The 72,089-nt window shown below is 46.6% G+C and overlaps 3 protein-coding genes across 3 annotated transcripts; 1 reads left to right on the plus strand and 2 right to left on the minus strand.

Moving 5' to 3' along the window:
- Positions 1-16,364: 16,364 nt before the first annotated feature.
- Positions 16,365-17,340, minus strand: LOC123120950 (arginine decarboxylase 1-like). Its single transcript, XM_044540904.1, has one exon. It carries the CDS (start codon positions 17,307-17,309, stop codon positions 16,365-16,367), a length of 945 nt encoding a protein of 314 aa, XP_044396839.1. The 5' UTR covers positions 17,310-17,340.
- A 3,117-nt stretch (positions 17,341-20,457) lies between these two features.
- LOC123122958 (BTB/POZ domain-containing protein At5g66560) lies at positions 20,458-23,453 on the plus strand. The gene is made up of 4 exons (XM_044543342.1): positions 20,458-20,857; positions 20,949-21,018; positions 21,259-22,581; positions 22,674-23,453. The coding sequence occupies exons 1-4, from the start codon at positions 20,769-20,771 to the stop codon at positions 23,211-23,213; spliced, it is 2,022 nt and encodes a 673-aa protein (XP_044399277.1). The 5' UTR covers positions 20,458-20,768; the 3' UTR covers positions 23,214-23,453.
- A 3-nt stretch (positions 23,454-23,456) lies between these two features.
- Positions 23,457-24,583, minus strand: LOC123122959 (uncharacterized). The gene has a single exon (XM_044543343.1). It carries the CDS (start codon positions 24,480-24,482, stop codon positions 23,559-23,561), a length of 924 nt encoding a protein of 307 aa, XP_044399278.1. The 5' UTR covers positions 24,483-24,583; the 3' UTR covers positions 23,457-23,558.
- Between the last annotated feature and the right edge of the window lie 47,506 nt (positions 24,584-72,089).

Genomic DNA, 72,089 nt, shown 5'->3' on the forward strand with positions numbered 1-72,089 from the left:
CGAGGCCATATCTGCATATGCTAGGCTCGTCAAGTTTAACCCGAGTATTCTGCATGTGCAAAACTGGCTTGCGCCCGTTGTATGTGAAAGTAGAGCTTATCACACCCGATCATCACGTGGTGTCTCAGCACGACGAACTGTAGCAACGATGCATACTCAGGGAGAACACTTGTACCTTGAAATTTAGTGAGAGATCATCTTATAATGCTACCGCCGTACTAAGAAAAATAAGAAGCATAAAGGATAAACGTCACATGCAATCAATATAAGTGATATGATATGGCCATCATCATCTTGTGCCTTTGATCTCCATCTCCAAAGCACCGTCATGATCACCATCGTCACCGGCTTGACACCTTGATCTCCATCGTAGCATCGTTGTCGTCTCGCCAACTATTGCTTCTACGACTATCGCTACCGCTTAGAGATAAAGTAAAGCAATTACATGGCGATTGCATTTCATACAATAAAGTGACAACATAAGGCTCCTGCCAGTTGCCTCTAACTTTTACAAAACATGATCATCTCATACAACAATTTATATATCATCGCGTCTTGACCATATCACATCACAGCCAGCCCTGCAAAAACAAGTTAGACGTCCTCTAGTTTGTTGTTGCAAATTTTACGTGGCTGCTATGGGCTTAGCAAGAACAGTTCTTACCTACGCATCAAAACCACAACGATTTTTCGTCAAGTGTGCTGTTTTAACCTTCAACAAGGACCTGGCGTAGCCAAACTCGATTCAACTAAAGTTGGAGAAACAGACACCCACTAGCCACCTGTGTGCGAAGCACGTCGGTACAACCAGTCTCATGAACACGGTCATGTAATGTCAGTCTGGGCCGCTTCATCCAACAATACCGCCGAATCAAAGTATGACATGTTGGTAAGCAGTATGACTATTATCGCCCACAACTCTTTGTGTTCTACTCGTGCATATAACATCTATGCATAGACCTGGCTTGGATGCCTCTTGGGGAACGCAGTAATTTCAAAAAAATTCTTACAATCATGTAAGATCTATCTAGGAGAAGCATAGCAACGAGCGGGGAGAGTGTGTCCACGTACCCTCGTAGACCGAAAGCGGAAGCGTTTTATCAACGCAATTGATGTAGTCGTACATCTTCACGATCCGACCGATCCAAGCACCGAACGTACGGCACCTCCGTGTTCAGCACACGTTCAGCTCGATGACGTCCCTCGTACTCTTGATCCAGTTGAGGCTAAGGGAGAGTTTCGTCAGCACGACGGCGTGGCGACGGTGATGATGAAGTTACCGGCGCAGGGCTTCGCCTAAGCACTACAACTATATGACCGAGGTGTGTAACTGTGGAGGGGGGCACCGCACACGGCTAAAAGATCAACTTGTGTGTCCTAGGGTGTCCCCTTCCCCACGTATATAAAGGAGGGAGGGAAGAGGAGGCCGGCCAAGGGTGGCGCGCCCAAGGGGGGGAGTCCTCCAAGTAGGATCCCCCCCTTTCCTATCACCACAAGGAGAAGGGGGAAAGAGGAGAAGGAGAGATGGAAAAAGGGGGGCCGCCTCCCCCCAACCCTAGTCCAATTCGGATTGGGCTTGGGGGGCGCGCGCCGCCGCCTCCTCTCTTCCACTAGGGCCCATGAAGGCCCATTAACCCCCAGGGGGTTCCGGTAACCCCCCGGTACTCCGGAAAATGCCTGAACCTATCCGAAACCATTCCAGAGTCCAAACATAACCTTCCAATATATCAATCTTTATGTCTCGACCATTTTGAGACTCCTCGTCATGTTCGTGATCTCATCCGGGACTCCGAACAACCTTCGGTACATCAAATCACATAACTCATAATATAAATCGTCATCGAACGTTAAGCGTGCAGACCCTACGGGTTCGAGAACTATGTAGACATGACCGAGACACATCTCCGGTCAATAACCAATAGCGGAACCTGGATGCTCGGATTGGCTCCTACATATTCTACGAAGATCTTTATGTTGGGGAACGTAGTAATTTCAAAAAAAATCCTACGCACACGCAAGATCATGGTGATGCATAGCAACGAGAGGGGAGAGTGTCGTCTACGTACCCTCGTAGACCGTAAGCGGAAGCGTTATGACAACGCGGTTGATGTAGTTGTACGTATTCACGATCGACCGATCCTCAATACCGAACGTACGGCACCTCTGCGTTCAGCACACGTTCAGCTCGGTGACGTCCCGCGAACTCATGATCCAGTAGAGCTTCGAGGAAGAGCTCCATCAGCACGACGGCGTGGTGACGGTGTTGATGAAGTTACCGACGTAGGGCTTCGCCTAAGCACTACAACGATATGACCGAGGTGGATTATGGTGGAGGGGGGCACCGCACACGGCTAAGAGATCAATGATCAACTTGTGTGTCTATGGGGTGCCCCCTGGCCACGTATATAAAGGATGGAGGGAGGAGGAGGTCGGCCCTAGGAGGGGCGCGCCAAGTGAGTAGGATTCCTACTCTTAGTAGTAGTAGGTTTCCTCCTTTCCTAGTCTAACTAGGAGAAGGGGGAAAGGAGGGGGAGGGGAGAAGGAAGGGAGAGGCGGGCCGCGCCCCAAACCCCTTATCCAATTCGGACTTAGCTTGGGAGGGGCGCGTGCCACCTCTTGGCTGCTGCCTCTCCTTCCCACTAAGGCCCATTAAGGCCCATTGACTCCCCGGACGAATTCCCATAACTCTCCGGTACTCCGATAAATACCCGAACCACTCAGAACCTTTTCGATGTCCGGATATAGCCTTACAATATATTGATCTTTACGTCTCGAACATTTCGAGACTCCTCGTCATGTCCCTGATCTCATCCGGAACTCCGAACAACCTTCGGTACATCAAAACACATAAACTCATAATACCGATCGTCACCGAATGTTAAGCGTGCGGACCCTACGGGTTCGAGAACTATCTAGACATGACCGAGACATGTCTCTGGTCAATAACCAATAGCGGAACCTGGATGCTCATATTGGCTCCCACATAGTCTACGAAGATCTTTATCGGTCAAACCGCATAACAACATACGTTGTTGCCTTTGTCATCGGTATGTTACTTGCCCGAGATTCGATCGTCGGTATCTCAATACCTAGTTCAATCTCGTTACCGGCAAGTCTCTTTACTCGTTTCGTAATGCATCATCCTGCAACTAACTCATTAGTCACATTGCTTGCAAGGCTTATTGTGATGTGCATTACCGAGAGGGCCCAGAGATACCTCTCCGACAATCAGAGTGACAAATACTAATCTTGATCTATGCCAACTCAACAAGTACCATCGGAGACACCTGTAGAGCACCTTTATGATCACCTAGTTACGTTGTGACGTTTGGTAGCACACAAAGTGTTCCTCTGGTATTTGGGAGTTGCATAATCTCATAGTCATAGGGACATGTATAAGTCATGAAGAAAGCAATAGCAACATACTAAACGATCAAGTGCTAAGCTAACGGAATGGGTCAAGTCAATCACATCATTCTCCAATGATGTGATCCCGTTAATCAAATGACAACTCATGTCTATGGTTAGGAAACATAACCATCTTTGATTCAACGAGCTAGTCAAGTAGAGGCATACTAGTGACATTCTGTTTGTCTATGTATCCACACATGTACTAAGTTTCCGGTTAATACAATTGTAGCATGAATAATAAACATTTATCATGAAATAAGGAAATAAATAATAACTTTATTATTGCCTCTAGGGCATATTTCCTTCAGTCTCCCACTTGCACTAGAGTCAATAATCTAGTTCGCATCGCCATGTGATTTAACACCAATAGTTCACATCACCATGTGATTAACCCCCATAGTTCACATCGCTATGTGACCAACACTCAAAGGGTTTACTAGAGTCAGTAATCTTAGTTCACATCGTCATGTGATTAACACCCAAAGAGTACTAAGGTGTGATCATGTTTTGCTTGTGAGAGAAGTTTAGTCAACGGGTCTGCCATATTCAGATCCATATGTATTTTGCAAATTTCTTGTCAACAATGCTCTGCACGGAGCTACTCTAGCTAATTGCTCCCACTTTCAATATGTATCCAGATTGAGACTTAGAGTCATCTGGATCAGTGTCAAAACTTGCATCAACGTAACCCTTTACAATGAACCTTTTGTCACCTCCATAATCGAGAAACATATCCTTATTCCACTAAGGATAATTTTGACCGTTGTCCAGTGATCTACTCCTAGATCACTATTGTACTCCCTTGCCAAACTCAGTGTAGGGTATACAATAGATCTGGTACAAAGCATGGCATACGTTATAGAACCTATGGCTGAGGCATAGGGAATGACTTTCATTCTCTTTCTATCTTCTGCCATGGTCGGGCTTTGAGTCTTACTCAATTTCACACCTTGTAACACAGGCAAGAACTCTTTCTTTGACTGTTCCATTTTGAACTACTTCAAAATCTTGTCAAGGTATGTACTCATTGAAAAAACTTATCAAGCGTCTTGATCTATCTCTATAGATCTTGATGCTCAATATGTAAGCAGCTTCATCGAGGTCTTTCTTTGAAAAACTCCTTTCAAATACTCCTTTATGCTTTCCAGAAAATTCTACATTATTTCCCATCAACAATATGTCATTCACATATATTTATCAGAAAAGTTGTAGTGCTCCCACTCACTTTCTTGTAAATACAGGCTTCACCGCAAGTCTGTATAAAACTATATATTTTGATCAACTTATCAAAGTGTATATTCCAACTCCGAGATGCTTACACCAGTCCATAGATGGATCGCTGGAGCTTGCATATTTTTTTAGCACCTTTAGGATTGAAAAAACCTTCTAGTTGCATCGAATACAGCTCTTCTTTAATAAATCCATTAAGGAATGCAGTTTTGTTTATCCATTTGCCAGATTTCATAAAATGCGGCAATTGCTAACATGATTCGGACAGACTTAAGCATCGCTACGAGTGAGAAAATCTCATCGTAGTCAACACCTTGAACTTGCCAAAAACTTTTTTTCGTCAAGTCTGGCTTTGTAGATAGTAACACTACTATCAGCGTCCGTCTTCCTCTTGAAGATCCATTTATTTTCTATGGCTTGCCGATCATCGGGCAAGTCAACCAAAGTCCATACTTTGTTCTCATACATGGATCCCATGTCAGATTTCATGGCCTCAAGCCATTTCGCAGAATCTGGGCTCATCATCACTTCCTCATAGTTCGTAGGTTCGTCATGGTCAAGTAACATGACCTCTAGAACAGGATTACCGTACCACTCTGGTGCGGATCTTACTCTGGTTGACCTACGAGGTTCGGTAGCAACTTGATCTGAAGTTACATGATCATCATCATTAGCTTCCTCACTAATTGGTGTAGGAGTCACAGGAACAGATTTCTGTGATGAACTACTTTCCAATAAGGGAGCAGGTACAGTTACCTCATCAAGTTCTACTTTCCTCCCACTCACTTCTTTCGAGAGAAACTCCTTCTCTAGAAAGGATCCATCCTTAGCAACGAATGTCTTGCCTTCGGATCCGTGATAGAAGGTGTACCCAACAGTCTCCTTTGGGTATCCTATGAAGACACATTTCTCGGATTTGGGTTTGAGCTTACCAGGATGAAACTTTTTCACATAAGCATTGGAACCCCAAACTTTAAGAAACGACAACTTTGGTTTCTTGCCAAACCACGGTTCATACAGTGTCGTCTCAACGGATTTAGATGGTGCCCTATTTAACGTGAATGCAGCTGTCTCTAATGCATAACCCCAAAACGATAGTGGTAAATTGGTAAGAGACATCATAGATTGCACCATATCAAATAAAGTACGATTACGATGTTCGGACACACCATTATGCTGTGGTGTTCCAGGTGGCGTGAGTTGCGAAACTATTCCGCATTTGTTTCAAATGAAGACCAAAACTCGTAACTCAAATATTCTCCTCCACGATCAGATCGTAGAAACTTTATTTTCTTGTTACGATGATTTTCCACTTCACTCTGAAATTCTTTGAAATTTTCAAATGTTTCAGACTTATGTTTCATCAAGTAGATATACCCATATCTGCTCAAATCATCTGTGAAGATCAGAAAATAACGATACCCGCCGCGAGCATCAACACTCATCGGACCGCATACATCAGTATGTATTATTTCCAACAAATCTATTGCTCGCTCCATTGTTCCGGAGAACGGAGTCTTAATCATCTTGCCCATGAGGCATGGTTCGCAAGCATCAAGTGATTCCAAAAGCCCATCAGCATGGAGTTTCTTCATGTGCTTTACACCAATATGACCTAAACGGCAGTGCCACAAATAAGTTGCACTATCATCATTAACTTTGCATCTTTTGGCTTCAATATTATGAATATGTGTATCACTACGATCGAGATCCAACGAACCATTTTCATTGGGTGTATGACCATAGAAGGTTTTATTCATGTAAACAGAACAACAATTATTCTCTAACTTAAATGAATAACCGTATTGCAATAAACATGATCAAATCATATTCATGCTCAACGCAAACACCAAATAACATTTATTTAGGTTCAACACTAATCCCGAAAGTATAGGGAGTGTGCGATGATGATCATATGAATCTTGGAATCACTTCCAACATACATCGTCACCTCGTCCTTAACTAGTCTCTATTTATTATGCAACTCATGTTTTCGTGTTACTACTCTTAGCAACTGAACTAGTATCAAATACCGAGGGGTTGCTATAAACACTAGTAAAGTACACATCAATAACATGTATATCAAATATACCTTTGTTCACTTTGCCATCCTTCTTATCCGCCAAATACTTGGGGCAGTAATGCTTCCAGTGACCAATCCCTTTGAAGTAGAAGCACTTAGTCTCAGGCTTAGGTCCAGACTTGGGCTCCTTCACTTGAGCAGCAACTTGCTTGTTGTTCTTCTTGAAGTTTCCCTTCTTCCCTTTGCCCTTTTCTTGAAACTAGTGGTCTTGTCAACAATCAACACTTGATGCTTTTCTTGATTTCTACCTTCGTCGATTTCAGCATCACGAAGAGCTTGGGAATCGTTTCCGTTATCCCTTGCATATTATAGTTCATCACGAAGTTCTAGTAACTTGGTGATAGTGACTAGAGAACTCTGTCAATCACTATCTTATCTGGAAGATTAACTCCGACTTGATTCAAGTGATTGTAGTACTCAGACATTCTGAGCACATGCTCACTAGCTGAGCTATTCTCCTCCATCTTGTAGGCAAAGTACTTGTCAAATGTCTCATACCTTTCGACATGGGCATGAGTCTGAAATACTAATTTCAACTCTTGGAACATCTCATATGCTCCGTGGCGTTTCAAAAACGTCTTTGAAGCCCCGATTCTAAGCCGTAAAGCATGGTGCACTAAAGTATCAAGTAGTCATCATATCGAGCTTGCCAAACATTCATAATGCCTGCATTTGCTCCTGCAATCGGTTTGTCACCTAGCGGTGCATCAAGGACATAATTCTTTTGTGTAGCAATGAGGATAATCCTTAGATCACGGATACAATCCGCATCATTGCTACTAACATCTTTCAACTTAATTTTCTCTAGGAACATATCAAAAATAAACAGGGAACAACATCGCGAGCTATTGATCTACAACATAGATATGCAAATACTATCAGGACTAAGTTCATGATAAATTGAAGTTCAATTAATCATATTACTTAAGTACTCCCACTTAGATAGACATCCCTCTAATCATCTAAGTGCTCACGTGATCCAAATCAACTAAACCATAACCGATCATCACGTGAGATGGAGTAGTTTTCAATGGTGAACATCACTATGTTGATCATATCTACTATATGATTCACGCTCGACCTTTCGGTCTGAGTGCTCCGAGGCCATATCTGCATATGCTAGGCTCGTCAAGTTTAACCCGAGTATTACTGCGTGTGCAAAACTGGCTTGCACCCGTTGTAGGTGAACGTTGAGCTTATCACACCCGATCATCACGTGGTGTCTCGGCGCGACGAACTTTGGCAACGGTGCATACTCAGGGAGAACACTTGTACCTTGAAATTTAGTGAGAGGTCATCTTATAATGCTACCGTCAATCAAAGCAGAATAAGATGCATAAAGGATAAACATCACATGCAATCAATATAAGTGATATGATATGGCCATCATCATCTTGTGCCTTTGATCTCCATCTCCAAAGCACCGTCATGATCACCATCGTCACCGGCGCGACACCTTGATCTCCATCGTAGCATCGTTGTCGTCTCTCCAACTATTGCTTCTATGACTATCGCTATCGCTTAGTGATAAAGTAAAGCAATTACATGGCGATTGCATTGCATACAATAAAGCGACAACCATATGGCTCCTGCCAGTTGCCGATAACTCCGTTGCAAAACATGATCATATCGTACAATAAAATATAGCATCATGTCTTGACCATATCACATCACAACATGCCCTGCAAAAACAAGTTAGACGTCCTCTACTTTATTGTTGCAAGTTTTACGTGGCTGCTACGGGCTGAGCAAGAACCGTTCTTACCTACGCATCAAAACCACAACGATATTTCGTCACGTTAGTGCTGTTTTAACCTTCAACAAGGACCGGGCGTAGTCACACTCGGTTCAACTAAATTTGGAGAAACGGACACCCGCCAGCCACCTGTGTGCGAAGCACGTCGGTAGAACCAGTCTCGCGTACGCATACGCATAATGTCGGTCCGGTCCGCTTCATCCAACAATACCTCCGAATCAAAGTATGACATGCTGGTAAGCAGTATGACTATTACCGCCCACAACTCACTTGTGTTCTACTCGTGCATATAACATCTACGCATAAACCTGGCTCGGATGCCACTGTTGGGGAACGTAGTAATTTCAAAAAAATTCCTACGCACATGCAAGATCATGGTGATGCATAGCAACGAGAGGGGAGAGTGTCGTCTACGTACCCTCGTAGACCGTAAGCGGAAGCATTATGACAACGCGGTTGATGTAGTCGTACGTCTTCACGATCGACCGATCCTCAGTACCGAACGTACGACACCTCCGCGTTCAGCACACGTTCAGCTCCGTGACGTCCCGCGAACTCACGATCTAGTAGAGCTTCGGGGAAGAGCTCCGTCAGCACGATGGCGGTGTTGATGAAGTTACCGACGCAGGGCTTCGCCTAAACACTACGATGATATGACCGAGGTGGATTATGGTGGAGGGGGGCACCGCACACGGCTAAGAGATCAATGATCAACTTGTGTGTCTATGGGGTGCCCCCTGGCCACGTATATAAAGGATGGAGGGAGGAGGAGGCCGGCCATAGGAGGGGCGCGCCAAGGGAGTACGATTCCTACTCCTAGTAGGAGTAGGTTTCCTCCTTTCCTAGTCTAACTAGGAGAAGGGGGAAAGGAGGGGGAGGGGAGAAGGAAGGGAGAGGGGGGCCGCGCCCCAAACCCCTTGTCCAATTCAGACTGGGGTTGGGAGGGGCGCGTGCCACCTCCTGGCTGCTGCCTCTCCTTCCCACTAAGGCCCATTAAGGCCCATTGACTCCCCGGACGAATTCCCGTAACTCTCCGGTACTCCGATAAATACCCGAACCACTCAGAACCTTTCCGATGTCCGAATATAGCCTTCCAATATATCGATCTTTACGTCTCGAACATTTCGAGACTCCTCGTCATGTCCCTGATCTCATCCGGGACTCCGAACAACCTTCGGTACATCAAAACACATAAACTCATAATACCGATCGTCACCGAACGTTAAGCGTGCGGACCCTACGGGTTCAAGAACTATCTAGACATGACCGAGACATGTCTCTGGTCAATAACCAATAGCGGAACCTGAATGCCCATATTGGCTCCCACATATTCTACGAAGATCTTTATCGGTCAAACCGCATAACAACATATGTTGTTCCCTTTGTCATCGGTATGTTACTTGCCCGAGATTCGATCGTCGGTATCTCAATACCTAGTTCAATCTCGTTACCGGCAAGTCTCTTTACTTGTTCCGTAATGCATCATCCCGCAACTAACTCATTAGTCACATTGTTTGCAAGGCTTATAGTGATGTGCATTACCAAGAGGGCCCAGAGATACCTCTCCGACAATCGGAGTGACAAATACTAATCTCGATCTATGCCAACTCAACAAGTACCATCGGAGACACCTGTAGAGCACCTTTATGATCACCCAGTTACGTTGTGACGTTTGGTAGCACACAAAGTGTTCCTCTGGTATTCCGGAGTTGCATAATCTCATAGTCATAGGAACATATATAAGTCATGAAGAAAGCAATAGCAACATACTAAACGATCAAGTGCTAAGCTAACGGAATGGGTCAAGTCAATCACATAATTCTCCAATGATGTGATCCCGTTAATCAAATGACAACTCATGTCTATGGTTAGGAAACATAACCATCTTTGATTCAACGAGCTAGTCAAGTAGAGGCATACTAGTGACATTCTGTTTGTCTATGTATCCACACATGTACTAAGTTTTCGGTTAATACAATTGTAGCATGAATAATAAACATTTATCATGAAATAAGGAAATAAATAATAACTTTATTATTGCCTCTAGGGCATATTTCTTTCACTTTATCGGTCAAACCGCATAACAACATACGTTGTTCCCTTTGTCATCGGTATGTTACTTTCCCGAGATTCGATCATCGGTATCATCATACCTAGTTCAAACTCATTACCGGCAAGTCTCTTTACTCGTTCCGTAATGCATCATCCTGTAACTAACTCATTAGTCACATTGCTTGCAAGGCTTATAGTGATGTGCATTACCGAGAGGGCCCAGATATACCTCTCCGAAACACGGAGTGACAAATCCTAATCTCGATCTATGCCAACTCAACAAACACCATCGGAGACACCTATAGAGCATATTTATAATCACCTAGTTACGTTGTGACGTTTGATAGCACACTAAGTGTTCCTCCGGTATTTGGGAGTTGCATAATCTCATAGTCATAGGAACATGTATGAGTCATGAAGAAAGCGATAGCAATAAACTAAACGATCATAGTGCTAAGCTAACGGATGGGTCTTGTCCATCACATCATTCTATAATGATGTGATCCCGTTCATCAAATGACAACACATGTCTATGGCTAGGAAACTTAACCATCTTTGATTAACGAGCTAGTCAAGTAGAGGCATACTAGGGACATTCTGTTTGTCTATGTATTCACACATGTACCAAGTTTCCGGTTAATACAATTCTAGCATGAATAATAAACATTTATCATGATATAAGGAAATATAAATAACAACTTTATTATTGCCTCTAGGGCATATTTCCTTCAGTACGATCTACACCGACTCGTCTTCTTTCGCTGCAACTCGGAGTTGGTAAAGATCCTATCCAAACCGTTATTGCATCTTTATAGTGCTCCTGGTTGAATCGTAGCGCTTTTTTTTTCTTTCTACTACGTTTCCCAACAGATCAAGGACATGTTTGGTAGCATTCAACATCAAAAAATCTTTTGTTTATCATTTACCTGCTCGAGGATGAGCAGGAACTAAGCTTGAGGATGTTTATACATCTCAAACGTATCTATAATTTTTGATTGTTAAATGCTATTATGTATTACTTTTGTACGCTTTTTATATTATTTTTTTGGACTAACCTATTAATTTAGTGCCCTGTGTCAGTTGTATTTTTTGCATGTTTTTGGTTTCGCAGGAAATCCATGTCTAGGAAAGTCTAAACACGATGACAATTTACGAGGTTTTTTTAATGAAAAATAAGAAACACCAGAAGTTTTGGGGGAGGACCAGAAGTAGGTTGTGGGGCCCACAAGCCCAGGCAGTGTGCCCCCCTAGGCCACGCCATGTAGGCTTATGGGGCCGCTGCAGCTCTATTTGACCCAATTCCAAGCCTATAAATTTTGTAATATCCCGAAATCCTTAGAAGCGAATCCGAAAGAATTTCATCATCGTCGCAAGCCTCTGTTCGGAAGTGATCCCATCTGGAGCCCTATTCCGACGCTCTGTCGGAGGGGGAAACCATCGGGGAGGCCATTTTCGTCAACTTTGCGGCCTCCCGGATGATGTGTGAGTAATTCCATTAGGATGGGTCCATAGTAGTAGCTAGATGGCTTTCTCCCTCACTTTTGATCTTTAATTCAATGATCTTTTCTAAGATCAATCCGATGTAATCTTTTGCGGTGTGATTGTTGGGATCCAATGAATTATGGACCTATGATCAGATTATTCATTGAATTTATCTGAATCTCTTGAAGTTTCTTTGTTGCGTAATTTTATAGCTATGTATGTTTTTTGATCTATAAGTCTTATTTGGCCTAGATAGATGAGTAGCTCTTGAGAGGGAGTGGTGCATAGTAGTGGGTTCAATCTTGTCGATTGACAAAAAGGAAGAAAGCACGTATTGTATTGTTGCTACTAAGGATAAAACTACAGGGTTAATATTATTGCTAGGCTTTCTTCTGTGTACATTATGTCTTCTTTCTTATTGCGTTAATCTGTTTTTTATGAACTTAGTACTTTGAGATGCATGCTGGATAACGGTCTTGGGGTGGAGTAGTAGTCGTAGACATCAGTAAGTTTAATGGTCTACTTATCACGAACGCAATGCCTATGTGAAATTATGCCACCAGTGATCATAATTATAATTTGTGTTATTCTGTCAATTTCCCAAAAGTGATTTGTTTACCATACTGTTGCCTGCTTTCAAGAGGGATGTCACTAGTGAACCTATGGCCTCCGGATCTATTCTCCATTAACACAAAAGCTCCTACAACTTTCTTGTTTACTTTTTGCCGCTTTCCCTATCACTATATATTTGCTTTTAATCTTGTAACTAGTAAGAACAAGGGGATTGACAACCTCCTTGCTATTGTTGGGTGCAAACTATTTTATTTGTTTGTGTGTAGGTGCTGCTAAAGTAGTTAGCTTGGTGCCTCATACTGGTTCGATAAACCTTGCGTCTTAACTAAGGGAAATACTTTCAGTTGTTGTGCTACATCACCTTTCCTTTTCAATGAATCCCACAACTCCAACAGGAGTAGCAAAAGAATTTCTCGTGCCGTTGCCGGAGAGACATCATCTATAAAATTACGTGCCTTCGCACAAACACTATATTTTTGCTTATTTTTATTTCTTGCCTAGTTATGCTATCTTTATTGTTGAAACACTGAAAACAAAAACAAAAATATTGGTTATGGATCCTCATTCAGTTGCTAATATTTTAAAAATCCTAATTATGATAAATCAATAGCTAATGAGAAGGCCATTGGGATAAGTTCTTTGAAAGAAAAGATGGAGTAGAGTGCACTTCGCCCGAGAACAGTTGACCCACCGGAGTGGGCCTCGGATTATATTGATAAGTGCACACATTCGTGGCATAGAGAAAAGGTGGCGGAACATTTCCAGCCGCCGGACGCTCATTTGGTGCTAAACATTCCCTCGAGCTCCCGAAATATAGATGATTGCCCAGCCTGGCACTATGAGCGCAATGGCATGTCCACAGTGCGTTCCGGATAAAGGCCCAATTCTTTTGCCAGAATCCGACCCCTACCCAGCTTCTCCCAGAATCTTTGAGCCCCATTTGTTTTATAATCCTATCTAGTTAGGGTCTAATTAGATAGGATTGTAAAATAAATAAGGCTCAAAAATTCTGGAAGAATCTGGGTAGGGGTCGGATTCTGGGAGAATCCCCAGATTCTGGCAAAAGAACTGGGCCAAAGGCTCTTAATTAATATGAAGTGCAGACGGGAACGTTGGTTGGCTAGACGGCAAACCATCCTCGTTGAATACTACTACGTCCCAGAACCATTGGAGGATGATGTGGGGAGTAAAGGTCCCGGGAAAAGTTAGAAATTTTGCATGTCGACTAGGCCGAAACTCAATCCCAACTGAAGTAATCAGAAGCAGGAGGAATATGACAGACTCGACGGTTTGCCAGATTTGTAACAATGCGGAAGACAATTGGCGACATGCCATGATTGAGTGCAATATGGCTAAGTGTGTCTGGTCACTAGTAGATGAAGAGCTTGTTGAACACCTCATTAGGATCAGATCACTTGATGCTCGAATATGGCTTATGGAGCTGATGGATTCTTTGAAAGATGACGAGTTTATCAAGGTCCTGGTTACCTTATGGGCAATATGGTGGGCACGGAGGGAAGGTATCCACGAACAGGAGTTTCGATCTCCACTAAGCACTTTCAGTTTTGTGCAAAGTTACCTTGCTGATCTTGCAATGGTACCCAACCGGCAACAACCTATGCAGGCATCTCCTAGTTCTACACAAGGCCAAGGACCGGCGAGAGGTACGTGCAAAACACCAATGCAAGGATGTATGAAACTCAATGTGGATGCAGTTGTTGGTAGGCATGGAGATGGAGGATCATGTGTTTTTGTTTGTCGTGACCAAAACGGAGTATACATTGGTGCGTCTGCATCGGTGTTACGGGACATGGTGCAACCGGAGATTTTGGAAGCAATTACAGTCTGGGAGGCTTTTGCTTTGGCATCTGATCTTCACTTAGCTCACATACACATCGCTTCCGACTGTGCGACATTAGTTAACAATCTCAAGGCAGCTAAAACTGAAAGCGCGCAAAACTTGAATAGCTTGTGTGCAGTCCAATTATTTCAAGATATTAAGAAGGTGATGATTGAATTTGAAGAAGCCCCAATTCTGCATGAGAATCGTGAACACATTTGGGAGGCAAGTGATTTAGCGAGATTTTCTGTTACCATAGATGTGGGGCGCCATTTGTGGCTGTTAAATCCCCCAAAAATAATTGAAATTGAAATCCCCAAATTCTATGTATATTCCACCTTCTGTTTGGGTTGAATAAAGCTTGGTAACACCCTTCCAAAACAAAAAAACTTTGAAAAATATGCCAAGTCCTCCCTTCCCCGGAAACCCTCTTCCCGTTCCTCGGCCAGGTGGAGGAGGAGCTGGCATCTCTTGGACGCGAGCGCCGGGTCAAATCGGGGGCCCGGCCGGCCGGGGCCGACCGGCGACGCCACCCGCGCACGCGGCTGAGACTCAGCCCGGCGTCGCGATCACACGCACGATCATTCTGTCGCTTGCCGATGACCCTGCCACCCCATGCATGCATGGGACGCGTGCTCGCTCGCGTACGTGACAATCTGGCCTTTGCTTTGTCCGATTGCCTGTCCCAAAACCCCTTGCCATCATCAGGTTCAGGTCCTCCGGTCCTCTAAGAAACGAGGAGAAGGAAAAACTGTCACAATTCGTACTGTCACGCGGTGACCCAGACACACACACGAGCAATCATGGACAGTGGTTGGTCGTATTTATTTTATATTTACTCAGAGGAGGTAGAATTAGGTGCTGCGATCAAGAGGAGGGAACCAACAACAATTTGGTAGATCTTGGCATACATGCATGATGGCCTCCAGCAAATACAGCCAATTATTTGTCGTGTGCCATGTGAGGTGCATCACATCACATCACGCCAGCTTCCTCTGCTAGCTGTGGAGGGAATGTAGCGTAGACGGTGTATTGTTTACCAGCTTGAGCACTGCCTTGTCCCTTGCTCGGTACTGTTGCCGATGGGACTTTCTATTCCGGAATATTTCCTGCTCCCGTGCCTGCATAGAATAGTTCACACGGTGGTAGCCCACTCCCACACCACGTGTTGATCAACAGCCTGAAATGTTGTCCTAATTTTCAGCGATCCCGGACCTAGTAAGATTTGCACGAGCAATGAATGACCGAAACACTTTGGCCTCGTGAATGCATTATGCATGCAAAAGGGCACCAACGTTTGTCAACTTGTCACAGCATGCACGCTCATGGCATGACGATCACAAAAGGCGTTGGATCGGCGAAAGGCTCGGGCAAAGGTTTGCTCGGACTTGCTAGGACCGCATGCATGGATGAAATGACCCCTTGACGTTCGTTCGTTACAAAAAGGCTTTTGCACAAAGCTGAGACACACCACTGGTTACTGCTTGCCACCATGCCCTGCAACTGCGTTGCCAAGATCGCCAGCATCTGCATCGGTATCTGCAAAAATTCTCCCGTGTGCTCCTCCGTCCATCTACACATCAGTCATTTCATTTCGCTGGACGGATTCATAGTATTCCGGAGCTGATCTGGGTTTGGAGGACATGCGAGCAAAAGGAAGAGGTAATAGCACCCCAGGTACCCTAACTTGCACACGACGTGATGATTTAGTCCCAAACTTGCAAAACTTGACCAAATCATACCTCAACTTGCACTCCATGTGATGATTTAGTACCAGGCCAATCACAGCTCGCCAATTGGCTGGACCGGTCAGCGCGCGCACTTTTGCAGAAAACCCCCTGCTGTTTTCCTGAATCAACCCGCAGTATAGGATGATCGCGGACATTTCTTTCGGTGATCAATTCGTAGCGAGTTGAAAGTTCAGACAACGACACGGCCTACATCTCGTGGGTTTGCCTGCACGAGATGGATTTGTCCTCTCTGCTCCAGACCATGAAACCTCTCTCGCAGTGCGGCCCGTCGCTCTGGGAGACGCGCACCACGCTCGGCCCGCCGAACAGGTTGTGCAGGCCGCCGAGCGCCTCCTGGTAGGCGCCGCCCAGGAACATGCCCAGGTAGTAGCCGCGGGTGCCGTGGGTGGGGAGCTCGTGCAGGGGGAGGCTACTCCTGCCGCCGATGAACTGGTCCACCTTGCCGTCGCTGTCGCAGGTCAGGTCCGAGAGGACGCCGTCCACGGCGGGCCGCTCCTGGAGGCGCTGGATGGGGATGATGGGGAAGAGCTGCTCGATGGCCCACATGTCCGGCAGCGAGGTGAACACGGACAGGTTGATGTGGTACCTGCGCGGCCCCTCCGCCGCGCCCATGCCGCGGGCGACGATCTCGCAGAGCCCGTCCACGGCGGCGAGGTGCTCCAGCCCGAGGACCCCCTCCTTGAACTGCTCGGCGCAGTGCCGCTTCAGCTGGTCCGCGTACAGGCCGTAGGTGTCGAAGTCGCCGCGCACGGCCGAGACCATGAGGTTGCGGTAATCGCTGCGGCAGTCATCGGTGAGCTCGTCGAGCAGGTAGGCGGTGGCCGGGTCCATCATGTTGGAAGCCGGCGCCGTCGCGGAGAAGGCCTCGAAGATGAGGACCGAGTGGTGCGACACCACCGCGCGGCCGCTCTCGCTGCAGATGACAGGGTGTTGCACGCCCTTGCGGTCGCAGACGCGGCCGACGCCGGCGACCACGGCCGCCACGTACTCCTCCAGGCTGTAGGCCACCGACATGTCAGTCTGCGCCGAGTGCGTCCCGTCGTAGTCGATGCCGAGGCCTATGATTAAGAACAATGATAGTAAATTGATTGATGTCTTTGTCCAGGCACGTACGCGCGCCGGACACATCATTTGGAGATCGAACACAACCACAACCCTGCCAAATCAATTGAGAGAGATAGTCCCACCGGCTCGGCTCGTTCTTGGCTACCTACCTAGCTCGACGGAGCCTCTCAGTGCCCGGAGACGACTACAGAGTACGGACAACCCAGGCAGCAACGAGATGCACGCCGACGAGCGCCGCCGCGATGCAGTAGTTGACGACGATGTCGCAGGAGAGCTCCAAGACCAGGGCGGAGAGGGCAAGGAACGTCAAGGTTAAGGCGAGGTTGAGGCCGACGATGAACATGGCGCGCATCTCCCAGTCCCACCCAGCGGCGCTCAGGTCGTCGGCCGCCTTGCCGAGCCAGGAGAGTACCCCGGCGGCCGCGGAGGCGCTGAGGACGAGGGTGTAGCGCACCTGGACCGCGAGCTCCTGGAGGTCCATCCTCGTTGCTCTTCCGCAGCCGGGGAGACGGCTGAAGTCCGCCATCCCGACGACGAACATGACACTTAGGAGGCAGAGCACCACAGGCGCCATTTCCTTGTAGAGCGCCGACGAGAGGTCGGCCGACCAGGCGGCCATCTCGGGCTTCTCGGCGGCAGCGGCCGCGACGACGGCGGCGGGGCCCAGCAGGGGAGCGACAACGTGGAGGTGAGCGCGGGTTGATTAAAGAAAACAGCAGGGAGTTTCTGCAAAAGTGCGTACACTGACCGGGCCAGCCACCTGGCTGCCAATTGTCGAGCTGTGATTGGCCTGGGACTAAATCATCACATGAAGTGCAAGTTGAGGTATGATTTGGTCAAGTTTTGCAAGTTTGGGACTAAATCATCACGTCGTATGCAAGTTAGGGCAAGTTGAGGTATGATTTGGTCAAGTTTTGCAAGTTTGGGACTAAATCATCACGTCGTATGCAAGTTAGGGTACCTGGGTGCTATTACCTTCAAAAGGAACTACAGTCCCAGCAGCAGATTGTGGGTTGTAAGTTTGATGATGGAAAGCACTCACTCGTCGGTGTCGAACTTGACCTGACTGAAGACTCTACAGCACAAGACAGAAGCAGCTTCAGCTGGCCTGAAGCCCTGCAGCCATCGAAAACCTCCAAAGGTAGGGGAAAAAACACTCGAGCCACCCTTGACCGTAGCCTTTCTCTCGAACTCCGACGCTCTCAAAAAAGTTGAAGCAAGCTAGCTAGAGAGGCTTTACCAAAAGCCCCCCTCGCCTGCTTTCGCATCCCGTTGGGCTACTACCGGATTCCCCTAGGTTTCTGTAGCCTGACCAGCCACAACTCACAGCTGTTGTGCTAGGACAAATGTTCATGAAAAACAGAGACAAAACAGTCATTCCGATTTGCCCAAATTTGCCCATAACCCAGCCAAAAGTGGGCACACACACCCTATGAACTGTTGCCTCGTGTCATGGGTCATGACAAGCTTCTACAGTCTCTTGGGGCGCGTTTGGTACACTGTATATAGCCATCATCGTCGAAGTCCATTTGTCCCTTGCAGGTGAACCGTCGAACACCTTGCGGGCGTGGTGCAAGAAGCCAGCCGGTGAAGAGCCTCGCGCCTCTCCGAGACTAGGTAGCAGGTCTGTCAGCGTGGAGGCGAACGTGGCGGCGTCTGGCGAGCGAGGTAGACGCGCAAGGCAGGGCTGCTGGCGTTGGAGGCGAGGGGGTGCCGTCGACGTTGGAGTGCTACGACGAGGCGAAAACACTCCAGCAACGTCGGAGTATGGAGCCGTCTAGGGGTGGCGTGCTGCCAGGGGAGGTATCTGGGTGCGGGTGGCCGGGCTGGGAGCTGGCAGCGAGGGGTCGGCTTGGTGTGCTGTCTGTCGAGGGAAGAAAGAGGGAAATGGTCACTGTGCCACCGACTGACGGGCTAGGGAAAGTACAAGGGCAGGCGTCGCGCCCGTCCACTGCGTGTCATCACTGAAGCAAACGCGGCATAAATTTAGATCTGAAATAGGCCGCGCAGACGAAAAGCAGACGTTGTCCGTTTGAGTTGGCGCCTTGGGCCGAATTTTGTGTCGGTTTCGACCAAAACGGACACACGGTTGAGATGCTCTAAAAGAACCAAGTTAATGCAGTGACTGTAGCTTGTTTGCGCCTTTTCGTGTGCTCCCTCCATGCCCCATACCACGCCACGCCATGGCGCACTGCCAGGTGCCCAGGCCCATCGATCTCCGGCACACGACGCAGGCACGCCCACCACGCACCGGGCAGAGGCAGACTGACTGACACACCCCCACCGGCAAGAGTGCTGGTGACCAGTGACACCGAAGCCTCCTTTTCCAGGCGGTGCGGCGAGGGAGCAGGCGCCTCGCCGGGTACCTGGGTCGGTCACTGCGTCGTGATCTATCTACCACTGTAAACCTGCACCTTTCTCTGTATCCCTCCCTCCCTCCCTCTACGCAATAAATGGCGGGTACGCCAGCGCCTCCGGCATTCATGGCCGGATCACGCCTCCCCATTTATCACAGCCCGGCCAGGGCAGGCGATGATGTCCCTCCCCTCGGCGGTTCAAATATTTTCCCAAGGCACGCAGCGGCCCGAGTTCAAAGTTCAAAAACCCGCAGGCTGCAGTGTTCTTGGTCGTTGTCTGACAGAGAAAGATGGCTGGATCATGTGGTAATGGTGGCATGGACGTTGGTCTTAACGAAAAGAACAGTCTTTACCTGGTCTCGTGCCGCGAGATTCCCTTCATTCTTCTCGTTGTTAGCGCTTAATTAACCGAGTTGGGTTAATCTAATGCCGCTTTTGGCTTGTCCCGTGATCCAGACAGACAGCGATCCAGACAGACAGCCTCTGGATCACTACCATGCTAGAGCTGGTTTACAAACTGAAGAACTCCAGATGAGTACACTGTAAAAATGTTTGGCGTTTCTACGGAATTCCCGGGAAACTGATTCTACGTTTGGAAACTGCCCCGGCGCTACAAGTTTTATGTGAGGTGGTTGGGAGGGCCAGGTCGAGGCATACCGAACACGTGAACGGCCCAGCACTCTACGTGAGCTTCACTCTTGCCGTGACCGATCCTGATGGCGATACACCGGAAAAAGAAGAGTATTTTTTGTCTGTCAGTAGAGTGGACTGCAGTCTTGCAGTTGCAGAGAGGGTTGCTCAAACTGTAGTTTAGGAGAAAGCGAGTACTCCTGCAGTGCTGCTGGTTGAATAAACAAATTAACAAAGCGGGGTGGGGTGGGGTGATGGAGGATACGTGCTTTTCAGGCAAAGAGCAGAGCAGGGTGGCACTCGCCCAAAGAAAACCAAAAACGCCATCCTGCCTCCCTCTCCCTCCTCCCTCCTATAATCGGAATCATTTAACTCCGCACCTAATACAGGCGCCGGAATACTAGGGGTACGCCATTATTGCGACCGAGCGAGCGAGCGAGCTCCCTGTTCTCCTGCTCCTTCCACGCGAGCCGCGCATCCGTTCGTCACTCCCCGAATGCCTTAGCTAGAAGAGAGGGTGTCTGCGGGGATCGTCGCGATGATGCAGGGGAGCAGGAAGGCCAAGGGCAAGAGGGAGGTGGCCCGGGAGGAGCAGCCGCAGCAGCACAGCCCCAAGGGCCAAGCATGGCAAGCGACTGATCCTCGTCGTCTCTTCCCCCGGGCGATTGCATTTGGAGTTCCGTGATCTTTAACTTTTTTTTGTGTTCGTGCTCGGCAGGTTCTGCACCACGGGGCTGCCCAGCGACGTCGTGATCGAGGTGGGCGACATGACCTTCCATCTCCACAAGGTTAGTTGGTGCTGAATATTGTTGTCTCTACTCTGCCATGAAATTCCCGCTTTTCCCCATCCCTCGTCCTGGTAGCAACAGTTCCAGGAGCTCGCATTCTTGTTTGTCTTGCTCTCCGTCTGCTGCCAATCTCGCTCGTATCTGCTGTGCTCTGTCTCGAGCGTCGAATTTTACTGCGGTTCTTGATCTTGAAATTAAAGTGACCGGCGGCTGAGGTTTTGTTTGATGCCTTGCTTGCAGTTCCCGCTAATGTCGAAGAGCAAGAAGATCCACGACCTGATTATGAACAAGGAATCGAGCCTGGCGAGGCATGCCGGGGGAGGGGAGGAGGAAGAGGAGGATGAGGGGGCAGGGGAGATCAGGGAGGAGCAGGTGGTGCTGGAGGCGGACGAGGAGGCCGACGCGCACCGCATCCGCCTCCCGGACTTCCCCGGCGGCGCCGAGGCGTTCGAGCTGGCCGCCAAGTTCTGCTACGGCGTCAAGCTCGACCTCACGCCGGCCACCGCCGCGCCGCTGCGCTGCGCCGCCGAGCGCCTCGGCATGTCCGACGACCACGCAGAGGACAACCTCGTCTCCCGCGCCGACCGCTTCATGTCGCACACCGTGCTCAGGAACCCCAGGGACGCCATCCGCGCGCTCAAGTCCTGCGAGGACCTCCTCCCCCTCGCCGACGACCTCGGCCTCGTGTCCCGCTGCGTGGACGCCATTGCGGCCAAGGCCGCCGCGTCCACGCCCACCGCGCTCTTCGGCTGGCCCATCAACGACGCGGGAGCCGCCGACCGCCCCCGCCACAAGAAAAATGCCGGCGCCGGGGCCACGTCCACGCTGTTCGACGACCTCGCCGGCTTGTCCCTGGCCACGTTCACCCGTGTCATTGCCGCCATGAGGGAGCGGGGCGTCGGCCCGGAGGTCCTCGAGGGGGCTCTCATTGCCTACGCCAAGCGGTCCATCCCCGGGCTGTCACGCTCTGACCGGCACACAGGCGGTGGCGGCGCCGCCGCGGCTGCCGCCCCCCGGTCAGCGGATGGCGACCAGAAGGCGCTTCTCGAGACCGTCATTGTCAACCTCCCCGAGGAGACCATCAAGAGCAGTGCCCACACCGGCACGGTAGTGGGCGCCACCACCGCGCGCGTCCTGTTCGGCCTCCTGCGCACGGCAAACATTCTCCAGGCATCAGAGGCTTCCCGTGACATGCTGGAGCGGCGCGTGGCCTCCAGGCTACCCGACGCGGCCGTCGACGACCTGCTCATCCCGAGCTACTCGTACCTGGTGGAGACGCTCTACGACGTGGAGTGCGTGGAGCGCATCGTGCGGCACTTCCTCGAGGGCCGAGGCGGCGTCGAGGAGGTCGACGAGGAGGGCAGCGAGGCGGAGACGCCGGGCAGAGAGGCCAGCAGACGAGCCATGCTGGCCGTGGGCAGGCTGATGGACGCCTACCTGGGGGAGATCGCCACGGACGCCAACCTGAAGACGGACAAGTTCTGCGACCTCGCCTGGGCATTGCCGGACGGCGCCCGCGTCTACGACGACGGCCTTTACCGTGCCGTCGACATCTACATCAAGGTTTCTGCCGAACACATTCTGAATGCCATCTTGATCGATGCTTGCAGCGCAATGCCGGTGCTCACAAGCCGCCGCCGCCGTTCTTTGTGCAGGCACATCCAGCGCTGAGGGAGGAGGAGAAGGAGAAGGTGAGCGGCGTGGTGGACGGGCGCAAGCTGACGCTAGAGGCGTGCACGCACGCGGCGCAGAACGAACGGCTGCCGCTGCGGACGGTGGTGCAGGTGCTCTTCTTCGAGCAGCTCCAGCTGCGCCGGGCCATCGCGCGGACGATCGTGGCGAATGAAGGCGGTGCGGCAGGCCAAGGAGAGGAAGACGGCGACAGTGATGGCGGCCGGACATGGCGGGTGGCGACGAGGGGGAACCAAATGCTCAGGCTGGACATGGACAGCATGCGGAACCGGGTGCAGGAGCTGGAGCGCGAGTGCACCACCATGAGGAAAGCCATCCAGAAGATAGACCGCCGAGGCGGCGCCGCCGGGGACAGAGGAGCGGCGGCACCGGCCGCGGAGGGCAGGTGGGGCTCAATGGTGACCAAGAGGTTCGGATGCAAGTTCCCGGCGCAGGTCTGCCAGTCACAGCCGCGGTCCGTGGTGGCGCGGCCTCGCCGGGCACGGATTGAGCAGAGCCCCTGATACCTCCTCCCTCCCCACTGCACATGATAGCTTTCATCAGCTTCCTTGTTTTGTTCTCTTGATTCTTTGCTTCGATTTGTGGAAATACGAGGGGTTTTCCTAGGAGGAATTGTGAGCTTCATCATGTTTGATCAATCAGATTTCGTTGTAGCAGTGCACAATCTTTCGATCAGTGTCATCTTGCTGGGTAATGCATCATGTCACATGTTGGCTAAACAAATTGCTTCATTGTTCTCTCCACTTACACAAGACCAAAACCCTTTGCCAAAATTTACAGGCATGCTCGAGACACTGAACTAGGCTAAGATAGGAATGGATGCCAATGGCAGTTGTGGTGGAGGCGTCTCACCAGTAATCCCCGCAGGAGCAGCCGCCGTCCTTGAAATGGTGGAACCGCTTGTTGTCCCTGACGATGATCTCGCGGCCGGTCACCTTGGCGATGAGCTTGACGGCGCTGTGGCAGTCCCCGCAGATGCGGAGGTTCTTCATGACCCGCAGCGGCGTGCCGGGCGGCGTGCTCACCAGCCCGAAGGCGATGGCCAGGCGCTCGCTGTGGTACATGAGCGCGCGCTCCTTGGCGGCCTCGTCGATGTCGTGCAGCACGAAGCGGGTGTCCGGCACGTACCCCGCCGCGCGTATTTCCTCGTGCAGCTCGCGAACCTTCTCGTAGGCCTCCTTCCGCTTGGCCTGCGCCGCGTCCGCGGGCTTCCCCGGCGCCGGCCTCGACGCTCCCTCGAGGACGCGGCGCGCGTCGGCGGGGGCGCCGAGCTTGCAGTACAGCGTGGCGATCCTGTGCACGATGGGCGCGGCGATCCCGGAGTACCGGGACGTGGACTTGGAGAGCAGGCGGTGGCCTCGTCTGAGGGAGGCCAGCGAGAGCGCGTCGACGTAGCACTGGAGGACCGCTGCCTGCTCTTCCGGCGCGAGTTGGCCCGACGAGCCGTTGCCTCCCCTCCGGCGAAGCATTTCGTCGAGCAGGTTGACTGCTCCCTCGAGGTCGGGCTCTTGGCAGACCCCGCGGAGCTCGTCGCGGTCCAGGCCGCACTGAGTGTCACTGGTCGATACGCTGCCCGCAACAGAAGTGGCGTCGGCGGTCGCACAGCGGAGCAGCGGGCGGCTGCGACTGCGGCTGTAGCAGCGGGTCTTCGACGTCGTTGCGGCCGGTTGAACGAGGCCGCCTAGAGTAGCGCGGTCGCCGAGGCTGGCGGCGGTGAGGAAATGGGACGGGTGAGACGCCGCCGGTGCCGCGAGTCCTGGAGATATTAGCATATCTGCCGGCGACGCGAGTGGCAGGGGAACTCAGCGAGTGTCTGTCTGGTACGCGAAGGAGAAAGGGGTAACCACACGCAGAGTGCGAGGGAGGACGAGTCGACGACGAGGTCACAGTTGCGGACAAGACGTCAATTCGTGTTTTTTTTTAAATCACACATCAATTCGTGTTGGGCCGGTAAGTCTAAGCCCATAGATACAGGGGCCTTTCTAGTCTTCTGAAGGGGAGAGCAAACTAATTGAGAAGCGCTGCCTTCCAAGGGAGAGTCCCTGTCGGACGCCCGTGTGCGTCAAGAAACCCTGGCTTCGCACAGGGTCCATCCAACTGGGCCAGCCCATTTGCAGTTCAAATAAAAAAAATGTAAATGCTGGAACACAGTTTCGGGACGGTACTGTACCATCCGGTTCACTGTAGCGCCGCGTTTTGAAGCTCGGTTTTTATTTTCGAATATTTTGAACATACGAATATATACGCTGAAAAATTCGAATATGCATTGAACATTTTATAATGTACGTTGAACAATTTTCGAATATGCATTGAACATTTGTGTAATGTACATTGAACAATTTTTCAATACACATTGATTTTGTGTAATATGCCCTAAAAAATTTAAATACAAAGTAAACATTTGTAGTATTCGTCGAAAAAATTCTGAAAATACGATGGACATATTTATAATGCATGGTGAACCTTTTTGTAATATACCATTAACATTTTCTTAGTATACAATGAACATTTGTAATAGACATAAAGTATGTATAACACACGAAAAAAGAAAAAAGAAAATAAAAAGGGAAATAAAATAAAGTAAAAAGGAAACAGGAAAAGAAGAAGAAAAGAAGCATAAAAGAGAAAGAAAGAGTGAAGCCCACCGTGGGCCGGCCCAAACTGGGGTTTGGGGGGGACGCCTTCAGCGAAGCCTCGCCTCTATGACGCCGGCGCGCGTCATATAGGATTCGCCCTTCCAAGGGTACCACTAAAAAAAAGGAGCCTTTCAAGGGTCATTTGAAGTGGGCTGAGAGCGTGTCACTTGGCGCGCTGTCAGCCGCCATGAAGTATCGCGCTCTTGGGCGCTTCGTCTGGATTTTATTTTATTTTTATTTTTCCGCACGCGTTTTCAGCTTTTTACATGATTTTGTTTTGTTTTCATCCGCGAGAGACACGGTTTTACTTCGCAACAGGCAAGGATATGCCATGTCTATCACGGAAGCAAAAACTCGCTGAAGCAAAACCTTGCTTTTCGCGGAAGAAAAAAAGACGTGGTTGTACCTCTCAAAAAAGGGGAAAACGCATTTTCTTTTATTTTCCTTCTGCGAGAAGCAGGCATGGGCTCGCCTCTCGAAAAAGAAAAAAACTCAAATTTTTACCTTCCGTGAGAGGCAGGCACGACCGTGCCTCTTGAAAAAGGAAAAAACGCATTTTTTAACCTTTCGCGAGAGGCAGGCATGGGCGTGCCTCTCGAAACGAGACAAACACGTTTCTTTTTTTCCTTTCGCAATAGGCACGGGTTTACTTCTCGTGGAGGCATGAATTTGCTTCCGCGAGAGGCAAAGTCGTGCCTCTTTCGGAAAGGAAAAAGGTGCTCCCGATTTGATTTTTTGTGAAAAAAATGTTTGTCAAAACCTATCAACATGAGATCTAGTTTTGAAGATGTCAACACGAGGAATCCAACGGTAAAAACGGTTCGAGGTTTGGAGACACGATTTAAGAGATAAAATATTTTAAATAAACGGATCTAGAAAAAAGAAAAAACCTCTCAAGTTGCGACAAGCATTTTTTTGTGACAAGCTACGCATATACAGTGCGGCATTTGTCATAGCCTGAGCAGATGGTAGTGGCTTTTGCAACAAGTGCTTCTTAATTAGTGATTTCGTCTGAAGCGCGATAGCACGTTTTGTCGTTTTAACCTACACTAGCACATATGCCCGTGCGTTGCAACGGGGAGAAAATAAATAGTTGTATATTCAAATTTAACCGAAATATATAGCATATGCATGTATTGCAACGAATACAAAGTAAATTGAAGGTTTCGTGTGTTATTCGGGAGTTTACCTGTCCTGGTGCACTACTGAGTTGCATCTCTCAATTTGTGACTTCTGGGTCGCTTATCTTCACTTTGATGTGAATGTATCGGGCAACCATGCAATAAGCATGATGCAATGCTAATCATCAAAAGATAAAAAGAAAAACAATTTAGATATGTATGTGGAACTGAGCTATACAGTTTTCACCAGATACAAAATATAAAATAGCAAAAATTCATTAAAAAATTGATCAAAACTTTATTAATGGATATGGATGTCAACAAACTAATTTGGTTTCCTCGACAAAAAATCTTCTTTCAAAGTACATAATTACTTAAAAATTGAACCCGATCAATATTTACATAGATTGACCCTCATGACTCCAATTTTTTTACTAACGATCCAAAAATTAATTGCAGTAAGTGGCGATAACACACATGTCACGTAGAGCAACAACATCTTCTAGTCGGTATCTCTATCTTGAAACAACGATTTTTCTCTCTCAAGCTCTTTCTTCATGAGAGAATGCAAGCCGCAACACGACAACTTAAAAGAAAACAGTTGCAGGCTGCACTGCACTTTCTCTTAGTGTGTTTATTGATCGTCGAGCTGGCTTGCTGATTTGCAAGCAACTCGGCAGAGTATATATATTGTTGTAATCTGATGGGAAGAGGCGAGGTGGGACTATTTCAAAAATGTCGGTGAATAATAAAGCAGAGTCAGCCAGCTGGGCCAACAAACCGGCCATGCCGGACCAGCCAGCGCCCCTAGGTAGCCCGCAGCCCGATCCCCAATCCGCTCGTAACTTCCTCCTCCCGTCGTGCGTCGATTTTGATTAGATCGGAAGAACTCCAATGCAGCCCCTATTCCCCAACCTCGTGCTCGTCCCGGCCGGCTCCGGAGATGCCACATGGACGTGCCAAACGCCATCGACCTCGTTGGCTGGCGAGCCTCCTCCGCGCCCCTTCTCCCTCTCCTCGCTGCTGCAGCCTCTCCCGCGACCGCGCCTCCCCGCTGCCGCCGCTACCTGCTTCCACCGTCGCCGGCAGTAGCCACTCCGGCGAGCGCGTTTGCTCCGCCCCACGCCTCGCCTCGCCTCTGTCACGCAGGGAACCTCTCCTCTTTCATGTCGTCAAACGTCTATCCAGCGTTGTTGCCTGCTTCTGTGCACGCAGCCGCCACGGACGGCCTCCTCTGCCTCCGTGCTCTTCGTTGGTCCCGCCTTCCGAAAATCGAAAGGTTTTTCTGCAAGTAACACCTAAAACCATACTGCGGGTTGATTACGTAAAACTATACTGCGGACCCTAAATTAGTACCACCTTGTTTATATTACGAATTTGTCTATACAAATCGTAAAAACGTATTATGACATAAGAAGAAAGCATATTGTGATGGTGAACCCATAGAATCAATCCGTGCTTTATTATTATTAGAGAGAGATTAACGGCGAGACATACGCCCGGCTGGGTGCCCCTATGCACGCGAGACCTAGGACGTTTAGGAGCTACTTATCGGTGTCTTCAACGCTGGTTAGGAGTCCCTCTAAAAAGAATTAGAATAGTTTGTTGAGTCATGGGTTGACCGGTCCATCGGTGTCTTCAATAACAATCTTTTTTCAGAAAAAGGAATTAAAAAATAAAAAGTTTAAGAGATTTTGGAAAAAAGTTCATCATTTTTAAGAACATTCACAATTTAAATAAAAGTTCATCAATTTTGTAAGAAAAAATTAACTATTTCAGAAAAAGTTCACCAATGTTGAAAAAATTCATCAATTTTGAAAAGAAAATTCATAAATTTCGAAAATTCATAGTTTTCTTTAAAATTCACAAAATGTTTTTACCGAATTTGTCAAAAAATCATAAAATTTTATAAACTTTTGAAAAGGAGTTTACCAATTTTGAAAAAATAATTATTTAATTGACAAAAAGTTCACGTGCTTTGAAAAGCATAAAAAAAATACAAAACAAATATAAAAAGGGAAAAAATGTAAAACAGAAGAAAACCCAGTCCAGAAAATTAAGAAAACCCGCATGAACTTCCAAACTTGGGAGGTTACCGCTGGTTTTTCCTATTTGACCCATTCTGCGTCAAAATGTCGGCACGCCGCACACGCGATCAAATAGATCGACCAAGACAGGCCGGCCCGTTTAGAGGCGGGGCGTTTGTTCCACCGATCCTGTTTTTGGGAACCTTCTGGAAGGTTCCAGCGGTTATTCCGATTTTGGGAACCTTCTAGATGGTTCCTGAACCAGTTTTTTTGTGTTTCTTTTTCATTTTTCCCTTTTTTCAAGATTTTTAAAAATTCTATTAACAAATTCCGATAAATTTTGTGAATTTAAAAATGTCCATTTGCAAAAATTTGTTCACGAATAAAAAAAATTCTTATTTTAAAAAATTTCTTGCAAATTCAAAAAATGTTCTGGGACTTCAGAAAATGTTCAAAATTTCTAATTTTGTTGACGAATTGAAAAAATGTTCATATTTCGAAATTTTGTTCTGAATTTCATAATAGGTTCTAGGAAATTCAAGTTTGTATTTTTGTTTTATTTTCACAAATTTAAATAATGTTCTTGCTTTCCAAAATTGGCTCAGAAATTCAAAATCATGATTCCAAATTTTGTTTGCAAATTAAAAAATGTTGAGTTTTGAAATAACTGTTCATAATTTTGAGAAATGTTCTCATTTTCAATGTCTGTACCGGTTTGCATTTGAATGTTTGTCTTTGCAATTTCTTTCCTTTTTTTGCTTGAAAATATTTTCATAATTTTAAAAATTGTTCTCGTTTGCAATTTCTTTCCTGTTTTTACAAGAAAATGTTTGAGAATCCTAAATAATGTTCATGCTTTCATGAAATGTTTGACGATTTAAATTTTAGTTCACAATTTTGAAAATGTTCTCGTTTCACAAAATATTTACTTTTCAAAAAGTAATCATGTTCGAAATTTCAAAATTGCTTAAATCAGTTGCAGCTTATAGTTCATATATACCAGGCTGCAATTTTATACACATTCCCAGGAATTATAGTGGCCAGCGATCTGGTTCGTGAGTGGGACTTTAGGTTTGGGGATTTTTTTATTCAAATGTTAAGTTTTATCATTGTCGTTTGTTTCTTTTAGTGTTGCGCTGCACATTTAGTACAAGAGCTGGTTGGCCACAATGGCTAGCACAGCGCGCAACACCGTTAAGTCACGCGTTTGAATTCGAACGCTAGCGTGTTCCTTTTTTCGCGGTTTTTCATCTTGTGAAAGCCAGATGTGTCGGCCTAGGTGTGCCAGGTCGGTGCGAAACGTCGACCCTTCGACGCAAGGAGTGTCGCATAGGAGCGCCCTCCTAGCGCTAGGTCGCTGAATAGGTGCTTCCCAGTTGGCATAAAAAACGATTCGTCTCGCGCGGTATGATCCGTAAACGAACTAGACTGCCACTAGCCGGCCCAAACTGGTGCCCAACAGGCCAGTAGCCTCCCAGCTGGGCTACATCGCTGTGAGAAGCTATCGTCATTGCACCCAAAACGCCTGAAATTACGAAATCACAAATTAAGGAGCACTCGTTGCAAAGAACACTCCACCTTCCCAGGTCACGACAAGTGGCGCACATACAACGCGCCACTTGTCGCAACCTGGGAGTTTTCCCTTTTTTTATAGATCTGTTTATTCAAAACGTTTTATCTCTTAAACCGTGCGTCCAAATTTTAAACCATTTTCACCATTGGATTCCTCGCGTCGAGATCTTCAAAACTAGATCCCATGTTGATAGGTTTGGACGAACTTTTTTTTCATGAAAAAACCGGACGAAAAAACCAAACTGGGAGCATGGTTTTTTTTCCTTTCTGAAAGAGGCACGCCCGTGCCCCCCGCGAAATCACAACCGTGCCTCTCGTGGAAGCAAAACCGTGACGTTCCTGAAAGGAAAAAAAACAGAAAACGCATTTTTTCCCTTTCCGAAAGAGGCACGCCCGTGACTCTCCGTAAGCACAACCGTGCCTCTGACAAAAGCAAAACCGTGATTCTCGCGAAAGAAAAAAAAACAGAAAACAAGTATTTTTTCCCTTTCCGAGGCACGGCCGTGACTCTCGCGAAAAAACAACTGTGCCTCTCGCGGAAGCAAAACCGTGACTCTCGCGAAAAAAAACAGAAAACGCGTTTTGTTTTTCCCTTTCCGAGAGGCACGGCCGTGACTCTCGCGGAAATAAAACCATGACTCTCGGGAAAAAAAACAAAAAACACGTTTTTTTGTTTCCGAAAGGCACGGCCGTGACTTTCGCTAAAGCACAACTGTGCCTCTCGTGGAAGAAAAACCGTGACTTTTCGCGAAAGGAAAAAAACACGTTTTTTCGCGTAAATTTTTTTTGATTTTTTTGTCAAAAAGTTAAGTAAGACCGGGGGAAAACCAAAACATCAAAAAAAGGGAAAAAAAACCCGTTTAAAAAGCCGAAAACGCATGCGAAAAAATAAAAAAAATATCTGAGGAAAGCGTCCATAGCGCGACACGACGCGAATGGCTCAGAGCGCGCCAAGTGGCGCTGATCGTTGCGAGGCTCCTGAAGGAGCGCTCGTTAACTAGTTGCTCTCCTAGAATTGTGCGTAGAGCGAGAAGCGACTCTAGGAGGGGCGAATCCCCATATGATGCCCGCGGGGGGCGTAGAGGCGATGCTTCGCTGAAGGCGTCCCACCCGACGCCCCAGTTTGGGCCGGCCCACTGTCAGCTTCACTGTTTCTTTCTCTTTTATGTTTCTTTTCTTTTTTTTCTTTTTTTCTCTCTTGTTTCTATTTATTTTATTTTCCCCTTTCCCCCTTTTTCGTGTATTGTACAAAATTTTAGTGTCCATTACAAATGTTCATCATATACTAAGAAAATGTTTACAAAAAGGTCCCTGTGCATTATAAAATGTTAATCGTATATTCAGAATTTGTTCAACGAATACTACAAATATTCCATGTGTATTTGAATTTTTTTCAGCATATATTACAAAAAATGTTCAATGTGTATTAAAAAATTGTTCAGTGTATATTACACAAATGTTCAATGTGTATTCGAAAAGTGTTCAACGTACATTACAAAATGTTCAATGCATATCTGAAAATTATTTAACATTCATTAAAAAAATTCAATGTGTGTTCGAATTTTCTTTCAACGTATATATTCATAAGTTCAAAATATTGAAAAATAAAACCGAGCAAAAAAAGTTGTGCTACAGTGAACCAAATGGTACAGAACTGTCCCGCTATAGTGTTCCGGCATTTTACTGGAACAACAAATGTGTCGGCCCAGTTGGATGGACCATGTGCGAAGATAGAGCTTCTTGACACACAAGGGCATTCGACAGGGATATATGAAAAATGAAGAACATGTTTTGACTATCTGAACAAAAAAAATATAGAACAAACAATTTGAATCCTTACCGAAAATTTGAGGGGCATGATTATCTTCTTTGAGGATGATGGCAGTTTCCTCATTAAACACTCAATGATTGCTTCAAAAACATGAGTCTTGAAGTACCCATCCTTCCTCATCGAGTCAGCAAGCTCTCTAAGCTTGACATAGTAGCCGCTGTAATCTATGATAATAGGACTGCAACCAAAAAATTAGGACAAGTTTAAAACCTACAGCATGTTAGTATGGTCTGAGGTAAACTACTCACGCTTCATCGAAAGGGCAATAGAGTTGATGTAGAAGCCCTCCGTGAAAGAATCCCCCTCCGGCAGTGTCGTGGACTTAACACGGCAGATGCCCTAGCAAAAGGACTTAGGTGTGGAGCCATCGCAACTAGATTAGCTTGAAGGGGTTAAACGGGACAAAGGACACAGAGAGTTTACCCAGGTTCGGCCCCTCTCAACGAGGTAAAAGCCTACTCCTACTTTAGGTTGTATTGCTTGGGTTTCAGTTACCAAGGAGCGAATACGCTTGACCTAGTTCTCGACCTGTTCTCTCTTGTCCTAACCCGCCGCCGGGTCACCCCTTTATATACACAGGTTGATGCCCGGCGGCTTACAGAGTCCAGGCCGGCTCATATACAACGTGTCCGGCTCGGTGACTAACTAAACTTGCCTTACAATACAAGTTACACATATGGCGGTTTATCCTCTTGGGTCTCAAGTCGCCTCTGGGTCTTGGGCCTTCAATAGGCTTGCTTCATAACCCGCCATCTTCATCCTTGAGTCACCAACGGTATGACCCGGCCCCTCCTGGGCGGGTCATACCTAATAGTTATATCCACAACATTAGGCCCCTGGTTGATTTGAACTTGTTCATATCAATCTTCAGCACTTGACTTAGCAGAATCTTTCATCATCAACTTTATGAATTTGTGGTAACCCGCCATGACGTCATTCCTCAAAATGGTGCTAACCCGCCATGACATCATCTCGCATTAACTTTGCACGAAGCTCAGAACATCTCAACATATCTTTATCTTTAATGGCCTTCCCAAAATGGTGCTAACCCGCGCATGCCATCGACCCACTGCCTTATAAATAGGGACAGGGGGCTCCTGTTTTCACTTTTACCCCTGCCGCTGCCTCTTCTTCTCTTTCCTCTCGACGCTGACGCGACCAGAGCTCCGCCGCCGCCGTCGACCTTCTTCCACTGCATCAACTCTGGCCGCTGCATCACCCTGAACAGACCAGAGCACCGCGGCGCACCTCCGCTGTCCATCAGCATTAGTAAGTTCAACTTCATCCCAGAACAGATCTGTACTTAGGGTTTTCACTTGTTCGTCGGTGTTCTTCGCCATTCTTCATTTTCTCCTCTAGATCGAGTAGTTTTTGATCTGAATATGGTACCAAACTTGTGCGGTAGCAATTTAGCACTTGCTTTTAATATCAGAATACGTCCCCTCCATAGAAGATCTCATCTGGGCACACAAACTTTTCTGCTGCCGCCACCTTAGCTTTAGAATTTACTTCATTTTCTGAACTGCTGCAGATCCAAAATTACAATACCAATCTATGAATAGTTTGTCCAACACTTAGCAATCCTTCACTTATAGATCTCACATATGATAACTGTCTGGGCGGCTTAACTGATAAACCGTAACCCGCCATGTACCATTAGTCCCCTTTTAAGCCGCTCATAGATATATCTGCATAACTCACTGCTATCTTCCGGCTTAACACATTGGCTCTTTATAGCACTTTATTACCTTTGAATCAATTGGCCGGCTTAACAGCATATTCTTAAACCGTCAATATTTCTCTCTTTTAGGTCGTGCACCCCAATCATGACTAAGACCATTACGTCATGCATCTGGGTCCCTTCTATCATCACAGAAGAAATGCTTGAGGACTATGTCAAAATCGGCTTCTTGTCAGCAAAAAATGTCATTCACTGGCGTGTTCCAGACCCAAATGAAGTCAGACCTCAGTCGCAGGATAATGAGGTTATTGTTTTTACTGATCACATGAACCGGGGCTTCTCACCGCCCGGGTCAAAATTCTTTCATGATGTTCTGCATTTCTTTCAACTTCATCCTCAAGTCATCGGACCCAATTCCGTTTCAAATATCTGCAATTTCCAAGTCTTCTGTGAAGTATATCTTCAAGAAGAACCCAGTGTTGAACTCTTCAGAGAGTATTTTTATTTGAACCGCCAGAATGAGTTCACTGACGGGCCCAGCTTAGAGCTTGTTGGAGTCTCAATTCAGCGACAGAAAGACGTCATTTTTCCTTGTGCTACCCTTCCAAGTCATCCCAAGGACTGGAATCAAACTTGGTTCTATTGCCAAGACACATCTCCAGCTGAAGAAAATCCCTTACCAGGTTATCGTAACCACCGGCGCAACCCAAAACACACTCTTCCAGACCGGCTTACCACTGCTGAACGAACCTAGTATATGCCTACTTTTCAAAGGTTAGAGCGTTGCTGACCAATGGACTGACTAGTGTTGACCTGGTTCGTTGCTGGGTGGCTTGGCGGATTATACCTTTGAGTCGACGGCCTAGTTTAATGTGCACATATACTGGTGATGTCAAAGATCCAGTGCGCCACTGCCAAGCACGTTTGTCTGATAAGGCGATCAATGATATGACCAAAACCATTCTTGGGGAAAGTTTGGAAAGCTGCAGCAAAGTGGGGCTGAACCCCTTTTGCAAACTTAACCCGCCGCCTGATGTAAGTTTCTCCAATCACTTATTTTGCCTCACTTGGTTATATGATCTGCGTATCTCTTACCTTTATATGCATTATATAGGTTGCATCCACCTTTTGGAACAAGAAGTATGACGAGAAAGCAGCCAAGAAAGCCAGGGCTAAGACTAAAGCCCTTAAAAAGAATAAGAAGAAATCAACCGCCTCAGAACTTTTAAACTTGGATGAAGATGATGAGTCGGAGGCAGACCTTGATTCCCTTGGCTCTTTTTTCAATTATCTTATTGACACTGATTGCTATCAGGATGACGTGGAAGCCAGCCAAGCGGGTGATGAAGAGGTAACTATTATTTCCTCCGACTCAGAGCCTTTGCCAAGACAGAAAATTCGACAAGTAACCAGGAAAGTAATGTTTTCTCACCCCTTAGCTTACTTGCATCCCAACTTTATTTTGAAGCAACAATAGCATGAGAACCGGCACAGAACTCGGACTAGTGGAGGCGGAGAACTATCCTCCGGGTTACCCAATACACCAGCCGCACACAAGCGCCGGAAAGAGGTGCCTCAAAATTCAAATTCTTTCTATCCAACGGCGGGTCTTATTCGCCAACCACTTAATCTTTCTAACTCGAATTATCAGGGGACTTCTCATTCTTCCTCTGGCGACTCATCTCAGACCCAGCTGCCGGCTTTCAAAACTGCCCCTGGATAATGACTTTGTCTCTGCTATTTTCACATTTCGATACATATACTAACCTCTTCAATCCTTTCTCGCGGTGGAAAGGCAAAGCCCAGCAAGAAGGCAAAAACAAACAAACCGGTCGAAAGCCCAAAAACTCATGAACCAGAGAAGCAAGCACTAGTATCTGAAGCCTCCGTGCAACACCGAAGGAACTTGCTGATGACCCGCCACCAGAGAACCTTGACGCCTCCACCGATCATATAAATATTGACCCTTTGGGTGCTAAACCGCCAAGCCCAATCAAGCCTTCAGAACCAATACTGAAGATGTTCTGATCACCGGCACTGGCTTCCAAGAACTGGGGAACCCCACTATCCTGGCGAAACACTCTGCCAAGGACACTTCAAAAAAATACACTTCCATGATGATACATGTTTGTCACAGTAGGTCACGTTTTTTGTCATGCATGTACATCCATGACGATTTTATGACAGAATCAAGATAGTCATACATGTACTGTCGTAGAAGTGTTCCATGACATTACCAAAATTATCATCACGGAAGTGTCCACTTCCATGACGATAAATCGGGCATCACAGAAGTGCTTTTGTCAAGGGTGACCGACACGTGGCATCCACCGTAACGGAACACCGTTAAGCTATCGGGTCCGGTTTTGGATCCGATAACCCGTTAACAGCCTGGACCAATGGAGATTTTCCACGTGTAAAATCATCATTGGCCGGAGGAAACACGTGTTGCCTCACCGTTGGGACAGATGTCATCCACTCATTGGACAGGAGGCGCCTATGATAGGTCGACACGTGGCACGCCCCAACAGTGGCCCATTCCGGTGAAAAAGGCCGGCCCAGTAAAAATTAGCAGGCCAGCCCATATAAGGCCTACTTGTGTCAGGTCCATTTAAGCCCACGACCCATACGAGATGTGCCAATTCGGCCCGTCAACGGCCCGTTAAAGATTTGACACCGTTGCAGCCCATCGTCAGTTTGAGCCCGTTAACAGCCCGCTATATATTTGGGCTCAATATCGGCCCGATGAGATTTTGGCCTGTTAACGGCCCACTCAATGTATGGGCCAATTTTCACGATGTACATCTTTCGGCCTTTTAGCGACCCATTTAAATGTTGGGCTAATTTCCGGCCCGGTGTGTCTTTCAGCCTGTTGACAGCCCATAAATCAGTTGGGCCATTTGTAGTCGGACCTGAGTTTCGGCCTTTTAGCGACCCATTTAAGTGTTGGGCCAATTTCCGGCCCGGTGTGTCTTTTAGCCTGTTGACGACCCATATATCAGTTGGGCCATTTGTAGTCGGACCTGCGTTTTGGCCTTTTAGCGACCCATTTAAGTGTTGGGCCAATTCCCGGCCCTGTGTGCCTTTCAGCCTGTTAACGGACCATAAATGAGTTGGGCCATCTGTAGTCGGACCTGAGTTTTGGTAACGGCCCATGCCCTTCATGGTCCAATACCAGCCCGGTTTCTCTTTCGGCCTGCTAAAGGCCCACAACACAGTTGGGCCATTTACAATACGACCTGACTTTCGGCCTCTTAGCAGCCCATGCTCTTCATGGTCCAGTACAAGCCCATTGTGTCTTTCGTCCTGCTAAAGGCTCATAGTATAGTTGGGCCATATGTAGCCCGAACTTAGTAACGGCCTGTTAACGGCCCGTGAAATCAATTGGGCCCGCCTGTTGCCCGCTTCGATGTCGGCCTGTTAACGACCCGGGAGTTAAGAGGGCCGACCATTAACTTTCGGCCTGGTAACGACCCATTAACTTAATGGGCCCACTAAAGTTTGTACATGTCTTTACGCCAAATTAGATAATTTGAGCCCATTACAGCGAGCAATTATGCACATGACCAAAACCGATCAAGCAAAGGTACGGCATACAGGAAAAAACGTTGCACATCCAGCATATATTACAGGAAATTACATCCACTGGGCAATCAAAGATTGATGCCAGTGCAAATAAATGAACAGAACCTAACGATCTACAACGTCACAATTTGCAACCTCAGCACGGATGACGCCCATAAGCATGTGGGCAAGTTCTTGCTGCTTTGCTACACTGTCTCTGAAAACATTAATCAGTTGTTGTGTCGCACGACTATGCACCTCTGATTCCTCCACCATTTCCATCATTGCTTCAGCCATTAATTGGTTCACAAACATACATTTTTTCCGTTGCATTCGAGAGAGAGGATACTGAACAGGTTCAGATGGCGATTTTGGCAGGCTTGTATTATTGATAGTGGAGAGTGTCTCGACCACTGCATCATAACATAAATTAGGAGGGGAACCAAACAGATTAATCATGATTTATTGCCATATTACCTGGCCTAGATTTATTGGAAAGAAACAATGGGGTTGCCTTGCTATTTTCAGAGTTTGTCTTCTTATCTTCAGCAGCCTGCACCAAATTAACACACTAGCATTGCTATCATTGGCCAAGTCAGATAATAGGAAAGCAACATTGGCACAACGAACGTTTGGGCAACTAGCCAACACCAAATTAACACAATATGGCACAGCTATCATCAGCCATGTAAGGTAATATGAAAGCAACATTGACACAATGAATGAATGGGCAACCAGAGCAGCACTATAATTTAGTAATGTGCATGATATGAGATAGTACACTCATGCAGCTCAGTATGCAAAACTACCAGGCAGTTTTCTTTACAAAAATCAACATTGACGCCTTTAACATTTTTCTACAACTAATTTTAGATCAGATAAAGGTTGGATTCACGCCGATTAACAAAATACATGCTGATGTAAAAATATAGTGATATACAACAGGTACTTACATCAGCATTGGAGCACAGAGAATTCCCGCAAGATATTTTCCTCGAATACAATCCCAATGAAGGAAGTCTTCTATCATTTGGCCTTATTTTCTAAAAGAGAGATGGGTAAGAAACATGTAGAAAATATGATCAGAATGATATAAAATTTCATGATGCGAGGATACGCACACGCTTCTTAGAATGGAGTTGACATTCTTTTGCTGGACTGGAGCGGACTAGTTCTTTGGCCACTGGAATCTTCTTATTATTAGTGGGAGTTGGGTTTCTCTGTGCTAGAGTAGTATCTATGAAAAATGGAGTTGGTTTATTATCTCCCAGCGTTTGGATCTTTTGCAAAGACCTGGTTTGTAACCCTTCAGATTCTAACATAGCCGTCTTCCCCTTGCATGCCTTATATAGAAGAATGGTGCTTCAATTATAAAACATGCTACAACAGAGATGGAATAGGTACTGAAGAATAGAAAGGAATGACATATTGACATGTATTCCCTCCATCCGGAAATAAATGGATGGGTCTAGGCGTATTTCAGTTCTAGATACATCCAGTTTTATCCATTTCCGCGACATGTAATCCGGACGGAGGGAGTATGATGTAAGAGCTAGGGATACGACATGACAACACAGTAAAAAACACACTGAAAACCCACTGCAGAACCAAAGTATTCAAACCCACTGATATGAGATAGTACACTCATGCAGCTCAGGATGCAAAACTACCAGGCAGTTTTCCTTACAAAAATCAACATTGTGGCCTTTAATCATAAATTTTTCTACAACTAAATTTAGATGAGATAAAGGTTGGATTCACGCCGATTAACAAAATACATGCTGATGTAAAAATATAGTGATATACAACAGGTACTTACATCTGCATTGGAGCACAGAGAATTCCTGCAAAAATCTTTCCTCACAGACAATACCAGTGCAGAAATTCTTCTATCTGTTAAGTTTATTTTCTAAAAGAGAGATGGGTAAGAAACATGTAGAAAATATGATCAACATGCTATAAAATTTCATGATGCAAGGATACGCACACGCTTCTTAGAATGGAGTTGACATATTTTTGCTGGACTGGAGCGGACTAGTTCTTTGGCCACTGGAATCTGCTTATTATCAGTAGGAGTTGGGTTTCTCTGTGCTGGAGCAGTATCTATAAAAACTAGAGTTGGTTTATTATCTCCTGGCGTTTGGATCTTTTGCAAAGACCTGGTTTGTAACCCTTCAGATTCTAAGATAGTCGCCTTCCCCTTGCATGCCTTGTATAGAAGAATGGTGCTTCAATTATAAAACATGCTACAACAGAGAGATGGAATAGGTACTGAAGAATAGAAAGGCATGACATATTGACATGTATTCCCTCCATCCGGAAAAAATGGATGGGTCTAGGCGTATTTCAGTTCTAGATACATCCTTTTTTATCCATTTCGGCAACATGTAATCCGGACGGAGGGAGTATGGTGTAAGAGCTAGGGATACGACAGGACAACACAGTAAAAAAACACTAGTTGAATGTAAAACTGTATGCTAGCGGAATACTTATAGAAAAAACTAAGGCAACATACACGTGTATGATTGGGAAACTAAGATGGCATTGCAACAGAGCACTAGAACAACACTTCAATGTAAAAAACATGGTATGGTAGACAGATGAAGTACATACTGATGAATAACAATGCATAAGATATTCAGAAGCATGATGTCCAAATTAAGCAGATGGCATTGCGATAGAGTAGAATGACAGTACTTGAATTTGAAAACATGTTATCATTAATGGAATAGGTACTGAAAAATAGGAAGGCATGACATATTTACATGCATGATCAGCATGCTAAGCACATGGCATTGCAACAAAGTAGATAGACTCTAGGACATTATATGCATGTTGTACCCATATCACGGGCCAAGTTAGAGCAAGGACCTTGTGGGGTGAAGAGGATTCAACATCTTTCTGCAAGTCTTCTGAAGAACTGCCTTTACATGTTCCATCATATTGGGTATCATTGACATCAAGTTTATTGGCCTTTACATTGCTCCGTGAGGTTCTTGTGGATATATCAGTGTGTGCAATTATATCTGACATGCATGGAAGCCAACTAGTAGTTAGATTTATGTAATGAGTGCCTGCAGGAGACGACATAAATAGTAGGACTGGGGTTAACTAGCAGCAACAGGTCTCAAAAACTAAAGGGAGAACACAGATGAAAGCTACAGAATATGTATCATTTGTACTCGAGATTAACTAGATGGCACACAAAAGTATTAAAGAACAACATAGGTAGTACTAGAAGTGGTATAATACTATAATCAACAGCCTGTGGGATAGCATTGGCTGATGGATGATAACTATGGAACAACGTTACCTAAAGAACAAGTATCTTAGCTGAACTATGGAACAACATTAACTCCTGAACAAGACCGTAAGAGATCAGCATGAATATACAGTGAAATTTGATAATCTATTTTCCATGCTTAGATAAATAACAAAGCCATAAATGTTGCACACAAGTAAGATGAGGGTACAACCTATCTGGCCGCCATCCATAGGAGGGAGTATCATGTGCTGACTTGTCGATGGCCCTGCAGTTGTTGTGGCTGTCCATGTCGGGCACGCGCATTCGATGCAGGGAACTGTTGAGTGGGGACTATAGCTCCCTTCTGGTGTATGCTTCCCTTGTTGGAGCAGCTGCGGTGAGTCGGAAGACGGTGTGGCTGAAGATGCAGATAACACATAATGTTAAGAACGACACATCTCTTTGATCTGAAGAAATACACTAAGAGATCAACAGCAAGGTACGAGAGTGGTCACACGTCTGTTGACTGAAGACTAAATTGGGGTCACATGATTTTATTTTATTTTGGTACTGTCCGATCTACGCCGGATGGCTTGAGGGCCGTCTTGTGCCTCCCGGCTAACACTGTTAGGAATCTTCCCCGAAGAGCCAGCGACCAACGGCAGAGCAGCCTGCCTCCGCCATCCGTGGCCCCGGCCAAAACCCCGCTCCCCACCCCACCGCACTGCCGTGGTTGCGCCGCCCCCGGGCCAATCCGCAAAGACTCCCCGTCATCCAGATCCGACGGCGGCAGTACCTTCAACCCACGCAACTCTAAGATAGCCATCTAAGCGCTGCTTCCGCAATGAACTTGTGGCCCCGCACCCTTACGTTAGACGCCAGCCAACCGGCAGCCTAGGAGCTCCGCCGCCTCGAGGGGTGCTGCTTCCCATTGGGAATCAATTGGCCCAGAATAAAATTTCAGACAACTGACGCCTAAATAAAGTGATTTGAGATGAGGGTGCGACCTATCTGGCAGCATGGTGAAGTAGGCAGGCCCAGCTGCCGAGTCGGTGAGGTCGGCGCGGTTGCGGTGGCGACCGGCGGTAGGGAAACAATGATGTCGCGATGGTTGAAGGCTACGGGGAAGCAGCGCCGGGACTCTGGACGGATCGGAAGTTGGAGCCGCTCCGGCAACGTGAACAACGGCGGGGGTGAATCGGCTCCGGTACGGTTCACGCGGCCGTCGTCGAGGCAGCTCCAGCAGCACGGAGTAAGAGGCACACGGCCCAGTGCACGACAACAAATGGACAGTGTCTCCGGCATTAGGGAGGAGGGCGGCTGTGAAATTGGTGCGGTGGGGGGCGCCATGGAGGAGGGGCTGAGGTTTCGCGGCTCGGGAGAAGGGAGCTTCCGGGGAGAAGGTGATTTGGCACGCAGGAGGTATGAATGCGGGGGGGGGGGGATTGGGAGGGGAGTGGAACCATGTTTTACGGACGCATTTGTCTAAAATGTGAGGGGGAGTTACAGTTCTACCCCTGCCTTTAGGCTTCTCGGCTTGGGTCTGTGTACTGAGGGTCGGGGATAGTAGAGTAACTTTGCTTCTCCCCAAATAGTGGGCGGGAGCGATTTCGGGCGAGGAGGGCGTGTTTTGAAATATAGTGGGCGCGAGGGATTTCGGGCGAGGAGAGCGTGTTTTGAAATAGTGGGCGCGAGCTATTTCGGGCGAGGAGAGCGTGTTTTGCCGACCATGGTTTATGAATTATTCGGCACATGTCATTTTGGCCGAGGAGAAGGCGCGCTTGGATGAAGTTACGAACCTACCCTCGATGTACAACGGGTCAATTGATGCGTGTCCCACATAGGACAGTAATTTCGCGTCTCCCATTTATTTGCTCGGGCGAATTCCACAAAGCAGAGGATGTTTAATGGTTCGTTCAAAATTTGGGAGAACGAGCATCCACGTCTACCTTACCAAGTCGATTCGAATCAAAGTTTGAAATATTAGCTTGCCACTTCTTTTTTAGATGGAGAGATGATGCTCGGGAGTATTGTGTTTTTACATGCTCGTTGCTAGCGATTTACTATATGACAAATAGTTGACCCACTCAAAAACGGGAATCAAACCCAAAATGAAATATCTCGATTCAATGAAATAGCTCGTTCACCAGGTCAAAATAGTGAACTAAATCCAAAATTGAACACCTCAATCGAGTAGCATGTTGTACAGTATTATAGTACTCCATGAACATGTTGAAAGTCAAATTAATGAACTTGTTTGATATACGCATATATCCGTTCATGTGTGGATTGCAGACAACATGTTCTCCAATTTAAATATTTGAATGCAAGTTTATATCGAAACATGGTTTATATCAGTCTTTGATGCATAAAACGCGACCTCCCCCTCTCCCGGACTCCTGCTCTCTCTCTCTCTCTCTCTCTCTCTCTCTCTCTCTCTCTCGCCGACAATCTTCAATTCTGTCGCACGCATCCAACACACAAACCTTGTTGGTCCCTCTCGCTTTCTCTCCATCTCTCTCTCTCTCTCTTTGTGTGTGTGTGTGTGGGGGGGGGGGTCTTTCTAGTTCGCATGCATATATACTCCAACTATAGGTCTCTCTCGCACACTATGTATGATTCTCTAGTCCAAGCTAGATATCTCGGGTGCACTCATCGTACGCACACAAATTCCTTGGCTCGTTGCCCGTAACTCTCTCACGCACCACTCTATCGTCTCGGAGCTCTTCCCCCTCTCTCTAAAACTCTCCATCTACCTGGGTCACACATACACATGCATATCTCACTCGCACTCGATATGCCCATCTAAAACTCTATCTCTCTTCCTCTCACACGCACACACACACAATCTCATGCCTAGCTAGCCAAGTATGATGGTTTCTCACTCAATTGTAGGCAGACGCAATCCCCCCTATATGTATATGACTAGCTGATGTCTACTACGCAACCTTCTCCTTGTAGACGTTGTTGGCCCTCCAAGTGCAGAGGTTTGTAGGACAGTAGCAAATTTCCCTCAAGTGGATGACCTAAGGTTTATCAATTCGTGGGATGTGTAGGATGAATATGGTCTCTCTCAAACAACCCTGCAACCAAATAACAAAGAGTCTCTTGTGTCCCCAACACACCCAATACAATGGTAAATTGTATAGGTGCACTAGTTCGGCGAAGAGATGATGATACAAGTGCAATATGGATGATAGATATAGGTTTTTGTAATCTGAAAATATAAAAACAGCAAGGTAACAAGTGGTACAAGTGAGCGTAAACGGTCTTGCAATGCTAGGAAAAAAGGCCTAAGGTTCATACTTTCACTAGTGCAAGTTCTCTCAACAATAATAACATAATTGGATCATATAACTTCCCTCAACATGCAACAAAGAGTCACTCCAAAGTCACTAATAGCGGAGAACAAACGAAGAGATTATTGTAGGTTACGAAACCACCTCAAAGTTATCCTTTCTGATCGATCTATTCAAGAGTCTGTAGTAAAATAACACGAAGCTATTATTTCCGTTCGATCTATCATAGAGTTCGTACTAGAATAACACCTTAAGACACAAATCAACCAAAACCCTAATGTCACCTAGATACTCCAATGTCACCTCAAGTATCCGTGGGTATGATTATACGATATGCATCACACAATCTCAAATTCATCTATTCAAACCAACACAAAGTACTTCAAAGGGAAAACTCAATCCATTACAAGAGAGTAGAGGGGGATAAACATCATAAGATCCAACTATAATAGCAAAGCTCGCGATACATCAAGATTGTGCCGAATCAAGAACACGAGAGAGAGAGAGAGAGAGAGATCAAACACATAGCTACTGGTACATACCCTCATCCCCGAGGGTGAACTACTCCCTCCTCGTCATGGAGAGCGCCGGGATGATGAAGATGGCCACCGGTGAGGGATTCCCCCCTCCGGCAGGGTGCCGGAACGGGTCTAGATTGGTTCTCGGTGGCTACGGAGGTTTGCGGCGACGGAACTCCCGATCTATTGTGTTCCCCGATGTTTTTAGGGTATATGGACATATATAGGCGAAAGAAGTCGGTCAGGGGAGCCACGAGGGGCCCATGAGGGTGGGGGGCGCGCCTAGGGGGGCAGGCACGCCTCCCTGCCTCGTGGCCACCTCGAAGCTTCCCTGACGTCTACTCCAAGTCTCCTGGATTGCTTCCATTCCAAAAATAACTCTCCCGAAGGTTTCATTCCGTTTGGACTCCGTTTGATATTCCTTTTCTTCGAAACACTGAAATAGGCAAGAAAACAGCAATTTGGGCTGGGCCTCCGGTTAATAGGTTAGTCCCAAAAATAATATAAAAGTGTTTAGTAAAGCCCATAAACATCCAAAACAGATAATATAATAGCATGAATACTTCATAAATTATAGATACGTTGGAGACGTATCACTAGCTAATCTTAGTCTCCATCACAAACATGTGCATGGTCTATCTCGATTTCTCTCGGGGCATCTTTCTATCGCGCACGCACCTCCCTCGATCTCCCACCCATATAGTCCCCTCACGATCTCGAGGGGATCTCTCTATCACAAACACACCCTCTCGCCCTCCCCATGCGTCTATGTTCTCCATGTGTCCCTCTCGGCCTTTGTTCCTTGTTGGCCAGACCTCTATTGGACATGTGCTATAGGGGTGTCTCTCTCCGTTGCAAACAATCACACACTAGCTATCTTCGTGTATCTCCTCGCCTCGCTTTTCTATCTCGGAGATGCATGCGTGATATGTTCGCCTAAGAAACGAAAAAACACACGCTCTCTCTCTCTCTAATTTATCGTTTGTTGTCACTTTCTCTTTCACACACATACTCTTTTTGCACACTTACTCATTCTCCTTCACACGCACTTGATCTCTCTCGACTTAGGCACTCTCCTCGGTCCATAGCATATTGATTTATTGAAAAGTCAAACATCACAAAGTTTGACCATGTACGTGGAGAAAAACAATTACATCTAGAACGGCAAACATATACCATTAGATTCACCATGAGATGTAGTTTCGTATGATGTATCTTTGGTATTGTAGATATAAATAACATTTGCGTAAACCTGATCAAAGTTTCCAAAGTTTGACTTTTAAAAAATTTACATGCACTGCATTATCGAGCGGATGGAATATCTCTTTCCCCCTCTCAGCTATCTGACGCACCACTCAGCCTTATCGGGGCTCCTCAATCTCTCTCAAACTTTATATCTCCCTGGTTCACACATACACATGTCTCACTCGCGCAATACATATAGACCCATCCAACACTCTCCGCCCTTGTTCTCTCTCTATGTGACACGCACCCCCCTAATAAGTACCATAATCCCTCACTCCATCATAGGCGCAAGCACTCCCCCCTAAGTATGATTATCTCTCACTAGCCATCAGGAACACACGTATTGTCTCCTTCCATCCATATGTCTATCTCGATATCTCTCGGGGTATCTTCTATCGCGCACACACCTTGTCACTCGATCTCCCACCCATGTAGTCCCATCACGATCTCCAAGGGATCTCTCTATGACAAACATACACTCTCTCCTCCCCATGTCTGCATTTTCTCCGTACGTCTCTCTCGACCTCTCTCCCTTGTTTGTCAGACCCCTCTTGGCCACGTGCTAGGGGTCTTGCTCTCTCGGTTGCAAACAACCACACACTATCTCCTCACCTTGCTTCCGTTGTCGAAGATGCATGTGTGATATGTTTGCATAAGACACACACGTTTTTTCTCGACTTTTATCGAGTGTTGTCCATGTCTCTTTCACACACACACACACACACACTTTTTTCAGTCACTCTTTCTATTTCTCTCTCTCTCTCTCTAGTTAGGGACTCTCTCACGTCCATAAGCATATGGATGTTTTGAAAAGTCAAACCTCAGAAAAGTTTGACCAGGTATATGTGGAGAAAAACATTTACATCTGGAACGATCATTGGATTCATCACAACATGTACTTACTTCATACTATCATTTATCTTTGGTATTGTAGATATAAGTAATTTCTTTATAAACTTGGTCAAAGTTTCAAAAGTTTGACTTTTAAAAAAAGTTGGAACTACATTATCGAACGGAGGGAGTAGCTCTTTCTCTCTCTCTCTCTGCTTTCTCTCACGGGCCTCCCCTCTCACTCGAACACTCTATACCGATGGATTATACGCTCACTGTGTCAGCGTATAGCTCCGTATATTGTTTAGTTGACCAGTCAACCAGTCCACATGCTGCCTTGTCAGCTCGTGTTCTGTATCTTCGTGTGCTGGCCCATGTGGCAGTGGGTGAAAATAAGTAAACTAGAGGCCCATCTGACACGCGGTGAAGTAAACAAAGTTGAAACCACTCGGGGTAGCACTCTGCACGCTAGTAAATTGAGGGCGCAATGAGGACACACTTCTTCCGCGTGAAGGACGCACTCGCGCACAATTCACCACTGCGCGGCGGCATGCACAGAAGGACGCACTTGCGCACACCCAGCACACAACACACACCAGCACACGTGTACACCGACATCGCTGCCGGTTGAGATGGACGGCGAGGCAGCCAACAAGCGGAGGTGGCTCGAGCCAAAACCGCATCCGGCGAGCCTGGACTTCATCAGCAGCCTCCCCGATGACATGCTGCTCGTCATCATCGGCCTCCTCCCCACCAAATCTGCAGTGCGGACCGCCCTGCTCTCCCGGCAGTGGCGTCCCCTCTAGCGCCGCGTCCCCCTCAACCTCACCGTCGACAGCTGCCTCTGCGACGGGGATTGCAAACACATGGCCGCAGTCTCCAAGATCCTTTCATCGCACCCTGGGCCAGCCAGACGCCTTGACATCCGCATGTTCAGTACCAACTGCAAGGTCCAACCCAAGTTCGACGAGTGGTTCTTATCCCCCGCCCTAGATCAGCTCGAGGAGCTTAGCTTTGAAGCTGGACGATGTCGCTCTCTGCCGCCGTCCGCGCTCTGCCTCACGCCAACGCTGCGCCGCGCCAGCTTCAGCTCCTGCTATCTTCCCCAGATTAATGTCGCGCCCGCCCTTCTTCTCCCTCAACTCAAGCAGCTCGACCTCTTCGACGTTGTCATCTCAAAGAAGGCTATGGAGCACCTGCTCCACAGCTATACTCCGCTCGAGTACCTTCATCTTGAGCAGATCCACGGGTTCATTAGCCTCCACATCGCCTCGATGAATCTCCGATGGATTTATGTGTCTTGCTGGCCCCGCAACAAGACATCAATTGGGAAGAGATCACTCCAGCTGTTCCATGTTATGGTCATTGAGAATGCGCCTTTCCTTGAGAGATTGCTTGTATCGGATCTAGAAGGTCCAACAAAAATCAGGGTCATTGATGCGCCAAAATTGACAACGTTGGTGCACTCGTCTCCCAAATTCTCCGAACTCTTTATTGGATCCGTAATCGTTTAGGTACAACACTCATCTTCTTCTCCATCTTCTTGAAATTCACATTCTTAAATTTCTTCTTGATGTATTTACGACCGTCTTCCAGAAAATGATTCCCACAAGCTTGACCCAGTCTATGCGCACAGTGAAGATCTTGGCAATAAAATCTATCGGCCCCAATCTGGATCAAGTTGTTGGATTCCTTACATGCTTTCCGTGCACGGAGAAGTTACTCATCGAGGTGAAACTTCTTTCCTATTAGTAAACGGTAATCACAACGTAGCTCAATTTTTTTTGTAATTTTCCCAAATTACGATGACAAGTGTAGTGTTCAAAACTGCATCTATGCATTGCACCGAAAGAAATGTTTTTAGTATTTTTTCTCACGTGATCACCTGCATCATTTTTTGTTGTACTACTATAGTAGCCTAGGCTAGTCATAGTGGAAAGTAACTTAGACTACTCCAGTAACTCTATGGTTACCCTAAGAGCAAGTACTACCTCCGTCCTGGTTTACTCTTCCTATTTTGTAGTATCATAATTTGACCACAGATTTAACTGACAAAATGTTAATGCATGTCACTAAGAACTATATCGTTGGATTCGTATTTGAACATAATTTCAAATGGTGTAATTTTTAGTGACATGCATTGGCATTTTCTTACGTAAATCTATGGTCAAAATTTTATACTAAATAAGAGGTAGTACAAAAGTGGGCTATAACGGCCCTCCACTATGTAGGCCAAAACACGTGCCAAATTCACTTGTGATGCATTTGGCATCGATGCCCCTCCATTGCTCACCTGGTGCCCCAATCTGGATCACCTACTTTGCTCCGGTGCCAAATTAACTCACGCAATGAAAAAACACTTGCGTGGGAGAGAGAGAGGACTGAGGCAATAAAAACCACTTGTTTGGGAGAGTGAGAGGCTGGTGTAGTTGGTTTGATTGATTTGTTTATACATGTGGGTCTGTGTGCATAGCGGTGCCAACTCTCTCACATCGCGAGAGCGGTGCCAAAATCTTTTGATTTGACATCGATGCGTATTATGTGGCATACTTTTGCGAAATATGGCATCGGCCACATAGTGGAAGGCAACAAATGCCCAAGCTCTTCACATACTCCTAGGTAAATGAGAGGAAAGAGAAAGAGAGAGAGAGTGAAAAAATATCACTAGCCATCCAACCCTATCGTATGAGCGAATGATATTGGTACCTCTTGATGACACGGCAATCGTTCTCTTCTTTTGCAGATAAAAAAGACCCGAAAGTGAAAAATGTGCTGCACTATAACAATCTCATCGAATGCCTTGATCTCCATCTTACAGAAATTGATTTGATCGACTACCGAGGCAGCACATCTGAGATTAAATTGGCCAGGTTCTTTGTTCTGGAGGCAAGTGTGCTCAAGGTAATGAGGTTTGGCGTTCTCTGGCGCAACAATGAATGGCGTGCTGATCACCGCAAGCGTCTAAGCCTAAATGACAAAGTCTCCGCAGAAGCTGAATTTGTTTTTGAAACATCAAGTGGCCAGAGACTCGAAAACTTATTTGCCCATTAGTGACTTGTCAGGGCGGTGGATTTTAGTTTGTACGATAATGCTGCATCCACCTAAAGTAACGAAAGTTCTTACGTAAACTTCCTAGTAATTCCCTCTTCGTAGGTGCAGCATTACTCCTAACATTTGTAATATCAGTTTGAAACTTGTAATATTGTCGTGTCCTATTCCTGCGTTTTCAAAATCCTGCGAATCAAACAGGTCCTGAGTTGGTGATGATGTTGTGCCTGCCATCTTTCACCAATAGCCGTTGGATCTAGATCTGACGCATACAAACCAAACATCTCCAGTTTTGCAAAAAGATGCCCGCACTTGTTCCCTATTTACAAACAACTCCTTGTCTCTCACAATCAGCCTTATCTCCTCCCCACCACATCTAGAAGGCCATGGAAAAATCTGGCGCGATGGCCGCTGCCGGAGCCGTCCACCCCCAATCTTGGTGTTCCGTGCAATGCACGGGCATCTACGCACGGAAAATTATGTCGAACATGGCTAGTTGTAAGCAGGCTAGGTCTACAGCCATGATAATAGTGACTGCAGACGGTGAGGCTGACTACGGTATGCCGAACACGGCGCCTATACTCAGGTGTCATCTCCGGCGTAGGGTCTTGTCACTTCACTGTGAGGAGCAGCACGTAATAATTTGACCAACGGGTAGTACAGTGCTACTACATTGGTAGTACTACTACTAGTACTAGCACCACCGTCTGGATTTAGTAGTACTACCACGTCCATCTGGATTTAGTATTTGACTAGCAATATCTAGTAATGCATGTCACAAAAAATGTACTACTCCCTCTGTAAATAAATACATGGTGTATTGTTTTATTCCTATCGGCGAGATAACTTAATGTCTTTTTGCTACTTAATAGGATTACATGCAATGAACTAACCACTGCATGTGATGTTTGGTAGTCTCAAGTCATTGAAAGCATGCACGGCCCACATCTCTCATTGGTTGATATGTCACGAAATAAGAAACGAGGAGGGAGTTAATGTACCGTGCCTAAGTGTTTTGGGATTATTTGGTTTTCGTAAGGTGACTTACACAACATTTTTGGTTACATGCATTAACATTTTATTAGTTAAACCAAAGGTCAAAACTTGGCGCAAAATGCAAAGGGGACCAATAAACCAGTAAACATCAAAGTTCTCTCGTTTGGCCCCAACTAGAGGTCCGGTGAGATGACTATACTGCACCGGCATGGAGGGGGACGCAGCTTCATTGACTTACTGCACCTGCCTTTGGGTGTATGACACGTGGGCCCAACGGGTGGCTGGCCAACCTGTCATACAGCCAAAGGCAGGTGCAGTAGAGGGGCAAGGAGTAGATGGCCAACACGCAGGTGAATTCAACGCAGTCTGCACTTCTCATATAAAGGCTCCCGCCAGTCCAATCTACGAAATCCTACGCACCTACGCACCCAAGGGCAAGAGTGATCACTCCAATCGCAAGATCAGTTGACTAGAAGCTAGACCCATGGAGGCGATGAGCGCGAGCATCAGCCGGCTGTGCCAGATGGTCCATGACGCCGGCCTGCGGCCCGGCACCGAGGAACGTCTCCAGGTAGTGCTTGGGGCCGCCAGGGCGAGGGGCCGCTTGGACGACAGCTTCGTCTCCTTGTTCGACGAGGTCCTCGTCGGCTTCCTCGACAAGTTCACCATCGTCAAGAAGCTCGCAGACGACCTTGACGTACGCCTCCAGCCCACGCGCCCAGGCTTTGCGATGCCTGCCACCCTGAACGGCCTCTATGGTGACAACCTCTTCGACGCACTGGTGGCCCTGCGACTGCCCGCCGTCGCGCCGGAGAATGTCCACCTCGAGGTCGTGCTCGCCGCGCAGCTCCTGGCGCAGCAAGACACCATCAACATAATCACCCACGTCTATGCACAAATCGTCCACAATGACTACTACATGCAAGAGGAGGACGATAGGACGCTGGCCTTCTTGGACCGCAGGGCAACCTTGGACGGCATTGTTCAGAAGCACGTTGAGCTTGCCGCCAACGCCGCTGCTCCTCACACGTCGGTTGGTGACCCGGTGCACTAGGGCGTGAGGATGTCATTGATGGATCCATATGTATCTTTATCTTTCCGTCAAATCCATGTAGTAGTAATGGTACTACTAGTAATTATCTTACCTTTCGCATCAACTTTATAATTTTCGTACGTACTCCATGCATGAACCGCGCCAGAACCAAACTTCTCATTACTCTAGGGAAAATCGTTATTTCTATCTATCGGTCGCGCCATGGAGCAGAACCAAATTTTACAAGTTACAAGTTCAAAAGGAAAAGCCTGCCGTGTTCGCGTCGCACCCCCACACGGTTGGTCCGGCACGCCGCTCAAGGGGGAATGCGTGCTGTGTTGCATTTTCACTTACAAGTGGGACCGCAGTTGAGCAAACCGACTATCGGCAAACCCCCACCCCGCCCACCGCGCGATGGCTGAGAAAACAGGAGGGAGAAGAGATGGCTGTAGCATGGACTCCAAGAAAATTGGTGTCGGATGGGACTCGTGTGGGTGGCGTGTGCCGTACTGCTAGACATGAATGCTAGTTATGGCCCATGCCACCCCACTATATCGAGGTGCTGGTTACGTAGAACAAATTTCCTGGAGTCCGTGCTCAGCCCTCCTCTATCTCTCTTCTCAGCCAGCCAGCAGACGCGCGGAGCCCATCGTCTGTTTGCTCATATGCGGTCCCACATGTCAGTGAAAACGCAAGAGGACCCACTGAACCTGCACATCTTTCACCTCGACGTGCTGGTGATGAAAAACAAATCCAATAAAGATCTTCGGTGGCCGCTTTTGGAGTTACTCAAGAGTAGTAAGATTCTATTTACAGTTTAACCCAAGATGCACATCACGTGGCTTCAACTACCACTCTATTTTCTTGCATGACACGACCTGGATGCTGGATGTCCCACGTGTCGGCAAAAGGAGGAAGAACTCGACCAAATCTTCGGTTGTGCTCTCGGATTAGACTAGTTGTGCTAACTTAAAATTTTATTGTGTAGAATGGATGCAAGTTTTGGTATTGGGAAGAAGAGTACAACGATATATTGATAGAGCGCAATTTAGTAGATGTTCTAGCACTTTTAGCTAGCATAGAGGCTTAGAGATGAGACTAGTGCACTTGTTGATAGAATAGAGGCTAGACACGTCTACTTCTTTACACTCGAAGAAGAAAGAAGCACGCAAGATCGAGCCTCCGCAGATCAACAATGAATGCATCGAGAAGGCACTAATCCAACTTACAGGAGAAGTTATTGAAGTTGGATATCTTCTAAAATGTATTCTTGTGGTTCTTGTTTTCTTTGGTCTTGCTTTTCTAGTCAAAATTTTGGTGATGTATTTCCATGTACCAAAAATCAATGATGAAAAAAAGATATGTGTTTGCAAAGAAAAATGTACGCGGCCGGGATGCGTCCGCGCGTTCGGCGCACGGCCACCGCATCCGAAAAATGGCCCGGACACAACCCCATTGCCCTACCCAAACGGACAGAATCCGGGCAAAACGGAGGTCCGTTTAGGGTCGTGCGTTGGAGTTGGCCTTACAAGTGGGACCGCAGTTGAGGGAATTGACTATCGGCAAACCCCCACCTCGCCCGCCGTGCGATGGCTGAGTTAGTGAAACGACGAGGTTGAAGAGATTGCTGTAGCACGGACTCCAAGAAATATGGTGTCAGATGGAAGTCGTGCTGGTGGCGTGTGCCGTACTCCTGGACGTGAATGCTTGTTCTGGCCCATGCCACCCTACTACTCCTACTACTTATAGTAGTAGTATCGAGGATTCGAGGTGCTGGTTACGTACAGCGAACACATTAACATATGGCCCACCTCACACTGTGGCCAAATTTCCTGGAGTCTGTGCTAGGTTAAAAAGTGTTCTTTGTGAGGATGGGTGGCTGGTCTCAAGTTTAAAACTTGTTGTATTACGTACGTAGACGTAGAGATAGTGCAGCATGTGAAGCTAGTACAAATAGTGTACTATTGTTGATTGGCCTCATCCGATAACCTGTTGCAATGCACGTACAATTATGTATTCGGAAAATATTTTTTTGCCTCGTCGCAGCACCCACTCAGAGAAGCGACTCGAAAGCCATTCATAAATTTAGTAAGTTTATCACAGGCATATCATTTTATTACATACAACAGGTCATCAACCCACAACGACAACGAGGATACATTATAAATACTAAAGTTTTCATCACACAACAAATAACAAGCAATGAAATGAACTTCAACTCAACCAATCCTCGGCGTTGGAAACGCTTGCTTTGAACCACAAGTGATTCTCTGGGAAGGGCCAGCTACTGTCAATCTCGAGACCAACGCAGGACTGATCATCCAGGCTGAAGCGGCCTACTATATCACGACCAGGGTAGGGAACCACCGCAATGTCCGACGTATAGATACAGTTGCTTCTCATAAATGGTAGTAACGTTGTGTCAACAGCAGTTGGATCGCCTTTCACCATCATTGGATAGTTTTGTCCAAGGAAGAGCGAGTTTTCTCCAAGACTATCAATACTGTACCAGGGAGAAGGTGTTGGCGCTAGCACACTAGTATCCATCCCGAATACCATGCAACGGGTGTTGGAATAGGTCCGGAGAGTGCGACCATGGGAGACAACACCTGCTTCCTTAGTAGTAACATCAGCAGTGGGCTGTATACAGACAAGAAGGGGTGATCCATCGGAATTAGTTGCCAGCCGCCACTGAGTATATGGGCCCTGCTCGTCCTCATGCTCGTGATCATCACCATCATCATCTCCCCCTTGGTTATAAAATTTTTCAAGTATAGGTGGTGGAATGTTCACAGGACCTTGGAAACACAAGAAGAAGGTTAATTAGTAGAGAAGGGAAACTTGCTAACTCGCATGCATGTGGATGAAACAATTATAATTACGGTGGAAGACAAACGTACCGAAACTACGAGGATCCCATGCAAAAACAGTGCCACGAGTGGTGGCAGCAAACACAAGACCCTCGTATTGAATTGCATCACAGTACACATCCGTGTATAGAAACTGATTTTTGAGCAATATCCATCCAGTCGAACCACGAAGGACGGCAACAAGCTTGTCGAAGATAGCAACAACTTCATAGTTCTTGTAATTCCAAGAGCGGTTGGGAACTCGACAAATTGCTATCTTCCGTAGACGACAGCCACCATGATCGTATTTGAACGTACGTAGATCATCTGTGTGCTCAACCTCAGGGCACTCTGAGATTTTTGGAAGTGGAATCCGCTGACGAGTGTACACATTCACAAGTTCCCACTCGCAATTGTACCCAATATAAACAACCCAATCTCCATTTGCGCCAGCCCAGGCCTTACCCTTAAGCGATGGCATCTTGACATCACACGTATCATTATCAAGCGGCATCAACTTGCACAAGGCGAGGCCTCCGTCGTCCGCGCCCATGCGAACAGGCTTATAGCGAAGAAGATAAGGGAGATCAAACCGCTCCTGGACCCTTGGGTTCCTTGTAATGATGTTATTAGTTGAGTCGAGAATGGTCTTGAACGAACCTGCCATGCTAGCCGAGGTGATGACGTCGCACCGATCAATGAGTTCCCCCACCACGTCATCTTTCAGATCGGGGCAAGAATAACGGGGTCGTTTCCGGCTTGTTCCCTCCATGGAGAAGATGATCGAACAATGGCAGAAGGAAGGGTGAAGGCAAATGGAGGAGGGAGGAAGAGCGTGCGACAGCAGTTCCAAATCGAGAGGGAAAGGCGAAGAGTCGGTGGACGGTTGCCAGTTTGCCACGGTACACGAAGAGGCGCCCCGGCCTACACGTCCTTTCGGAAATTGTACAAAAGGACTCACCGTCGTCTCACTGACATGTTGGAACGGGACCACATGTCAACGAAACATGGTGTGTAATTTCTCGTGCAAAATGCGATCTGGCCGCGTTGGCCCGAGGTGCCGCATTAGTTATCGACCTTTATTTTTTAACATACAATCTGAGTGGATTGTTCCTGTGGTCATCACACGTGAGCGGATATAAGGTGGGCTAGGTGGGCAGGCGGCAACAATCTAAGTGCTAAAAGAGTTGATCTCGAAAAAAGAGTTGATCCAATGCTTGGTTTTGTTTGGATTTTCCAACTATGACCATTGGATAGAGTGAATCAATGGCTTACGTTCAAAGTTATTCTCATACTATAGAATGGTATAGGAACGTGGAGAGATTTGGTTGATTTTATATCTCTGAATAATATAAAATATTATGAGTGCAGACGCTCCACCCCGAGGTTTGTTGCTCCTTCTCGGTCGTCGGGAATCTATGTTCTTCCACTCTTTCGTTTAAGACATGAGCTTTGTTCATCCTTTTGCCGACACGCGGGACATCTATATGCCTCCATTTTACAAAATTATACTATATGCCTCCATGACACGCAGGACATCTAGCATCAAGGTGGCGTGTCATGCAAGAAAATGGAGATATGCAGTGCATAAGTGAGTCGTGCACTTTGATGGCACCTAGTACCACACAATATTATTTCTCCTCGATGGCACGTGCATAGTGCACATACTCAATGACAGAGCACGAGATGGTAGCCATGGACATGGTCGGCCCTTTTTGAAGAGAGTACTAATAAATACGTAACTTTGATGTGTCCTGTCAACTCGCAGAACGATGAGATGCTTGCTTACTACGCCTTCTTCCCTCGCTAACTGCGTGCGTGTGGCTCGCAAGCACGACGGAGAAAACTTTGCTTACAAGCGGACGTGGAGGTGTGCCAGAAGTACGTATATTTGGTGTCAAGCATTGGCACGATACTGATACTAGCTGTAGACCATGCATTTATTGGTGTCGAACGATCTGATCCAGAGATGAGGAGAGAGCCGAGAGCCTCGTAGCATGCGGTGCTGAGGGCCCTAAAACCCGGACGAGGTAGTACCATCATTATTGTTCGACTTCCAGAAGAGGAGAAGAGCCAAGCGCAAGGTCACCTACTAACCTAGTACAGTACCACTATAGCCAAAGCTGGTCCACCTTTTTAGAGCATGGTTAATTAATATAGGCGGCTCTTGCAGCGGCACATCATTTAGAGCAAGTACTCTCTTCGTAGGAACAAAGGAAGTGAAACAAAAGTTGGAGTGGATGCTAGATTGCCAATTAAAACATGATTACATAGGAAAAAATCCTATAGCATTCTATCCTATGAATCAAACGACCAATGTAGGAAAATTATGAGGGGGGTCTCTCCAACAGTGTTCCTCGGCTCGCACCTAGCATCACGGTGGTCGAACTTGGAGTCATTCATATGGTACGCGTGGCATCTCAGATCTGGACACAAGGTGACCCGACCTCTCACTTCGTCCACCATTTGAAGCGGCGCCGGTGGAGGGCTAGCATACTCCAATATTAGGTTGGCTCTATGTGATGTGGCAACTTCATATACTAACCGGATGGTGGCTATACTACTACGGTACTCACACTCCAAGAAGTGACTCGAAAACCATTCATAAATTGAGTCTATGACATGCATTTGCAAATGTACCATTCATTACATACAACAAGTCATGAACACACAACGACAACGAGGATACATGTTGGATTATAGATTATTTCCAACAAAACATTCTTGTAAATACTGAAGTTTTCATCACACCACAAATAACAAGCAATGAAATGAACTTCAACTCAACCAATCCTCGGCATTGGAAACGCTTGCTTTGAACCATAGGTGCTCTGGGAAGGGTTAGCTATTGTCAATATCGAGAGCAATGCAGGACTGATCATCCAGGCTGAAGCGGCATATATCAGGACCAGGGTAGGGAACCACCGCAATGTCCGAGGTATAGATATAGTTGCTTCTCATAAATGGTAGTAACGTTGTGTCAACAACAGCTGGATCGCCTTTCACCATCATTGGATAGTTTTGGTCCAAGGAAGAGCGAGTTTTCTCCAAGACTATCAATATTGAACCAGGGAGAAGGTGTTGGCGCTAGCACACTAGTATCCATCCCGAATACCCTGCAACAGGTGTTGGAATAGGTCCGAGAGGGCGACCATGGGAGACAACACGTGCTCCCTCAGTAGTAACAATCTCAGTGCACTGTATACAGACAAGAAGAGGTGATCCATCGGAATTAGTTGCCAGGCGCCACTGAGTATATAAGTTCTGCTCGTCCTCATGCTCGTGATCATCACCATCGTCATCTCACCCTTGGTTATAAATTTTTTCAAGTATAGGTGGTGGAATGTTCACAGGACCTTGGAAACACAAGAAGGTTAATTAGTAAAGGGAAACTTGCTAACCCGCATGCTTGTGGATGAAACAATTATAATTACGGCGGAAGACAAACGTACCGAAACTACGAGGATCCCATGCAAAAACAGTGCCACGAAACAGTACTCATTCGTCTACAGAAACTGATTTTTGAGCAATATCCATGGACGAACCGTGGAATCAGTAACGACGGCAACAAGCTTGTCGAAGATAGCAACAACTTCATAGTTCTCGTAATTCCAAGAGCGGTTGGGAACTCGACAAATTGCTATCTTCCGTAGACGACAGCCACCATGATCGTATTTGAACGTACGTAGATCATCTGTGTGCTCAACCTCAGGGCACTCTGAGATTTTTGGAAGTGGAATCCGCTGACGAGTGTACACATTCACAAGTTGCCACTCGCAATTGTACCCAATATAAACAACCCAATCTCCATTTGCGCCAGCCCAGGCCTTACCCTTAAGCGATGGCATCTTGACATCACACGTATCATTATCAAGCGGCATCAACCTGCACAAGGCGAGGCCTCCATCGTCCGCGCCCATGCGAACAGGCTTATAGCAAAGAAGATAAGGGAGATCAAACCGCTCCTGGACCCTTGGGTTCCTTCTAATGATGTTACTAGTTGAGTCGAGAATGGTCTTGAACGAACCTGCCATGCTAACCGAGGTGATGACGTCGCACCGATGAATGAGTTCCCCCACCACGTCATCTTTCAGATCAGGGCAAGAATAACGGGGTCGTTTCCGGCTTGTTCCCTCCATGGAGAAGACGATTAAACAATGGCAGAAGGAAGGGTGAAGGCAAATGGAGGAGGGAGGAAGAGCGTGCGACATCAGTTCCAAATCGAGAGGGAAAGGCGAAGAGTCGGTGGCGAAGAGGCGCCCCGGCCTACACGTCCTTTCGGAAATTGTACAAAAGGACTCGCCGGCGTCTCACTGACATGTTGGAACGGGACCACATGTCAACGAAACATGGTGTGTAATTTCTCGTGAAAATTGCGATCTGCCCGCTTTGGCCCGAAGTGCCGCATTATTTCTTGACTTTATTTTTTTAATGGCGTGCCGTTCAGTTTTGAAGCACGACTAACTGGTACTGTTTGCAGAGAAAATATAAACTATTCTACCACTACTCCACCTCTAGTACTAGTAGTATAAAAAAGATATATAGGCTGGAGCTGCAGAGCTTTCTTGTTAAGGGATGCCCACTTGCTTCTCACACTATCACCCTCTCTCCAGATCTAAAAAAGACGGCCTCTCTCTCTCCCTCCTCACCGGTGGTCACAGATCCGCCGGGGAAGAAAAGGACGTGCAGCGTTGACGCACTCGTCATCGGCGAGCGAGGTCACGCACTGATGACAAGGCTGTCCTCTCAGATCTAGTGCCCGCACGGGATGGCCTCCGTCCCCAAGCTCGCTGCCGTAGTGCGTGCGGAGGACGACGACCACGAGCGAAGCCACTTCCTGCCGACCCTCAGGTATGCTACATCTTTTCGAACCATACCCTTGTTCTATTGCCCCATTTGCCACGTCGCTGCATGTGGATCTTTTTCCACTCCACCATCTCCCAATTTCCTATCCTCTGCTCTGCTGGTTACACAGACGAAAACCTTAATTTGCACTATTAAAGGAAACCCTACTTCATGCAGACTAATCCATGTCTGGGTTGAATAAGGAAAGGAAGGGGGACTATACTGTCCAAGAGAGTAGGCATCGAACCCGCATCTAGGTTGAAAAGGGGAAAATCAGTAGCTAAGGAACGAGTCTCGTGTCTCTTGGTTGAAGAAGGGTAGAAAGGCATGACAACGCAATAGAGAATGACCAGGTCGATCGGTTTGTTGTCCTCACATAGGAAAAAGGTGGCTAAAGAGAACAAAAATGGGACATAATCCACATATGCTGCCTGGATATTTGTTGCTCTGGGAAACCATACCTCCCTCACCACTCTATGCGTCCGTGGAGGTACATCGTACTGGTGCGCCCACTGTATGAATGGGCCTAGCATGTCCCTTAAACCAAACACATCCTTATTGTCACTTTTTTGCTGTTAGTATAACGCCAGCAGTCAAGTCAAGCAATGCTACTGCTAAAGTGATGCCACATTTAACTAATGCCGCACTCAGTCTAATGCCACTGATAAATTTAAGCAATGCCATTTAATGTCACTGGATTATTTCAGGGTTAGCTGTTGATTGTGGATGTATTAAAGATTTTTTAGCTAAGGCATTCTAATGCTGTTGCACAACCAGTATACCAACAATGAAACTTGTTACTAGCTTCAGATTTTTGCACTGTTAATGCTTATAGATTACATACCTCACTTTCATGAGATAAGTTAATTTTTTTGTACTGTGTCACCAAAATGCCAAGGCGTTGATGTCATTTTATTTTGGTTAAACTGCACAAAAAATTATGAAGACAAGAGGAAAGGTCAAGAGTGGGCACCTCCTCCTCCGGCTGTTCTCTTGATTCGTTTGATCAAGTTTTTATGTTTGATCGATTATCAAGATTGGGATAGCAATTTTTAAGGTCCCCCCGAGTTCGAAATGATATTTACCTTGGAGGTACATGGTTTGAAATTTTTTTTATACTGTCATTAGTTAATAATGCTAGTTACCACTTTTGTATTTGGTTTAATGCTCATGCACAGCTAGTATATCAATGCTAAAACTTGTTACCTTTACATTTTGTATTGTTAATTCTTATAGAAATCTTCCAGTGCTAGAGTTTATTAAAATCTCTTTAGTAAAACCATTGTACTGTACCCTGTAATAAAATAACTACTCTACTGTTGCACTAGCCACTGGATTAGTGTATATTTGTAGTATTTCAATGGTGTTGCATTAGCGTATGGACATAAATAAAGTGTGGCAAGCTTTCCCAGATATGTGCTCAAGAAAACTACTACCTGTTTTTCTAAATACTAGACGTTTGGGTACTTTAAATTGAACCGCGAAAATGTCTTATATTAAGGAACAGAGGGTGTAGAGTTCACTCAAATTATCCCGGTAAAGCTAGTCACACCTTTGTTAAAATTAATGTTCATTATGTTATCGGAGGAGGTCTGTATGTTTGTCTCTAATGCCTGTCGACTACATACCTGACATCATGATGTAATGTTAAGTCATTTCCTTTTGTACAGTGTCACTGAATTGTCAAGGCGGTGATGGCATTTTATTTTAGTTGAACTGCACAAAATATGCTTAAAGAAGAGGAAAGGTCAGGAATCGATCATTCTTTTAGAAAGAACTATATATGCCTTTCTGACATCAGCCGCTATTGCCTTATTTATTCCTTCAAACAGGTGGTTAGAAACAGTCTTGCTACCTTTTCCCATTAAGAAATTGGGATGCTTATATTTGTGAGTCTAGGCTTCAACTAGTGCCACTTTATAGTAATCACACTTTCAATATCTATGCAAACAGGGATGCTCGATTTTAGTGGAACTGCACAAAAAGTCCAACTGGTTCAACATTAGGAGCATGTTTTCTTCCAAACCATTATATCCAATTGGTGGCACTATGAGCTGTTCATTACGAAGGTACATGGTTTGCTACTATCTTGCTACTCTTTTTGTACTGTCATTAGATAGTAATACTAGTGGTTTGCATGTGAATTTATTGGCAGGGTGGACCTACATTGGAGGTGCAGGACACGATTCAATGATTGGATGCTCAATTTCGGTTGTATCGATTTCACCTCTTCCATCACTGAGAACATGGATATCCTTGGTCTGATGAAGAATAGACGCTATATTTCTGCTCTAAACCAGCAAATCAATTCAGTATGAAATTGTCCAGGGCAAAACATGACTGTATCAAATTGTCCAGTGCAAAACATGACAGATGCTAAGCGGAAGAGACATGTTTAAACCGAAAATACAAGGTGGGGAAGGTGGGGTATATGTTTACTAGCTGCTTGATATTTGTGCAGACAGAGATGTCTGCCCGTTGCTATTTGGCAAACACACAAAGTGACCGCAATTTTGGTTGAACTGCACAAGAGAATAGTATAGTCACTACATGCAGTGCCATTTGAAAATAGACACAAAAATATTGGATAGTCACTTCATGGACTGCAGAAAAGTAGTACTGTACTATTTATTGGCCAACACTAGGTGCTTCATTGCTTTGGTGTTATTATACAATGGGCATCATTTTTCCTAAGTTAAAGTTTGTATTCCGAAAATAGTCTCACCGTGTGATCGAGAGAAGACCAAATCATATTGCAGTGGGTGTTCCTCCATCATGTGTGGTTCATTCTCATGGTTCCAGCTGTTGGTGAAACCACTTACGTTTGCAAGAGGAATTGTAGACTTCACAAACAAATTTGTCTTTCAGTCTGTACTGAATGTTGGCCAAGAGAAGCATCCATGTTAGTAGGAAGAATAGATGTTTTTTCTAGATCTTTGCTTTTGGAGCTACATATTTGTATATGATCTGTGAATCATTGAGATGCATTAACATGTTGATCTTATGTATGGGAATCGTACTAGTTGGTTTTGAATTTGGGCTACTAATGTGAACATATTACAATGCCAGGCCTGTGAGTCTCGTGTGACCATTTTGAACGGATCGGCTCTTACTGCTGTGCACAACTTGATCCTTATTTCTGTGTTCTCAGTGTTTACAAGTTACTAACAACTCCTTATTTCTGTTCGCTCAATGTTTACAAGTTACTGACCGATCACTAGCTAGCCTACTAATGCGCTCCTGGCAGTTTTAGTTCCGACGCAAGATCCGAAGTGGTAGTTTTTTGAATAAAAATGCCTACCTCTGAAGAAACTGACAGATGCTGTGAAGAAAATGCCATGCGAATCTAAAGAAACTGCCAGCAAAAACGTTCGCAAATGCCTTATCTCCCAGCGAACGTTCATCAGCTAATGCGATCGTACACGTACACCATCCGACCTACTCGATCCTACACGTACACTATCCGACCTACAAGATCCTACACGGATAAATAGCGGATCACGCGCGTACTACCTCCTTTCCGGTTTTCAGGGCTCAATTCAAAAAACGACCTACTCGATCCTACACGAATAAATAGCGGATCACGCACGTACTACCTCCTTTCTGCTTTCCAGGGCTTAATTCAAAAATCTAACCAACCAAGGTAGATGATGAGTGGTGGAATCATTTTTGACAAGGAGGGAGTACCTCATCTGGATGTTTCGAGTGCACTTGTTTGACCGTCATGCTGGTGTGCAACCCAGCATGCACGGGACGCACCACTGACGGGACGGGACGACATAGTCATAATTTCAGTTTTTCTAGTTTTTCCATGGCAAGCTGGCGCGCTAAGCCATGCCTGCTTATGCATTGAATTCCGATGACCGCGATGACCGTCGCGTTTCCCGCGACATGCTAGTTCGCCTACCTTCCGCCTATAATTACTGTTTCCCGGGCTTCTCCGGTGGCACCATCACCCAACTTGCCCTGTCCTCATAAGCCCCCACCGGCCCGACGTCGCTCGCCACTTATCCTCGCTCTCGCCACGTCTGCCATGCCCCTGCCCGTTCGCGATAGGCGACACCGGAGGCGGTCACCGTCGGAACTAGTGTTCGGTTTTTCACCGGAAGGCAGACGGAGGGAGGAGGCATTCTATCGGTCTTTAGATGGCAATGCGGAGTATGAGGAGTTCTTGGAGCGCGACCGCCTGGCGGAGGAGCAGCGTATTGCCGATTTGCGCCGCCAGCGGGACATGGAGCAACAACGCACCAACACACTGAGTCGCGATCAGAGCGCCCGCAACTGGGTCGACTACGTGGAGGCCGGCGCCCGGCAAATAGCCCTGGAGGCTATCGGGCACGCACGCGTTCGCGACGCCGATTTCTACTACCAGCTCGTCAAGTGGGTTTCCCGCTGTGACACCCGGATAATTAAGCTACAGTAACCCTCTACTAATGATGCCATGTCACTTCGATTACTGTTGCTAATCTCGCGTTAGTTCAAAACCAATTCACATTCAAAAGCAAGTCAAACATTTAAAGTTTTCAAAAGTCAAAACTAAAATGTTGTAAAGGTGTTAAATAAATCATGGGTAATAATGGTGGAGAAACCTAAATTAAATAAAATGTTTAAGTGTTCAAAATAATTAAAATAGAGGTTTAAATATTAAAATAAATGCCTTTTGAAATTTATAAAATATTAAACTATTCTAATTTGGGTTGAGAATTAATGTGGCAATAGTATATTTAAAAGTATTAATTTAAGTGCTAGTGATAATTTTTATAAAACTAAAATAAAAGAAAACTAAAAGTAAAACAGTAAAAGAAAAATAAATAAAAGGAAAAGAAACAAAAAATAAAAATAACTAACAAAAAAAAGAGGAAAAGAACCCTCGGGCTCCGGCCCAGCAGGCCTGCAGCCCAACCGGGCCACCAGGCCGGCCACTCCCCATATCCCCCTCTCACTCGAAACCCTAACCCCCCACACACACCACTCCCCCCCACGTCTCTCTCCCCCTCGTCCCGATCTAGATCGGGGTCGCGCCCAATCCTGACGCAGGCGCCCATCCCCGACTCCGCCCTCGTCGCCCGGAACGACTCCGCCGCCGGAGGACCTCGCTGGACCGCCTCCACCTCGTCGCCGCCTTCCTCGTCTTCCTCCCCGACTCGCATCACCAAGCCTCGCCGCCTTGTGCCCCTACAACGCCGGTGAGGCCATCGGCCTCCGCCTTCCCTCCTCCTCTTCCCCTCCGTCGCCGTGCACACTCGCCGACCGGGCCCCGAACGTGCTCACCGCGCCGGCGCACGCCTCGGACCACCGCCTCGTACGCGCGCTGACCGCGCTCACCGCATCCTCGCCGCGCCCCGGCGCCCCTGAACACGCCCATGGCCCACCGCCCCGTCTCTCCCGCCCACACGCGCACGCACGGCCGCGGCCGTTCGCGCCCTGCGCCCGTTCCCCTTCGCGCTGCCCGTCGTCCTGCCTCCACCGCCTACCGCACCGCCCCCCCGCCGTTGCTCGCGCGTCCGCTCACCTGCTCGCCACTCCGCCACTGCCTGGCCCCCTGCTTCGTCCCTCGCCGCCACTGCCGCGCCTCCCGGACCCCCATGCTGGCCGCGGCCATGGCCGGCCCCAACGCACCGCGCGACCCCGCCACCACCTCCACCGCTGCAGCTTGCGCACGCCGCCGCACGCCTCACCTCCGACGCCTCACCTGGCCGGCGCCTTGCCGCCGTCGCCCAGCCGCCCCATTGGCCACACCCGGGCCAGCGCCCGCACGCCCGCACACTCACGGGGCTCTGCCCCCAACGCCCGTGCGCCCGGTATGTCCTGCTGGGCCTATGACATATGGGCCCCACGCCCAGAGAACGCTTTAATAAAAATAAATAAATAAATAAATAATAAAGATAATTAATTAACTTAATTAATCCTGTTAATATTAACTAATTAAGATTAATTAACCTAATAACTAATTAACCTAATTAACTACTGTTAATTAGCTAACAACCCCTGACAGGTGGGACCCACCTCTCAGGTTGACCAGGTCAACGGTCAACGTTGACTGCTGACGTCATGCTGATGCATTAATTAAATTTCGAATTAAAATAATTTATTAATTCTAAAAATGATTTAAATCTTTAAAAATTAATATAAAATAAACCGTAGCTCGGATGGAAAAACTTTGTACATGAAAGTTGCTCAGAACGACGAGACGAATCCGAATATGCAGTCCGTTCGTCCGCCACGTGTCCCTAGCATAGTGAACCTGCAACATTTCACCTCCGATTCATCTGTCCGAAAACGTGAAACACCGGGGATACTTTCCCGGATGTTTCACCCCTTCGCCGGTATCACCTATCCCTACGTTAGGTCACCCCTAGCACAACGTATCGCCGCGTCTTGCTTTGTGTTACATTTGATTGCTCTGTTATTTATTGTGTTCCCCCTCCATTACTTCTTTCCGGTAGACTCCGAGACCGCTGCCGATGTTCGTGTGTTCGACTACATCGAAGACGACCCCTCCTTCTTGCCAGAGCAACCAGGCAAGCCCCCCCCCTTGATCACCAGATATCGCCTATTCTTCTCTATACTGCTTGCATTAGAGTAGTGTAGCATGTTACTGCTTTCCGTTAATCCTATCCTGATGCATAGCCTGTCATTGTTGCTACAGTTGTTACCCTTACCTCCTATCCTACTGCTTAGTATAGGATGCTAGTGTTCCATCAGTGGCCCTACACTCTTGTCCGTCTGCCATGCTATACTACTGGGCCGTGATCACTTCGGGAGGTGATCACGGGTATATACTATGTACTTTATACATGATACATGTGGTGACTAAAGTCGGGTCGGCTCGAGGAGTACCCGCAAGTGATTCTGATGAGGGGGCTGAAAGGACAGGTGGCTCCATCCCGGTAGAGGTGGGCCTGGGTTCCTGACGGCCCCCGACTGTTACTTTGTGGCGGAGCGACAGGGCAGGTTGGGACCACCTAGGAGAGAGGTGGGCCTGGCCCTGGTCGGCGTTCGCGGATACTTAACACGCTTAACGAGATCTTGGTATTTGATCTGAGTCTGGCCATTTGGTCTATACGCACTAACCAACTACGCGGGAACAGTTATGGGCACTCGACGTCGTGGTATCAGCCGAAGCTCTTCTTGACGTCAGCGACTGAGTGGCGCGCGCCGCATTGGACCGTAAGCTCGCGCTTGTATTAAGGGGCTAGGTCTGCTTCCGGCCGCGTACGCAACGTGCAGGTGTGCAATGGGCGATGGGCCCAGACCCCTGCGCGCATAGGATTTAGACCGGCGTGCTGACCTCTCTGTTGAGCCTAGGTGGGGCTGCGACGTGTTGATCTTACGAGGCCGGGCATGACCCAGGAAAAGTGTGTCCGGCCAAATGGGATCGAGCGTGTTGGGTTATGTGGTGCACCCCTGCAGGGAAGTTTATCTATTCGAATAGCCGTGTCCCTCGGTAAAAGGACGACCCGGAGTTGTACCTTGACCTTATGACAACTAGAACCGGATACTTAATAAAATACACCCTTCCAAGTGCCAGATACAACCCGGTGATCGCTCTCTAACAGGGCGACGAGGAGGGGATCGCCGGGTAGGATTATGCTATGCGATGCTACTCGGAGGACTTCAATCTACTCTCTTCTACATGCTGCAAGATGGAGATGGCCAGAAGCGTAGTCTTCGACATGATTAGCTATCCCCCTCTTATTCTGGCATTCTGCAGTTCAGTCCACTGATATGGCCCTTTACACATATACCCATGCATATGTAGTGTAGCTCCTTGCTTGCGAGTACTTTGGATGAGTACTCACGGTTGCTTCTCTCCCTCTTTTCCCCCTTTCCTTTCTACCTGGTTGTCGCAACCAGATGTTGGAGTCTAGGAGCCATACGCCACCGTCGACGACGACTCCTACGGCACTGGAGGAGCCTACTACTACGTGCAGCCCGCTGACGATGACCAGGAGTAGTTCGGAGGATCCCAGGCAGGAGGCCTGCGCCTCGTTCGATCTGTATCCCAGTTTGTGCTAGCCTTCTTAAGGCAAACTTGTTTAACTTATGTCTGTACTCAGATGTTGTTGCTTCCGCTGACTCATCTATGATCGAGCACTTGTATTCGAGCCCTCGAGGCCCCTGGCTTGTATTATGATGCTTGTATGACTTATTTATGTTTTAGAGTTGTGTTGTGATATCTTCCCGTGAGTCCCTGATCTTGATCGTACACATTTGCGTGCATGATTAGTGTACGGTCAAATCGGGGGTGTCACAAGTTGGTATCAGAGCCAACTGCCTGTAGGAATCCCCCTTTCCAACTCCTTGGCCGAAGTCGAGTCTAGTCATTGGAAAACTTTTACTAACATGGCTGTGTGTCTTACGGGCCCACGTCGCCATTGGGTGGTACTAGGATCTTTTACTCCTCGACCTTTACTCTGGGACTCTGATCTCTCTCCTATTCGGGTTAAATGAATTTTGCTAAATCTAACATTAGGATCTCGTTATCACTTTCACCCGGAGAGCCCCTTATTACTGATGATCGTCTGCTGCACGTGAAGACCCTGAAGATACTCTCCGCTGATAACCCGAGAACTTGTGTTCATCGCTTTTGCAATTCCCTTTCATCGATAAACTCCTATGGATAACCACGTATACTCGCCATTCATACAATGTTTCCCAGTTGATCTTGTTATTACAAGATACCCCGAAATTCTCTCTGTTGTTCCGAGAATCCTTTGAGCTTACTACCTTGCTGTTCTTTGTCACCTGAATACCCCTACGGATAATCCTCGCACTTACCGAGTATCCGCTCATCCCCAGTTGATTCAAGTATTTCACAAAAGTGTTCAAAATATCATTCGATCTTCCGAAAATCTTCAGGAGCCTTTTTGCTCTTGAAATTCTTGCTTACTTGCATTATGATTAATCTTAAGTCTCGTAATCTTATTGGCATCTCTTGTCATTATCATTTTGAGTCCGTTGATTCAATATGTTGCGAATTCTCGCAGTCCTCAATCAGATCCTAGAATTCTTCCTTCTGGCTCAAACGTCATTTTAAACATGAGCTGGTATCGACCAATCAAATTGCCATCGATTGTACCCCTAAGGCTATTCAACTTATCCATCCTTAATCAGAGCGTTTGCTTCTGATCCCTTGATTTGGAAATCATAATTCCTTTGCATTTGAGCTTTGAGTTAGCCAGTTGTTTCTATAATCTGATCCCCTTGCATTCTTTCTTCCTCTAGTTGAGTATCGATGCTCACATCTGATCCCTTGTGGACCACCAAATCCTTTGTTAGATTATTATCCGACAGTGCCCTCATATTTAATCACCTTGTGAGTTCTTTCCCTGATACATAATGCCTTTAGTAAATTGTATCCTCTCGTTTTGACACCCATGCTCTACTATCGAGCTTGAGTTATTTACCCCTGAAGCTTGTGGTATATGTTTCCACGATGCCCCGATGGGTTGAACCTATGCCTTTCATAATATGTGTGAACTCGAAAGTTTTCATGAGTCATACTCTTCTGGTATTTTGCCAGATAAAAATTTTCAACACTGCAACTTCATCAAACGCGAGAAGTGAATGAAAGGTTATGCATTGAAGAAGTGGGAGTCGACCTTGAACTTTGCGTTCATGCCCATGGACACGATGTAGATCTTATCATTAAAGCTTTTCTTAAATTAATTATTCCCTTGGTATAAGTTCATCTTATATCTGGGATCTGGCCTTTTGCAATCGTGGTTCCGACCATGTTCTCCTTTAAACACCATTTCTCGTACAAGTTAGGCACTTGTCTTCTGCAGAGCAATACCCCAGTCCAACCTCTACTTTGGTTTGTCGTCGAGTATTACCCCCATGGTATCTCGAGATTATCACGAAACTGCATAACTTATTATGAGTTCTCCATCAAGTGCTACATTCTCATTGATTCCAATTTTTCACGGGCTTCGAGTTTTTAAACACTCAAAACCACCGATAACTGAATCGAGTCCGCACTGCGATTAAACAACTCTTAGTAATCTTCTTTACTTATGAGTTTGTACCCGATCACGTCATTCCTAGCCTGATTGGCTACATCAATATCGTGCAACTTTCAACTGTGTGCTACCTGGTCCTTAATCCCGAAGCACGACTTTCGACGATGAGCTAAGCTTACGTCGATCTTTCTCGTCATATCATTTCACCTTGAACAACAAGCTTGATTTCGAGTTTGTGTCGTACCCATGGTTCCAATAACCTTTCGCTTTCATCATTCCTTTGACTTGATGTCATCGTCGATCAATTTCATCTTCTTGAAAACCTCTCGACAAATTTGTCGTGATCATTGTCAACAATTTGACTTCTTCCAAGTTGCGTGTCGAAATTCAGGATGAGAAATACCATCCTTGCCCCTCGATGAATTGTGTTATCATCGACAACATTCTTGCCTTCCCCCCAACACAAACTTGTTCATATTTTGTGTTGTATCTTGACTTCCCTGCTATCCAACCTATGTTATGTTCTACCGTGGAGTATTACCATCTTTGATGTCAAGAATGTCGTGAGCATTACTCCACCTCTTAAGAATTCTTGGTACAGTGATACTTCTCCCCATCACCATTCTTTCTTGGTCCCCGTGTTGTTTCTAAAAGGAATACCGACAAATGGTCTGTGATGTGTAAATTCTAAACTTCTAGCAACCCTATTGCTTTGAAGTTATTGGTCTATAGTTTCATTCTACGTCTATGGCTTAATGAATCATCATTCGAACATTGATTGTGCTACCTAGCCCATATTTCGGGTGCACATTTCAACCAATGTTTAACTGTGTATGTTTTCCTCGAGCATACATCATTAAGTCATTGATCTAGCTAATGTTATCTCCTTGTTCACATAGTGGTGGAAATCCATCTTTTGGAAATCTCAATGGATTGTCGCTGAGTCAATCAGTCACCTCCTCACCTCTCCTTGATGTAATGATGAACCCTTGTTCGGAACTCGCTTCCATAGTTCATCTCCCGAGAATCTTCGATGTCGTTTCGACAATTTGTGTTGCACCTTTCTTCTCAGGCATCCTGAGTCTGAGTTATCCTGACACCAATCAGATCTGAATCTCGGTCAGATATGATGGTTGGAACATATTTCCAAGAGTTATAACATTGGCCTATTTATGACCCGGTAAGGTGATGACATGCCAAACACACCTGGCCGGAGGACCTATTGTTATAAGCTTTCCTTTTAGCAAGGTTAGCTATTCTTTCATGAGGAAATTGTAAGACTTATTCTACAAGTTGTTCCTGATGGATCCTTCTGTATCCAAAGTCTGACCTTTGCTTGAATACATTGTCAATGCTATCTCAAAGCATGTCACTGGTACTCCAATTTTCAATAAGAACATTTGAAGCACAATGCTAAATTTTCTTTATCAATTATCCATACACCGTTGTATGGGTCATGTCATGAAATTCCTCTCCCATTACCTAAATGGTTTTCTACTTTCTATCCTGTCATGGATATCATGCTCTGCTTGTTCTCGGGAAGGATATACCCCCTGAAATAGTGTTTAAACACATTTTCCTTTCCATTGTTCTGTTTAATCTGATGATCACATTTTCCTTTCCATTGTTTGGTTGACCTTTCTTGTGATCTATATGATCTAAGCAGTAATATTCTTCTGCTTATGTAAACACCTTGATGTACAACCGTGTCAGTAAGACCCTGTTACTTTTGTTGATGACATTCCGGTAGCCACCGATGGACGAGAACTTTGCCTATTGGTCCGCCTCGTTTCAACGAGCAGGAAAATGGTTCTCTTCGTCCTTCGCCCTTGGTACCAACGTGTTGCCGACATAACTGACGGGGTACTCTCTGACATGCCTTGCTATCATGACCGTGCAAGATGTCACTGCTCCTATAAAAAACCCGCATGGTGGGCCCATAACCCACAGTTCCACAGGATCGAAACCTGACTCTCTTGTACACCCCTGTTCCCAAGGTTATTCCTCACGCTTGGCTTCGTATGTAATTCACATGCCACCTTTCGTGAGATCATCAATTTTGGTATCAGAAACGATACTTATTCCCGTTGCTCTGAACCCTTCAGGCATCGAACGATTGCCTGCCCGCTCGAAACTTCCCCACGATACCTCCTTACTTTGCTCTCGATATTGTCTTAAATTTCCATTCGAGAGTTACTTTCCGCCACCTTCCCCGATGTTATCAACCAGATAGTCAACCGTTCAGAGGTCTGTTATTCCGAAGTTACCCCTTGTCCTTCGTAAGTACGATGGAGTTCCCGAAGAAAGGATGCCAGCTTCATCATGATGACCTTGAGCAGGAAAAATGAAGACATCAACGTAACGGATCAACTTCTTCGAGAAGAGCAACCAAGACCGAGAAGATTCGTTAGAATTCCGTAACCAGAACTTTCCCCCGTACTCCCCTCTTAAATCTCGGGACGAGATTTCTTGTAGTGGAGGAGAATTGTGACGCCCGGATAATTAAGCTACAGTAACCCTCTGCTAATGATGCCATGTCACTTCGATTACTGTTGCTAATCTCGCGTTAGTTCAAAACCAATTCAAATTCAAAATCAAGTCAAACATTTAAAGTTTTCAAAAGTCAAAACTAAAATGTTGTAAAGGTGTTAAATAAATCATGGGTAATAATGGTGGAGAAACCTAAATTTAATAAAATGTTTAAGTGTTCAAAATAATTAAAATAGAGGTTTAAATATTGAAAAAATGCCTTTTGAATTTTATAAAATATTAAACTATTTTAATTTGGGTTGAGAATTAATGTGGCAATAGTATATTTAAAAGTATTAATTTAAGTGCTAGTGATAATTTTTACAAAACTAAAATAAAAGAAAACTAAAAGTAAGACAGTAAAAGAAAAATAAATAAAAGGAAAAGAAACAAAACAGAAAAATAACTAACAAAAAAAGAGAGGAAAAGAACCCTCGGGCTCCGGCCCAGCAGGCCTGCAGCCCAACCGGGCCACCAGGCCGGCCACTCCCCATATCCCCCTCTCACCCGAAACCCTAACCCCCCACGCACACCACTCCTCCCCC

This window comes from Triticum aestivum, chromosome 5D (assembly GCF_018294505.1).
Source record: "Triticum aestivum cultivar Chinese Spring chromosome 5D, IWGSC CS RefSeq v2.1, whole genome shotgun sequence".
Lineage (NCBI taxonomy): Eukaryota > Viridiplantae > Streptophyta > Magnoliopsida > Poales > Poaceae > Triticum > Triticum aestivum.

Coding starts and splice junctions, on each gene's coding strand:
- LOC123122958 (XM_044543342.1), top strand. CDS start 20,769: ATGATGCAGGGGAGCAGGAAGGCCAAGGGCAAGAGGGAGGTGGCCCGG. Junction 20,858..20,948: donor AGCCCCAAGGGCCAAGCATG/GCAAGCGACTGA, acceptor CGTGCTCGGCAG/GTTCTGCACCACGGGGCTGC. Junction 21,019..21,258: donor TGACCTTCCATCTCCACAAG/GTTAGTTGGTGC, acceptor CCTTGCTTGCAG/TTCCCGCTAATGTCGAAGAG.
- LOC123122959 (XM_044543343.1), bottom strand. CDS start 24,482: ATGCTAATATCTCCAGGACTCGCGGCACCGGCGGCGTCTCACCCGTCC.
- LOC123120950 (XM_044540904.1), bottom strand. CDS start 17,309: ATGATGTGTCCGGCGCGCGTACGTGCCTGGACAAAGACATCAATCAAT.